Source organism: Ranitomeya variabilis, chromosome 7, assembly GCF_051348905.1.
Source record: "Ranitomeya variabilis isolate aRanVar5 chromosome 7, aRanVar5.hap1, whole genome shotgun sequence".
Taxonomy (NCBI): Eukaryota; Metazoa; Chordata; class Amphibia; order Anura; family Dendrobatidae; genus Ranitomeya; species Ranitomeya variabilis.
In genome coordinates, this window is record NC_135238.1 from 187,687,723 (window position 1) to 187,753,286 (window position 65,564).

Below are 65,564 nucleotides of genomic sequence, written 5' to 3' on the forward strand. Positions count from 1 at the left end.
CTCACCACACATCTAGATAAGTTCCTTAAGGGGTCTTGTTTCCAAAATGGTATCACTTGTGGGGGGTTTCCACTGTTTAGGCACATCAGGGGCTCTCCAAACACGACATGGCATCCTATCTCAATTCCAGCCAATTCTGCATTGAAAAAGTCAAACGGTGCTCCTTCACTTCCAAGCTCTGCGCTGCGCCCAAACAGTGGTTTACCCCCACATATGGGGTATCGACGTACTCAGGAGAAATTGCACAACAACTTTTGTGGTCTAATTTCTCCTGTTACCCTTGTGAAAATAAGAATTTGTGGGCGCAAAATCATTTTTGTGAAAACAAATGCGATTTTTTATTTTCACGGCTCTACGTTATAAACTTCTGTGAAGCACTTGGGGGTTCAAAGTGCTCACCACACATCTAGATAAGTTCCTTAAGGGGTCTAGTTTCCAAAATGGTGACACTTGTGGGGGGTTTCCACTGTTTAGGCACATTAGGGGCTCTCCAAACGCGACATGGCGTCCGATCTCAATTCCAGCCAATTCTGCATTGAAACAGTCAAACGGCGCTCCTTCACTTCCAAGCTCTGCGGTGCGCCCAAACAGTGGTTTACCTCCACATATGGGGTATCGGCGTATTCAGGAGAAATTGAACAACAAAATTTGTGGTTAAATTTCTGTTTTTACACTTGTGAAAATTAAAAAAAATGGTTCTGAAGTAAAATGTTTGCAAAAAAAAGTTAAATGTTCATTTTTTTCTCCCACATTGTTTCAGTTCCTGTGAAGTACGTAAAGGGTTAATAAACTTCTTGAATGTGGTTTTGAGCAGCTTGAGGGGTGCAGTTTTTAGAATGGTGTCACACTTGGTTATTTTCTATCATATAGACCCCTCAAAATGACTTCAAAGGTGATGTGGTCCCTAAAAAAAACATGGTGTTGTAAAAATGAGAAATTGCTGGTCAACTTTTAACCCTTATAACTCCCTAACAAAAAAAAAATTTGTTTCCAAAATTGTGCTGATGTAAAGTGGACATGTGGGAAATGTTATTTATTAACTATTTTTCGTGACATATCTCTCTTATTTAAGGGCATAAAAATACAAAGTTTGAAAATTGCAAAATTTTAAAAATTTTCGCCATATTTCCGTTTTTTTCATAAATAATTGCAAGTAATATCGAAGAAATGTTACCACTAACTTGAAGTACAATATGTCTCGAAAAAACAGTCTCAGAATCAGCGGGATCCGATAAAGCGTTCCAGAGTTATAACCTCATAAAGTGACAGTGGTCAGAATTGTAAAAATTGGCTCGGTCATTAAGTACCAAATTGGCTCTGTCACTAAGGGGTTAAAAAAAATTGAATTGTAAATACGCCAAACAGGAAATATCCCATTCAACTATGTCCCCCCTTTCTATACACACACTTATATACATATACACATGTATCGTGCACACACACAATGTTCATTTGCATACATAGAGATCACCACACCAATTAAAAAAAATTCTCTATGTTTGAGTCATATCTCCCAACTTTTACAAACCAGGGAAAATGACGTGTTATGGCACGTACCCAGTAATTATGTCTCTGTTGAAGCCCCATAATTTTCTCACCAGCGATACCCCTTTTATGGCCATTATAGAGTATGATTTTCCAAAAATGCCCCACACACACAATGAGTATGGTATCGCACAGTGAATCCTCTCCCCCACGCACAGTTTCATGCCACACGTACTGTACGATGACTTCACAGTGCCTCCAGTAAAGTATAATGTCCCCACAGTGCCACAAACACCCCCGCAGCACGGTGACCCTAAAATGCTCCCTCCTATAGAATTATATCACAAAAGTCACCCCCTACACACACAGTATCATGACCGACACACAGTATCATGGGCTTTCAGTATGTTGCCCCCTCTTAGTATGATGGCTCCACAGAGATTGAGGGCCCCCACACAGAAGGAGGGCCTCCATAGCCCCCACGCAGAATGAGTGACCCCATGGGCTAGATCCAACAGCGGAATATGTGCTGCATATAGTGAATTTGCTACACATTGATGTGTGTTTGGGTGCTATAAACAAAAGGATGAAAGATCGTCTATTGATTTCAAATTCAGTTGTACTCATTTTTCATTTACTACTCAAGGTACATAACGGCTGCACGTATCTAGTGTTGGATTTATTGGCTTCCCAACCAGTTAGAGGGGGTTACCAGAAATTAAAATTGTTTAATGCAGATTCAAGAATTTTTCTGGGTCTTTATTTTGAATACCTGCCAACCCAGAGGCTTAAACATAAGGTAAGACTTGATTCATACTTATTAAGTGTAAAGGTACCTTCACACTGAACGATATCGCTAGCGATCCGTGACGTTGCAGCGTCCTGGATAGCGATATCGTTGAGTTTGACAGGCAGCAGCGATCAGGATCCTGCTGTGCCATCGTTGGTCGGAGCAGAAAGGCCAGAACTTTATTTCATCGCTGGATCTCCCGTAGACATCGCTGAATCGGTGTGTGTGACACCGATCCAGTGATGTCTTCACTGGTAACCAGGGTAAACATCGGCAAGAAAAGAGAAATGGCGGGCACCGCACAAAAATGGTAGGTCAGGGATCAACCACGTGCATATAACAACATATGAAAACTACGCAAAGAACAAAGATATGCACAACAGTGGGATCAACCATCAATATTAACTTTTATTGAACATGAAATCACAAAGGACAGCAACAAGGACACATAGTATAAAAACAATTAAAAGAAAAGACCAACCCAGGTCCCCCCTAGATAATCTTGAATAACAAAACACCGGACCAGTATAGGTATATACAAGATAAATACAGGTGTATATAAATAGTACATAAATATCAAAAAATTATTAACAGCCTATACTGCCAGCCAACCTCAGCCTTGAACTGCCAGTTTGTATAGATGATAATAAATAGTCAACATACTTATCAGTAACCAACCCTATATCAAAAAATAAATATAAGGGTGAAAAAAGAGTCCTAGACCCTATAGCGTATCTCAGGTCTGCCCCAATCCTAATGCATATAAAGGCTTATCCCTGATCCTGGTGTGGATAGGCATGACCATGAAAGTATCCAAACTGTGCAAATTCCAAAGCTAAAGTGCAAATAGAGATTACCAAAAAAAGTCCATAGGGGGGGACCAAGGCCCCACGCGTATCGACGCTACTGGAGCGTCTTCATCAGGGGAAGGTTGTCAGGGCCGCGCTTAGTAACCCGATGTTTACCCTGGTTACCAGCGTAAACGTAAAAAAAACCCCAAACACTACATACTTAAATTCCGGTGTCTGTCCCCTGGCGCTGTGCTTCTCTGCACTGTGTAAGGTCCAGCCGGCCGGAAAGCAGAGCACAGTGGTGACGTCACCGCTGTGCTTTCCGGCTGGCGCTTACACAGTGCAGAGAAGCACAGCGCCGGGGGACAGACACCGGAATGTAAGTATGTAGTGTTTGTTTTATTGTTTTATTTTACGTTTACGCTGGTAACCAGGGTAAACATCGGGTTACTAAGCGTGGCCCAGCGCTCAGTAACCCGATGTTTACCCTGGTTACCAGGGGACTTCGCATAGTTGGTCGCTGGAGAGCTGTCTGTGTGACAGCTCTCCAGCGACCACACAGCGACGCTGCAGCGATCGGGATCGTTGTCTAGATCGCTGCAGCGTCGCTAAATGTGACGGTACCTTAAGGGTGTGGACACAAAATGAAATTATACTTTGTTTATGCCGAACACTAAAAGGATCGTCCACTATTCCGATAACCCCTTCTGTATCCCTATGTCTTTCCCCAGTAAAATAACAACACTTGTGCTCATCTCCAGGGTCACCACTGGTTCTGCCGAGGCTCCCATGACATTGTTATGTCACGTGACCCCCGCTACCAATCAGCACTGGTTTCACTCTCCCCTCCTATGGATGTAATTGACAACCGGAAGACATGAGAGAACATCAGCTCTTGATTTGTCCGAAGGAGAGGAGAGTGAAGCCAGCGTTTTCCCCAGCATCCTCAGATATAAGTGTGATCATTGACCAATAACCTCACTCATTTATCCTTTCCCTTTTCTCCTTTCCTAACTTTTCCTGGGAATCTGTTCCCTTTTATCATCTGTTTCCTCACCCTTCACACACTCAATAGAACTTTCAATCTATACTTATTCAGATACTGGCTGATGGCCAATTCATGCAGCAATATGTGATTGCTCTCATTTATTAAGTTGATGGCTGGATCCTACATAACACCCTCTGATTTGTAAAGTGCTACGGAATATGTTGGCGCTATAGAAATACAAATCATTATTATTATTATTATTATTATTATTATATTATACTCTATAATCTCATGACAGGATATTGTGGTCTTGCCATGGGGGCAGAGAGGACACGATGGCAGTGAATATAGGATTATACTAAAAATGCCAGCATACGGCACTATGAAACGAAACTAATTTTAATATTTGACAAACGTGAACTGTGTGAATTACTTGGATTTTGTATCTTGTCGTTTAATTAAAAAATACTTTTCTGCTATGGCAAATATGAGTTACAAACAGATTGGCTTTTCTAGCTACAGTAGTCGTTGTATAAAAGTGTATAGTAATAAATGCATTATTCTTGTTCAAAGTGTTTGTTTTCTACCAAACAAGGGATGTTCATACTATGCTAGCATAACTATGTATGTCTCTATGTCTGTACCTGCCAGATACACCTTTACAGTACAACATTATGCATGGCATTTGTGTATATTGAACATATCACATTTAGACCAAAGTTTGTGTTATCCTATGGTTACTACCTTATGGCCTACAACTTAACATATGTATTATATCACTTATCTTAGATTTCACACTTGCTGTATTCCTACCGCACTATATGCCTGTAAGGCCGGCGTCACACTTGTGAGTGCAATGCGAGAAACTCGTGTGAGTCTCTCGCATCAATACCCGGAACTGCCGCCGGCATTTGGGACTGGAGCGTTCAGCTGCATAGAAATACATGCAGCCGCACACTCCGGTCCCGAGAGCCAGGTATTGATGCGCGAGTTTCTCGCATTGCACTCACAAGTGTGACCCCGGCCTTATAGTAACAATACATTAACCAGGTTACACCTGTAATGCTTGTTATCACCAGTGACGCTCACAAAGTGTCAGTGTGGGTATACACACAGTGTGCGTACAGGTGCACTCATCCCCGACTCCTGTCTGCGGCTGCCGCATGATAGGCTTCCAGGTGTATTAGTAGAGTCAGTGTTTTTTGTTTTTTTTTTATTTGTCCAAAATAGAATAAAAACATTTTAAAAAAGCTGTAACTTTGTTCAGTTAGTGATTTATGTACTAAAACACAGCAAAAGGACATAAATTAAAAAAACAGCGGGGGGAAAAGAGGCAGCCGGATTTACCAACATATGTCAGAAAACTAATGGACTTACAGAATGTAGCAGCCCCCCTTCATAAAGGTGGAGGCAATATACAGTAGGTGCAAAATGCTGATGAACCAACCACTCTCACATCGGAGTGGTCACCTAGTTATAGAATTACACACGGATAAGACTTGTATAGAAAAAGAAAACAAAAAGCAGCACCAAAAGAAAACAAAGGGTGCAAAAAATCCTTCCAGGTATATACCAAACCTCATGCTATTATCCAGAAAAATGAAGGCAGCACTCCAATAGAGAAAAATAAAAGTGATTTATTGGCCCATGTGCGACGTTTCAGTCCAGGATGTGGACCTTTCTCAAGCTTGAGAAAGGTCCACATCCTGGACTGAAATGTAGCACATGGGCCAATAAATCACTTTTATTTTTTTCTATTGGAGTGCTGCCTTCATTTTTGTGGATAAGGCTTGTATAGTGCGCCAGTCACACAGATGTAATGCACAGTGCCTTGCTTACAGCCTATTAACGACGCCCATACTAATTAGATTTGGCGGGCTGCCCAGTGCTGTATAATGTTAGCCTTGTAACGGTTAGCCTTGTTATGGTGCCTGTCCCAGTGGGGTGCTGCTCAGTTGCCGAATCTAATTGAGGGGCATGGTTAATGGGCTCTAAGCCAGACACTGTGCACTACATATGTGTCACTGGCTTATTTGAATGCTGTAAAAGTAAGAAAGCGCTAATGATTTAAAAAAATAGAAGTGTTAGTAAATCGTCTTCAGAAATTAAGGGAACTTATCAGAACATTCATGCTGCCCAAACCACAGGCACTCACAACCACAGGCTGGCTGTACGAATGGGGCCAGGTTTATTATTCTCTGAAAAACTTCAGCATGTCAGAAGACTTGTACTTTCGAGATCTCGCCTGGAAACACAACTGGAGACCAAGTTATTTGGCTACGCCCCTGCTAGATGTTCCCTGTGCTGCTTGAGGTGATTGACAGATCACTCCTTATGTACACATGAGGTGTTGGGGAATCATGATCAGCATGCACATTGGTGCAGTACGAGCTGTCAGTCATAGGGCAAGGACGTGATTACAGCCACTGACTATAATACAGCAGATTTCAACAGCTGACATGTGCCCCTAACAGCCACGGGTGGAATCGCGATCTACCTGCAACTGATAATAGCCGAGCCAGAATCTCAATTTGCAGACATTGTATTTCGGGGTACAACCCCTCATCAGTGCAAAGAGGAGATCTGGTTTGGCTGGGTGAGAGGCGTCAGACCGTTATGCAAGAAGTATCGTTTCTCCTTGCGGAGATCGAATATTAGGTTAAGAAAAGTTACATCAGAACTTTATCATCGCGAAAATGTTTCTTACAATAGGACAATTTCAGCTTATTTAATTGATTTTGCAATACGGCAGCTTAGCAATAATTATTACTAAATGATTGCTTGGTCTTGTAATGTTATATTTAACACACAATTAATTGACTCATCGCACTGTTTTTGTGGCTTGTAGTTTATAGATAAACTGCTTGCATTCCATTTTTTATGGGCAATTATAAGTTTGCCTCCTTTTTCTCTAACTGCCTTTGGTAATTATTAGTTTGTTGCCGATGCATATGATATACTGCTAGTGCTAAACTCAATTCACAGCATGCTTTTGATGGAGCGTTGGTGTACAGTATAAATTGAAAATCTCCCGATGTACATAAGTAAAGAAGACCTGTCACCAGGTTAAAAATGCGACTTTTGCTCTTATTTTATTCCTATTGCTCCTCTGAGTATTACTTTTTTTTTTTTTAAATCCACCATGCAATACTATTGGGACGTTACTCACAGATCCTCCTGGGCGTGTTTTTAGGTGGCTCTGCATTATTTCTCTGTCAGGTACATCCCTTAGAAAAGACCATAAAATGTTGCAGGGAATTATTTTTTCTTTATTTAATGACCTTTGGCTCAGTCTCGAACCATTGCGACATGATGGATGAACGATCTGTAGGAAGATCGATCTTGTACAAGCCTAGATAGGTCCACCAGGGTCTTCTCCACTGTTATCTTGATAGAATCAACCATTGGGTTGTTCACCTCATTCCTCCTATTATTCCAAGCTTATTCGCCGTGCAATGCTCCTCTGGGAAATTAAATATGCAAATTTCCTCTTCTGAGAAAAAGAGGACTTAACTGTGACTTGTAGGATCGCTTCTTCCAACAGGTGGCGCTATAGAGTTAAGTCATCTTTTTCTCAGAAGAGGCAATTTGCATATTTAATTTCCAAGAGGAGCATTGCACGGCGAATAAGCCTCCTTACCTTGACAAGCCAGCTGGTATGTCACTCTCCATAAGGAGAAACATTACCCCTTAGACCCCAGTCCAGAGCCTCTCACCTAGCCAAATCAGTTCTCATGCTTCGCACTAACGAGGGCCAACAGCCCGAAACATGGTGTCTGCAAATTGAGATACTGATTTGGCTTTTATCCTGTCATATTGCACGACTTGTTAAAGGGTTGATTGTGACTTGTAGGATCTCTACTTCCAACAGGTGGCGCTATAGAGTTAAGTCCTCTTTTTCTCAGAAGAGGCAATTTGCGTAGAGATGGTGGAGGACACTCTCATGGGCTTAGGACCCTCCTCCACCCCCATTCCTCCATTCCAATCCCCCACATCCCTCATTGACCTTCCCCTGCATCCCATCATTGTCCTCTCTCCTACCTCCATCCATTTCCTCTCCTCCACCTCCATCATTGCCCTCTTCCCCACCCCATCATTGGCCTCTCCACCACCTCCATCATTGCTCTCTCCAGCACCTCCATAATTGCACTCTCCACCACCTTCATCATTGCCCTCTCCACCAGTCCCATCATTGCCCTCTTAATCAACCCATCATTGTCCTCTCCATCACCACCATCAATGCGCTCTCCACCACCTCCACCATTGTCCTCTCCACCACCTCATCATTGCACTCTCTACCACCCCATCATTGCTCTCTAATCCACCCCATCATTGCCCTCTCCACCACCCCATCAATACCCTCTCCACCACATCAATCATTGTCCTCTCCCACCACCTCCATCACTGCACTCTCCACCACCCCATAATTGCCCTCTCCACCACCCTCACTATTGCCCTCTCCACCACCCTCATCATTGCCCTCTCCACCACCTTCATCATTGCCCTCTCCACCACTCCCATCATTGCCCTCTCCACCACCCTCATCATTGCCCTCTCCACCACCCCCTTCATTGCTCTCTCCAGCACCCCAATCATTGTTAAAATTCATGGCAAAAATTGGTTCACAAGGACATGTATGGTAACCAACTTTTGCCATGAATTTTAACAATATTTTCTAAATAAACTTTTTTGGACTTTGAAGAAGCTGGAACGTTTTTTCCTTTTTTGACATACACGAGTGATCACACGAGTTCCGTGCTTCAGCAGGCCATATGCCACTGCAGGTGAGCTGGTTTCTGTGACGGGGTGTATGGCAGAGCAAGAAGGGACAACAGGCCGAGGGACGATCCAACGAGATTTATTAAAGGAGGGAGCATACAACATCAAATATCCATAATGTCCTTCAAGTCCACGAGAAGTCCACAATAAGTCCAAGTAAAGAAACAGATCTGGAGGTGCTTTCCAGTAATCCCGCACCCGATAAACGAAACAATAGTCCTTCCATGAGTCCAACACATCCACCACAATCACACGGATACCGATTGCTTCCTCAGACAGCTTCGGTTCCTTCTCTTCCAGTATCCAACACACAACTGGCTAGATCACACATGGGTCTCTTGTCTGTGCTCCTGGGATCCGCCCATGAAGGGGGGTAGGGGTTACACCTTCTATTCAATGGCTGGGTCCACCAGAAGATTCCAGACTTGTTGGCTCCGCTTAGTCTATCCAGTATGTACATTTGACCAGCCACCTGCTGTGAGGAAGAATGGCTATTCTTCACTAGTTGACAAAGCTTAATTACATTATAGCTTAGGGCTGCAAGTATTGGGGGAAGGAGACATATTGTTACAGGTGAACTCCAGCACAAGAAAATACATAAATTACAGCTAATAGAAACCAGAGAACAGTTACATACATCAAATGGCATATTATTCAAATACAGGACAGGGCAAAAATACATATCATGACAATCCCTTCCCCTCCCAATTTGTGTACGTACTAGGGACCTCTACAGGTCGCTGGTTAAGTACACACAGGCAGAGCGTAACTTACATGTGGCTTCATGCAGCCACGAATTGGCATCGTAGCTCTCCCACATCATTGCCCAGGAGAACATCTGCAGGCAGACCACCCATCACCCCAACCACACATCGCCTGACCCAAAAACCAAAGTTCAGATCCACAGTGGCTGTGGGAATAGTCCTCCATTGTCCACCAGCCAGTTCAATGACAATCCCAGGTCCTCAATGGATTGCCTCAGGCCGAACCACTCGGGGATCAGCCAGTGTGAGGAAAGCCCCTGAGTCACAAAATCCAATAAGTCTCTGTCCATCCAGCATGACCTCCTGCAAGTGCTTACCTCGATGAGCAGAAGTCGTCATAGCTGCAGGTTGCACACCATAAACTCCTAGTGGTGCAACATGGGTGGGTGAGGCACTAGGCCAGTCCTCACGTAGTGGTGACACGTCTTCCTCCATGGCACTTGGCTGTACATAATTAATAATACAACTGGGTACAGGATCAATCCTCATTTGAACAGCTGGGCAGGAGGCTTGCAGATGCCCTGGCTGCCCACATCGATAGCATCTATGCTGGGTCTCACTCCATCCAAGGCATCCTCTTGGGCGAGGGGTAAGGGAACCTGGAGGCCAGCTCCCACCTGAAGGTGCTGTAGGGGTTTGAGGATGACTCCTCCATGGGCTGGCTGGGCATGAGGCCTGCAGATGCCCCGGATGCCTACAACCATAACACCTGTGCTCTGCTACTTCCTCTCCTTGTCGTATTCCAGAAAACGCAGTAGAAGCAACTGAAGGCACATTTACACCGGTATCAGCATGAGGTGGTGGCTTAGAGGAACGGGGAACAATGGGGACAGAAGAACTGGGGGCCACCAGTGTTATGGAGCTGGTAGGCCTCTCTCGATCCTCTAACAGAACCCTCCACTGAGGCTTGATGATGAGAGCCTCATCAGCGAGAGATGCAGCTTCTTCCACTGTCGCTGGTCTCCTCTCACGCACCCATTCCCTGATCTTAACGGGGCACTGGGCAAAGAATTGTTCTTTTAGGATAACCTGGAGAAAGGTGTTCCATGTTAAGGCCTCCTCTGCCTCCAGCCAGCGATGACATATTTGTTTGAGTCTATGAGCATATATCTTAAAAGACACTTCCCCATCACAGGCCAAAGTACGGAACTGAGTCCTGTAAGTGTCTGACATCACAGCATAATGTTCTAGAATAGTCTGCTTAATCTCCGCATACTCACGGTTCCCTCGAGGGTCCATAGCTCTATAGGCTTCGGCAACTCCACCCTCTAAGAGCCCCACAAGATGTCGGACTCACTCCCTTTCCGGGACTTCCATTAATCGACACTGATGCTCAAAGTCCTGGAAGAAGCCCTCAATGTCGCCTGCAGCCTCATTAAAGGGCTTAAAGTCTTTGCGGGACACTCTGGGGAGTTCCCTCATGGTGGGTGCTGGGGTCACAGTCTGTCTGGAGCTTCTAGCTGCTTCCAAAGCGATCTGCCTCTCCAGCAATGCCATCTCCTGAGCTCTGTGAATGGCCTCCCTCTCCCTGTCCTCAGCTCTGTGAATGGCCTCCCTCTCCTCGGCTCTGTGAATGGCCTCCCTCTCCTGAGCTCTGTGAATGGCCTCCCTCTTATCGTCTATGGTGGCCTCTTCTCCCAGCAATGCCATCTCCTCCTCGTACCACACAGCCCACTGACTTTTTTGGATATTTACCTCCGGCTGCAGTCTTTCCTCCATTTGCTGTGAGGATCCTTCCTCAGCGTCATCTTGCAGGCGAACTCCTTCCAAAGCCTCAATTAGCTGCTCCTTGGAGAGTCCTTTAAAACGGACTCCTACTTCACGGGCCTTTGATTGTAGGCTCCCCAAAGTACAGTTCTTGTACTCTGCGGTGCTGGTTCTCGATGTTGGGCCATTGTCCTCCATTCCTTCTGCTCTGATCCCTCTGCTGCCAACCAGTTTGTGATGGGGTGTATGGCAGAGCAAGAAGGGACAACAGGCCGAGGGACGATCCAATGAGATTTATTAAAGCAGGGAGCATACAACATCAAATATCCATAATGTCCTTCAAGTCCACGAGAAGTCCACAATAAGTCCAAGTAAAGAAACAGATCTTTCCAGTAATCCCGCACCCGATAAACGAAACAATCGTCCTTCCATGAGTCCAACAGATCCACCACAATCACACGGATACCGATTGCTTCCTCAGACAGCTTCGGTTCCTTCTCTTCCAGTATCCAACACACAACTGGCTAGATCACACATGGGTCTCTTGTCTGTGCTCCTGGGATCTGCCCATGAAGGGGGTAGGGGTCTCACCTTCTATTCAATGGCTGGGTCCACCAGAAGATTCCAGACTTGTCGGCTCCGCTTAGTCTATCCAGTATGTACATTTGACTAGCCACCTCCTGTGAGGAAGAATGGCTATTCTTCACTAGTTGACAAAGCTTAATTACATTATAGCTTAGGGCTGCAAGTATTGGGGGAATGAAACATATTGTTACAGGTGAACTCCCAGCACAAGAAAATACATAAATTACAGCTAATAGAAACCAGAGAACAGTTACATACATCAAATGGCATATTAATCAAATACAGGACAGGGCAAAATACATATCATGACAGTTTCTTTTTCTCTTTTTGAGCAGAAACTTTTGACCTGGTAGAGGACCCATAGAGATTAAAGAGTAGACGTATGCAAAAGCCCATCATCATCAGGATACTTTCAAATCTATATTTAAAATTGCAGTCAGTGTCTTACGCTTAGTTACTGTATTTCTGTCTCTACTTTGGCAGGCATCCCACGAAATGTTAACACCAAACCCGGCGTACTTATATAGCCTCATCTGATCCTTATTTTGTGTTTACTGCTTTTCTCTGTCTCTTTTTTATACTTCAACTGTATTGTAACTTATGTTTCATCTCTTATGTCCTAATACAAGTTCTTTTGTTATGGGCAAATACTCAAATGGAAACACTCATATCCTGAAAAGTTTCTTTAATATTTCGATTCCTAGGCTGTTGTTTTAAGCAGGCAGCAGTGCTGTGCCACCATCAAATGCTGTGGCTGCCCTGTGCTTCCCTATCACCTTCTTTTTGCATTTGGCACCCTGAGAAAACAGGTCAGTAATTGGAAGTCATCAGCACACCCAGGTGAACTGTGACATCATCAAGGCCAGGCTGAACTGCGGTGACCTCAGGACCATGGGAAAATTCTGGTGATGATGTCACCACTGGTGAATGATGCTGCACTCTCAGCAGCTCATTCACCAGTGGTTTTCAACTGGGATGGTCGCATAATAGCACCGTCCAGGTTGAAAACTATTTAGCCACTAGACATGGATTACAGCATGGGACACAATGATGGACAGGTATGGTATGTTGTTGTTTTTGTATTTTACTTTTATTACAGGAGATCGAGGGCGTTGGGGAATTAGGTGTTGCAATAAGTATGGTTTAATTTAGAATATTAAAGGATTCTGTGTATTTTTTTTCAAATAAAGGATTTTATTTTGGCTGTGTCCTTATTTACAAACAATACAACTATAGGATTAGTAATGGATGGGTATTTTATAGACACCTCTCCATTATTAAGCTGTGGGCTTGATGTCACCTGACATTACAGAGGTGACATCAACCCCACAAATATAAACCCCACTTGCCACCGCTACAGGGCAAGTGGGAAGAGCAGGCCAAAGCGCCATAATAGGTGCATCTAATAGATGCGCCTCTTCTGGGCAGCTGCGGGCTGCTGTTGTTAGGCGGGGGGCCTATATCAATGGCCCCTTACCAGCATAAGAATACCAGCTGTGAGTTTTAGCAAGGCTGGTTGTGAAAAATGGGGGGACCCCACACCATTTTTTTTAAATTATTTGCTTAAATAATTAAAAAAACAGCATGGGGACCCCTCTATTTTTTGATAACCAACCTTGCAGTTTTGCCTGGTTGGGTCAAGAATATAGAGGGGAACCCACGTAGGGTTTTTCATTCATTTATTTTGTTAGATCGCAGGCGGCGGCTGTGGAATACCCCAATCATCCGTTCCTGCTGTCATTGTTATTAGTGGCAGCAGGTGTCAGATGATGGGGATAAGAGTCCCAAAAGCCCCCGGGGACCTGCTGTCATCGTTCGGACCTTAAGATAACTCTCATCATTCTCCTCTGCTTGCGCCAATCGCTGGCAGAGCAGGGGAGAATGATGAGAGCTGGCTTCAGCACCAGCTGCCTGGAAACAGCGCTTACTGCAGCGCTTCTTCCCTGGCGGCCTTCCATGTGGTACTGATGCGGCACACGGGCGGCACATGGTTGCCACTTATGTGCCACACATATTACACACACGGACACACGGGCACGAATATCTCAGGTACCGGTTTTTCCGGTACTGGAAATGTCAGGACGTGTGAAACCGGCCTAAACGGGTCACACTAGATACTAAAAGCAAAGGTTCACATACTTTTGCCACTCACAGATATATTGGATCATTTTCCTCATTTAAAAAATGACAGCCTAATATTTTGCCTTTCTTTGTAGGATTTGGTTCTCATTATCTACTTTTATGACTTGTGTAAAAATCTGATGTAGTTCTAAGTCAAATTTTTGCAGAAATATGAAAAATTCTGAAGGGTTTACAAACTTTTAAGCACCACTGTGAAGGAGGGGTTTGGGTGGAACACTAAACCATACCCCTTTTTTACTCTCTTCTGAATTCTTCTGATGTTCCTTTGCCAAATGACCTTAAAAACCTGGCGTGAGGCATTACGTGGTTGTTCAATATTTTAATCAAAGCTATGACAAGTTACGTTTCTAGGCGCTCCTTTGTTATCCCATCAAATTAAATCCTACTGTTTCCTGCTAGTTTACATCTATTTAAATATGTGGAATCTCTTTAGTTAATTGTGCCTAAATATATAAGGTACAAGTCAGCAAGCCTAATTATCATATTGCATATTATTAGTAATTAAAGTTTTATATTAAAATGCCTGATGGTTGTCTTGGACTGGGAGTTTTTACATCATGAGTGTCTAGAACAGACGTCAATATGGTTGTTTCTGCAACAACATAAGTTTGTCCAGAGCTTGTAGGAAACAGATACCCAGAGTATAAATCTGTCAAGTGAAGCTTTGCTTTGATGGTTATGGTCTATTTATTGGGCTTTATGGTGGGGACCTGACTGTAGTAAACATTTGCTTGGGCTGTCTTCTATTTGGGTACATTGACATGCGCCATTATTCACCCTAAGTCTAGGGTCACACCACCGTATTTTCTCTCAACTGAGAATCTGGCCAATTATGCTAATCACACTCTGACCAGAGTATGCTCATGGTGTGATCCAATTTTTTTGGATGAGGAGAAAATGGAAAAAAAATTCTCCATCTTCTCTAATCTGTCAGTCCATGAAAATCATGTCATCTGAGTGCAGTAGGATGTTATCCACACACTCATTGACTTGAATGGTCAAGTGTGATCCGATAATCAGATGCACTCGGCCATGCAGGACAATGGGAAAAAAAAATTGGACATTAACACGGCCCCATAGAACAACATTGGATTGAGCGCAATGCAATGTCTTGTTGGATTGCACTCGAATTGAAAATGTGGTTGTCTACACGAGCCCCTAGGGTGTATTTTCTGCCGGAAAACCTATTCTATAACACCAACTCCCAAGGATCCCACCCTGTAGAGTCCCAAAATCCACCAGGCAATTAACCAAAACCCAAACATAAAGGGGAGGTTAGCATCCACCTGATATACAACGCCCCACCACAATTTTTCCACCAACTCTAAGAACCCCCTCACCTCTGCTCGCCCAATGACCCAATGACATCATCATCCAACATATTGAACCTTACTTGAACCCCTAAATTAAGGGGCAGGAGGGTGGAACCTTTGCTCTTGGTGCTGACTGCTAGCACCCACCCTTTCTCTGACAGATAAACCCTTCTCAAATGTAAACATCCCCCTTACTGTCCAAACCATCTAAACTTTTGATCCCACAAAGCCCATGCTTCTACCCATATTTATTTTTCAACCCCTGCTTACCCTACAAACCAAGTCATGGGTCCCTCCGCCTATGGGTTTGCTGAGGGCTACGTTTTTGCTTTTCTTTGAAGCATTTTATTGCAGTATTTGATGCATTTTTTTGCAAAGTTTTTGTAGTGAAAATGTTGAAAAAAAAAACAAACAAAAGCCACACTATCGCTAAACAAGAATGCTAAATTGGGACAGAACGATCATATTAACAATTGTTCTTCCCCTTACAGTTTGTATCAGCCATTGTGCAGAAATCAGCCAGTGTAAATGGAATTTTAGGCTCTGTTCACATTGGCACTGTGTAGGGTGCCAATTGAAAAAAACATGTAACCCTGGCAGCACCATGAAAGACCCCATTATATGTAATTACATGGCTTTTTAATCCAATACGATAAATTGGGAATGGATTCATTTCTAGATCAGTCATACTTATCATTATAGAGATAACTGATAAAAGTGTGAACAGAGTTTTATGTAGAGCACAATCTTGTAAATTGCAACACCTGCCTGTCATACGGTATCACAGGTAATTTATAGCAGTGATTGTCTTACAGGTGCCCCAGAAAAGAAGAATGTCTTCACATTGCCAGTGACACATGAAAAGGTTAATTAAGTCTAATTAGGTACGCAGATTGGGATCTCCATGCCCATTGTGTGCCAGGCATGATGCTTGCTTCCACCCAGCCTTATCACAGCTCTATAAGTAGCCCGCCTCTTTCTCAGCAATACACACACATTCTATTTCTTCCAAAGTTCCTGTTCTAGGTAAGTACTTATTAAAATAAAACAAACTATAAGCAGTTACTAGAATCTATAATATATTTTTTATGTCTTGAGAATGCATTCCCTCAAGTTTCAGCTATCTTAGGTGATACTTTAAGGAAGATTTATATAAATAACTTAACTAGCAACACCTTGATTTCAGATTGTATAGTATTGCTAGAAATTTTATTACTATACAGTGTGGTTTAATGCATATCCAAATCTTAGCTTTTCTGATATTTAATGGAAATAGGTCAGCAGGTTTTTTCGATTTAATACGAGAGCAGAGACATTGATTCCAGTGATGTATCACTTACTGGGCTGCTTGCTGTCAACATTTTTATACAATCACAGTTTTCTCGGTTGCTGATCTTGCAGTTCTCTGAATGTTGAGCTCTCTATAACCCCACCCACACCTTTGATTGGCAGGTTTTTGTGTACACTGTATGTTGGCAGAGAGCTGCCAGTTAGTGGTGTGGGTGGGGTTTTACTGAGCAGTTAGACTAGGAGGCAGGAGACACCTAGTCCTGTAGTGATAATCTCCTGATGATAAAACACTTTTTATTGAAGCTGTTGTTCCAATTTTACAAGAAGCAGTTCTGGGAATAGATTCTGCCCCAGTTTCTTTAACTCCTTCCCGTTAAAGCCAATTTTCATTGTTGCGCTTTAATTTTTTTCTAAGAGCCGTAACTATTTTATGTTTCTGTTAATATAGCCATATGAAGGTATATGTTTCGTAGGACAAGTTGTGGTTTTGAATGACACCATTCATTTTGCCATACACAGTAATGTACCGATGTACAGAATGATGTAATGTACAGAAAATAATTCCAAATAAGGGAAATTTATGAAAAATTGCAGTTATACCAATTTTTTTTTTATAATTTTTGCAGCGTTTATTATGTGGTAACTATGACATGGTAATATGATTCTTCAGGTCAGACTACGGCAATACCACATTTCTATAAGTATATCTTAATTAATGGTTAAAAAATGAAAAATTGGCTTATGTCACTATTTTCCGAAATGTAACTTTTTAATTTTCTTCATTTATGGAGTTGAAGGGCTTGATTTTTGTGTTGTAAGCTTTTTACTGGCATCATTTTGGTGTATATCCAATATTAGGATCACTTTTTATTCCGTTTTATTTGGTGATGCTCAATGACCAAAAAACAACAATTTATGGCTTTTGCCATATAGGTTACATTTATTTTAATAAATCAGATTTTTTTTTGGATGCTGTCATATCGTGCATGTTTATTTAGGTCTTTTCATCTTTATTTTTATATTGGGAAAAGAAGGATGATTCAACCTTTTCTACTTTTTATTTGTTTTCATATTTATTAAAAACTTTGTTTTATTGATTTTCCCTTTTTTCTCTTATGCCCCCTAGTGAACTTGAACTATATACTTGCACTATATACTGCAATGCTACATATATGTAATTAATTAAATTATCTCATATAAAGTCGCAGGCTGGGCTTGATAAGATTACAAAGATGGTGGTAACGGTGGCTTTCAGTAGTCCACGGCTGCCATAGTAATTCATTGGCACCCCAAAATCTCGCCACACACCGAGCACAATTATTTAAATGCCTCTGTCAGAGATTGACTGCAGCATTTCAATGGTTAAACAGCTAAGATCGGAGTTAGCTCCAGTTGCTGCTGTTAGAGACCGGTGCTGGCTGTACAACACAGTTGACACCCACTATGTATTGGACGGGCTCAGCTCCTGATCCTGCTCCATACACCTGCACCCAAAGCAGGACACACATGTACATCCTACATTGGGAAGACGTTAGAGGAGCTGTTGAGAACTTAATTATTGATGACCTTTTATCAGAATAGCTCATCAATATAAGATTTGTGGGGACATTCACACTTATCAGCTGTTTGTAGGTTCCTCAGGTGCCAAATGTAATCAGTGTATAGAACTAGACCAGCACAGCTCCATACTCTGTGTAGTGGCCGGGTACTCAGCTATCATCTCATTCACTTTACATCTGGCCCCCACAGGAGTTGATCGGCGGGAGTACTGGGTGTCACACAACCACCAACATATTGATGACCTCAGGAACAGATGCAGACATAAGTAGGACTCTATGCAAGAGCAATATATGGGCCCTTTGCAGTCCAATAACTCATCATAATGCACAATCCCACCTGCTTTGGAGGTTGTAGTGCGCCCTCTTATCTCTTGGACCCCTGCATGACAGCACAGGTTGCACCAATAGTATGTCTGACCATGGATGACCTATCCTAAGGATAACTCATCACGGTCTAAGTACTGGACAACCCTTTACAGAAAACCACTATTTTAGCTACAGCTTACATGCTCAGGTTATGGCGTGACTTGGACTTACACCATTACTCACAAATTGTTAACAAACCCTTACCCAAGTATTCACAGATAAACATAACACAATTGTATATACAATAAGTCTAAGCCTTTAAAATGTATTATGTGCATTCAGGAGTCATTGATGACATTTTATGATAATATACAGTATAAATAGGAATGACTCATCCATGTAGGTGTGGAATTTCTAGTAAAGTTATCATATTATGCAAACTTATCTGTAGGGTTAACCATGTGTTTCTGACGTGCCCTTCAAAAATCTAGTTAACCTACGCACAAAATTATGTAGAACAAATGCAGACATGTGCATTGTTTTCATTACATGTGACTTCTGCCCCCATACACATTAGACTCAAGTCTGCCGAACCTAACGTCACAGTTGACTGACAGTCTAATGTGTATGGAAACCTCCAGACTCTCCTCCGACAGATTATGTTGGGGATGAAGGATCCAACCTGTTAAATTTCAACAGTTGATCCTTCTCCTCTGCACAGAGATAACCCGCAGCACGCGGCCTGTGTATGGGGGAGTTGGGATAGCTGTCGGGACAACTGATATTCGTCTGACAACAATCGAACCTGTATGGCCAGCTTTATTCTTATAACAAAAGTATATCCAAATAAATTAATAAAGTGTTTTTTTTTTGTTATAGGTGCTCCACCATGTCTTATTACGGTAGGTGACTAACAGATCTTTTGACCTCTCACATATTCTCCTATCCAATAAAACCTTAGAAACTCCATCTTTTTATATTATTTGTTCCATTTGTTCTTCAATTTATAAAATAAACTATTAATGCAGAATATTTTGTTATACCACTTGCCTGATATTCATTCAGAGAAAACGTAGCAACAATCAAATAACTAAAACATGTTTACTATTGTGAATTATAAACAGTTACATAAATTGCACTAAAAAAATTGGTCCTCATTCAGTGACAACTCATTTTTACTTGTCTCTTGTACTCCTGCATCAGATCATCTCTTACAGTTGTCCAACAGTAATCTGCAAGCATTGATGGATTCCATTTTCCTTGATATCTTTTCTCCATAGCCGCAATATTGTGGTGAAATCTCTCATCGTGCTCATCGCTCACTGCTCCCCAGTTTGATGGAAAAAAGTTTAGATGCAAATGTTAGAAATTAATCTTTAAGGACATGTTACTAGCTCTGTTTTATGCCTGCAATAGCAGACTTTATAAACTATGTTTCTGAACGGAAGCAAATGAATCTTAAATGGCTAACCCATTCATATACATTTAGGTTATGTCATAAATGTATAAGGTTGGGGATACATGGTGGCTTTGGCTGCAACAACTGTCGCACAACAAAATTTTAATAAACACCAAATAAGCGCTAGGCTGGGAACCAGTAAAATAAATGAATTTTATTTATAACAAGGATAAAAACATATATATGATATATAAAAGTAGAGAAAAACACAAGATGCAGGAGCAACTGGCAGGTATGGCTGGTAAAGTGGTACTAGTACATATAAAGTTACCCTCAAATTAACAATCGTATTAGGAAAATCTAACCACCTATTGAAAGGTAATGTAAATATAACTAACAATTCACTCAACGCGGCGGCCGTTGATGATCATGCACCACATAATACAATATATATATATCGTGACATAAATTAGTATATAATATATGTGCAAAATCGCATAATAAAAAAGATAAAATAAGTATATAAGAGGTGCAGAATCACCACCAGCCACAGCGTTCAGGAATGTACCATATAATAACAATATAACAAGGTCACAGTATAGCAAAAAGAAGGAACATATTACCCAATGTCAGCCACCAGCCAGGGACCCACGACACCCGACGCGCGTTTTGCTGAGGAAAGCTTCGTCCAGGGGTGGAATTGATTGCTTGCGATGATCTGCATCAAATGCAACATGTAGGATTTTGTTGCGGTCGGCGCAGCTTCAAAACGCCACATGCGGAGGCATCCACATACATCCGCATGGCCTGCGTACCCAATGTTAAAGTTAGGGTATGCAGAACGCATGCAGGCATAGGCGGAGCTGAAGGAAGAGGCGTGGCAGTAGGCAGGGCTTCACGAGGGAAGCAGGCTGCCGTCTGCAGCTCTGCCGAATGCTAGTGTGAAGCTAGCCTTAGTGTAATAAGTGATGCATATCATAGTTGTGATTCTAGTAATAATCTATTGTTTATGAACAAACTGTAATATTCATTTTACAGGGAACTACCCCGTGAATCACCCCCAACCCAACTATAATCCTGGACATTACAAACCACCACCTCCCCATCCTGGACATTACAAACCACCACATCCCCATCCTGGACATTACAAACCACCACCTCCCCATCATGGACATTACCAACCACCTCCTCCGCATCATGGACCCAGCTGGAGCAATGTTCATCATCCACCTAGTTATAATGGACCTCCCAGGCCCAACTGGTCTAATGGACACCATGGAGGATACTAGCCTGTAAGACTTTGCCACAGCAAGGGTGGGTTTAAATGTATTATATCACAGCAAAGCCAATGGTATATATCTGCTGTAAGGTGTAATCTTTCCTATAATTCCTAATACATTGCTGTTGCACATCTACACCTTAACTGCTTAGCGACCTAATCCCACTTTATGCACGGCAGATGCTGGCTGTGTTACATAAGCTGGCATCTCTCTGTAACAGCAGCGACTGGAGTAAACTCTGATCATTGCTGTTAACCATTTAGATGCCACTGTCAATCACTGACAGCAGTATTTAAATAGCATAATTGCGAGGATTACTCACATTGGCCCCAGCATAATGCAACTATGGAGAGCCAATGAGTTAACCTGGCCTGCTGAAGGCTCTCGTCACTGACATCTTAGTCCTCTTATGATGATTAGAAGGAGACTGGCTGAAGTTTGGCAGGGAAAAATGATTTGTATTGAATTTATGTAAATTAAAGTAAAGTCTGATATCTGTTCAGCCCACAGAGCATTATTAGCAAATCTGAAAAAAGAAATAAAAAAATTTTGTTCACCTGGCCCTCACCTGTTTCACCGTGCAATGCACCCAGTCAACTTCTTTGGTCCATTGACCTGTGCAGTTAATAAAGATGGCCCTGTGAAAACCGCACTGGGGACCAGACTGAAAAATATGTGAGGTTCGAGTGAGTGTATATATATATATATATATATATATATATATATATATATATGTATGTATATATATTTATTTATTGCTTTTTAAAAAGGGATTTTTACTACTAGGACAAATCCTTCTTAATTACTATATTCTCTCTTATAGGCCGGGTCACACTTGCGAGTGCAATGCAGGAAACTTGCGCGAGTCTATCGCATCAATACCCGGCGCTAGGGGCTGCTGCCGGCACTAGGGACCGAAGCGTGCGGCTGCATAGAAATACACACAGCTGAACGCTCCAGTCCTGAGTGCCAGGTATTGATGAGACTCACTCGAATTTCTCGCATTACACACGCAATTGTGACCCCAGCCATAAAATAAAACTACCCTATACTCACCTCTGTCACTGGCACCAATCCAAATTGTCGACGCAGTCTTTTGATGCTCCCATGATATAGTTTTGTCTTGCCATATGAGTGAGCCCTGCAGCCAATCAGCAGCCACAATGGAGCTGCTGTTCATCCACTTCCTGCTGCAACATTAGCGACCACTGATTGTTATGCCCCGTGAGCTCTGCAGCCAATCAGTGGTAGCTAATATTGCGCTCTACCACTGGAATGGTGTCGGTATATGACGTGAGTGTAGGGTATTTTTATCTAAGAGATAAGGTTTCTCCTTTTGGAGAGTGACATGCCAGCTCTGGCATGTCTGTATGAGGAGACTTAAATGCCTTGCATGCTCCTCTGGGAAATTAAATATGCAAATTGTCTCTTCAGAGAGGAAGAGGCCTTGAACTCTAGTGCCACCTATAGGAAATAGTAATCCTACAAGCCATTATTGACTAAGTTGATAATGATCTGTAGGAGCGCTACTTTTAATAGGTGGTACTAGAGTTCAAGGCCTCTTTCTCTCTGAAGAGACAATTTTCATTGGGAAGTTTTATGTTACAAATGGGAATATAAAATGTTAGAAGTGGTTGTCCTAGCAGTAGGCAATCCATTTACCTTGTTCCCAGCCCTTTATAATCTACAAATTGGTGCCTGACTGGACAATCCAATAAATATCAATGTTGCTAAGGCCTAATTTATGAGTTCACAAGTAATGCGGTATGCTTAGAAGAGTCACAATGTGAGTCAAAGCTGCTTTTCAAATAACCATTTTTTATTTTACTATTTTGAGCTCATTTTTTTCACAATTCTATCTTCCATAAAATAAATTTCTGGGATTACTCAACAAGTAGTTCATATTTTATATAAACTCATTTCCATTTTTCTCTGTTTTAGATCATGCGACGCGACGAATCTTCATAGTAGGAAGAAAAATTATTTCATTTCCTGTACAAATTTCCTTTCTATAACTATGTTAATGCATTTGCTTACTATTCCGGTTTCACTTGCGGTAAACTACGGTAAATGAATTGTCATTTGCTTTGCTTATCTGGAAGCTTAAAGTGTCTCACATACTGTAATTTATGGAAATAAAGCTTGTCAGACTGCACGTGCTCAAAGCCTTTATATCATGTAATGAGTTCTCGTTAGTTACAATTTAGTTTTATTCTTTCTGTATTTCATTCAAACAATAAAGAAACTTTCCTGTCCATAATAATAATCATACAACTATGCAGAGACAATCTGTACTTGGGGTATATTCACACATTTTGTATAATGCACTCTTTTTTGGTCACTTTTTATATGCTTTTTTAGGCTAGGTTCTTACCATGAGCTATTGGTAAGTTTTTGATTTTGCAGATTTTCTGCACCATTTCTGCATCTATTAAGTAAAATAGGTTACCAGTACTTGCCTTTTTTTTTAAATGCACAGAGTAAAAAACTCATCCAAAACTCATTGTTTAAATGTATCCTTTACTCACTCCTGATTTTGGCTTACAAATACTGAGGTAAAAAAACCTCACCAAATACTCAACGTGTGCACGTGGCCTAACAGTGTTTTTACTTGCGTACTTGCGTTTCTTACCCATTCACGTGAATGGATGAAAGGCACTGCAAAAACACTGAAAGAATTGGTGCGCTGCGTCATGGAAAAAACGTAGCAGGATTCAAAAACTGTACAGAAAAAAAACTGAAAATGCTTAACAATTCAGAAATCTCATTGATTATGCTGGTACTGTAAAATGCTGCACATTTTATGAAGAAAAAAATTGTAACCACAAAAGGGGTAATAAATTATTATATAAGATATTATAATGACCCCAGTGAAAACAACAAAACGTGAGTGGAATCCACTCATAACATGGAGAAAAAGAAACAAACACCTAAAGCCTGGATACCAGTCCCAGAAAAAGGAAAATAGAGCAGGGTATATGTATTAATGTATATAAATCTTTATTAATGGTAATGATACATATAAATAAAAGTGCACATGTTGGATAAAATAAATAAAATTGAATCTCCAAAGGTTATATAGTAGCCAATAGGCCTACGGTGTACCAAAAGAAAATTAGACAGTTATATAGTAATTATATGTATATGTCTCCCAAATTAACTAAAAATTCATGAAATCGTGAAACGTTAAAGGATAAAAAAGTATCCCATAATAGGGTTAAAAAGGAAAGTGACAAAAGTGCAAAGTGCAAACGTGCAATATAGGTTGGTGTAAATCACTCACAAATCTATCAAGTGCATCCTGACGAAGGATCGTGTATCCGAAACGCGCGTCGGGGTGCGTCTTGTTGGATACGGTGTTACCATCAGGTATATGTCCTCCATATTTTATATTGGCCAATTTATTGTCTTTTGTGTGCAATGCACTTGATAGATTTGTGAGTGATTTACACCAACCTATATTGCACGTTTGCACTTTGCACTTTTGTCACTTTCCTTTTTAACCCTATTATGGGATACTTTTTTATCCTTTAACGTTTCAATTTTTAGTTAATTTGGGAGACATATACATATAATTACTATATAACTGTCTAATTTTCTTTTGGTACACCATAGGCCTATTGGCTACTATATAACCTTACATGGGGGGGTTGTCTGGTTGCTAGGGATTCACCACATGTACTTATGCTGGCTAGCAGATGTAAATCATTCAGCTGCAGCAAGAAAAACAAACTCTCTGAGCACTAAAAAATACTCGGAGGACCCCCGAGCATGCTCTAGTAATGAGTATATTTTCTCATCACTAGTAGATACCAGTCCAACAGAACATATAAGAGATCACAGCACAGTTACAGATGGTGACTTACCGCTGACGTTCTTTCTGATGGAATCGTTCACTTTTCCGGTCTTTTCCATCTGAACCAGACCGACATAACTTCTTCCACCCAGGATTTGTCTGCAGAGATTACAACAAAGACACATTTCACTTCTCATATTTTCAGCACGTCACCATTAGTGATGAGTGAATATACTCGTTACTCGAGATTTCCCGAGCACTTTCGGGTGTCCTCCGAGTATTTGTAAGTACTCGGAGATTTAGTTTTCAGCGTCGCAGCTGAATGATTTACATCTGTTAGCCAGCTTGATTACATGTGGGGATTCCCTAGCAACCAGACAACCCCCACATGTACTTATGCTGGCTAACAGATGTAAATCATTCAGTTGCGGCAAGAAAAACTAAATCTCCGAGCACTAAAAAATACTCGGAAGACACCCAAGCGTGCTCGGGAAATCTCGAGTAACGAGTATATTCGCTCATCACTAGTACCATCTATTTCCAACCTGCACAAACGTCTCATCCTGCTAATACCCCAATGCTACTGCCGTATGTGTCCCTATTACTGCACCTACTGTGTGGTGCTATGTGCCCTCTAAATTCTAAAGCAACCCTCTAGAATATAGTAATGCCGGGTGCAAATGCTCTAGAAAACAGTGCCCACATTTTGCTCCCTAGAAAGCAATAAGGCCCTCTGTGTACCACTTTAATAGTCACATTGTTAGGGCTAGCGGAACGCACCAAATAAATAGAGAAAAGGAATAAGGTGCGGTCGCAGCCCGGGGTCCACCGTGCAGAGATGGAACCTGCTGCTAAGCAATGACGGACTATATGGCGGTACAATGAGGATACACACCGGTTAGCTTCACCCTGTGTGGAAGAAGCAAACCCTGTTGAGTCACAGGGCCGCAGCACCGCACGTAACACAAATAATAATTAAATAGCACAAGAGTGCATGCGATGCCGCACTGGCGGACGCCACTAACCACCCAGACTTGGGTTTGGAAAGCGCGGTGATAGCGCACGGCACCGTACTGGGGGTCACAGCAATAGACGCTGTTTGTGTACCAGTGTTGGTTACAAGTCGAGCGCTAAATTACAATCATCCTCCTTACGCGAGCATTCAAACACAAGGGAGGGGATGATTAAAGAGCAACTTTCACTCACAACACACACATAAACAAGTGTATACTAGCGCATGGCCGTGAGGCCATGCGAACCTTTTATAGATGCAGCAAGTTCAGGACCTTCCTAGAGGACCAATGAGAACTGCTACAGTAACTGAGCAGCTTCAGGACCTTCCTAGAGGACCAATAGGAGCTACTGCAGTACCTGAGCATGTGACCCCAGACCTCCACTGAGAGGTCTTCCTTTCAGCATGCTCAGAAGGGGAAAAGCAGGACTTAGTCCCAGAGATGTCTGCTCGCCGCTGATCAGTACAGGCTACAATGGCAGAGCCTGGAAAGGCAGCAGTAACCCTTTGCACCGAATCAGACTGAGCAAGACGCTGGGACCGACATCTCCGCTGAGCAGGCTCAACTGCGGCTGATGCAGAATGAGAGACCGGAGCAGACATGGTTCAAGATTCCCTCTGTGCAGCGGCGGGAACTCGATTCCTAACATGGCCCCCCCCCTCCTTGGGCCTCACCACGCTCAAAGGCTGCAATGAGCAGCAGAGCTCAAATGTGCTCTACAGGTTCCCAGGTTCTGTCCTCAGGGCCGTGGCCCTTCCAGTCCACCAGATAGTATTTTTTGCCACGTACAACCTTGCACCCCATGATAGCATTCACCTCGTACTCATCCGTGGACGAACCCGATGTCCCAGCAGATGACTCAGAAAACCGGGACATATAGACGGGCTTTAAGAGGGAAACGTGGAAGGTGTTGGTGATACCTAGGCGCGGAGGAATGGCCAAACGGTAGACCACAGGGTTAACCTGTTCCAGAACCTTGAAAGAACCAATGTCGCGAGGCGCAAACTTAGTGGACTCAACTCGCAGCCTGAAGTTATGGGTGGAGAGCCACACTAAGTCACCAGGAGTGAAAGTCAGAGCGGGGTGTCGGTGAGCATCGGCAGAAACCCTCATTCTCTCCTTGGAAGCCCGAATGGCATCCTGTGTGCGGTCCCAAATTTCACGTGCCTCCACTGCCCAGTCTGCCACCCTGGAATCAGTGGAAGACACGGGCATGGGCACAGGGACACGCGGATGCTGGCCGTAATTAAGGAGAAAAGGAGTCTGCCCAGTGGAATCGGCTACGGCGTTGTTCAGAGCAAATTCTGCCCAAGGTAGCAAAGATCCCCAGTCATCCTGCCTAGCAGAGACAAAATGTCGCAAATATGTCACCAGAGTCTGGTTGGCACTCTCTACCAACCCATTTGTCTCGGGGGGGTATGCAGAGGAGAGATTTAGTTCTATGCTGAGTAAACGACAGAGCTCTCTCCAAAACCGAGATGCGAACTGGGGATCCCAGTCACTGACAATTTTATCAGGCATGCCATGTAAACGGAAAATATGTTTAATGAACAATGCCGCCAAGGCCCCTGCAGAAGGTAACCGTGGAAGCGGCACCAAGTGCACCATCTTAGAGAAATGATCAGTGACAACCCAGATAACGGTGCAGTTATGAGACTTGGGTAAGCCCACCACGACGTCCATCCCAACCATCTCCCATGGCCTGTCTGCCACCGGCAGGGGGTAAAGTTGCCCAGCAGGCCGTTGCCGAAGAGACTGAGTCTTGGCGCAAGAGACACACGCCCGAATATAGTCCCCGACGTCACGGGCCATATGCGGCCACCAGTACGTCCTCGCCAAAAGCTCAGATGTCCTCTTGGTCACAAAATGTCCAGCCACCCTGGATAGGTGAGCCCAAGAGAGAACCTCCGGTTGCAAATTAGATGGAACGAAAGTCTTGCCTGGGGGCACAGACTCTAGCGAAACCGGAGCCACAGTTCTCAGGCTCTCAGAAGGGACAATAAGCCGAGGCTCCTCCTCCTCAGATGACACTACGGAGCGAGAGAGAGAGAGCGTCGGCACGAATGTTCTTCTCCCCAGAGAGCAAATGGAGAGTAAAATGGAACCGAGAGAAGAACAGGGACCATCTAGCCTGGCGAGAATTCAGCCGCTGGGCCGTCTGTAAGTACACCAAGTTCTTGTGGTCTGTTAACACTTGGAAGAGAAAGAGAGCTCCCTCCAAGAGGTGTCTCCACTCTGAGAAAGCCAACTTCATGACTAGCAACTCCCTGTCCCCGATGGAATAATTCCTCTCCGCTGGTGAAAAGGTCTTGGAGAAGAAGAAGCAAGGATACTTCTGACCTTGAGCATCCTTTTGGAAGAGGACTGCTCCAGCACCAACGGATGAGGCATCCACCTCCGTAATAAATGGCTTATCTACATAGAGGCAATGTAGGATGGGAGCGCTAGCGAAGTGTGACTTAATCAAGAGAAAGACCTTGGAGACCTCCTCCAACCACAACTTGGGATTTGCTCCCTTCTTGGTGAGGGCAACCAAGGGAGCTACCAAAGTTGAGAAAAGTGGGATGAACTGGCGATAGTAATTAATGAACCCCATAAAGTGCTGAACCGCTTTAAGAGAATGATGTTCTTGCTAGTCCATCACAGCCTGTAGCTTGGCAGGATCCATAGCCAATCCCTGGGCAGAGATGATATAGCCAAGGAAAGGCAAGGACTCCTGCTCAAACACACACTTCTCCAACTTGGCGTAGAGGGAGTTTGCTCATAAGAGGTCAAAAACTTTGCGAACATCTCTCCGATGGGAGTCAATATCTGAAGAGTAGATGAGAATATCATCCAGATAGACTGCGACCAAGGTGGTGAGCATCTCCCGGAAGATGTCGTTCACAAAGTCTTGGAAAATGGCTGGGGCATTACAGAGCCCGAAGGGCATCACCAGATATTCATAGTGCCCATCCCTAGTGTTAAAAGCCATCTTCCATTCTTCCCGCTCACGGATGCGAATCAGGTTGTAAGCACCCCGCAGATCTAACTTAGTAAATACCCTTGCTCCCTGTAGCCTATCAAAAAGCTCAGATACCAGGGGTAGTGGGTATTTATTCTTAACGGTGATGGCGTTAAGACCCCTGTAGTCTATGCATGGACATAGTTCTCCATTCTTCTGCATGAAGAAGAACCCAGCCCCTGCAGGTGACACTGACTTCCTAATGTATCTACTTGCCAGATTCTCTTGAATGTACTGGGACATTGCCTCTGTCTCCGGGAGAGATAATGGATAGACTCGACCCCGGGGAGGCTCTGCACCAGGCAAGAGGTCAATAGGACAGTCATAGGGGCAGTGAGGAGGAAGGGTCTCCGCAGCCCTTTTGGAGAACACGTCCGCATAGGACCAATAGTGCTTGGGGAGAGAGGAAAGATCTGCGGGTACGTCTGTAGAAGCAACCTGAATGCACTCCCTCTCACATCTACCCTCACATGATTTACTTCATCCCAAAATTTTCCCTGAGGACCACTCTATATGAGGAGAATGATAGCGAAGCCATGGTATCCCCAACAGGACCTCATCAATTCCCTCAGGAATGACTAATAGGGAGATAATCTCCTGATGTGATGGAGACATAGAAAGAGTGAATGGAATGGTCTGATGTGTAATGTTGTGAATTTGGATTCTGGGCTCCCCCGGTGGCTACTGGTGGAATTGAACTGGTGTCTTCATCTTCTCTGTTCACCTGTTCCCATCAAGATGTGGGAGTCGCTATATAACCTTGCTTCTCTGTTAGTTGCTTGCCGGTCAACAATGTTATCAGAAGCCTCTCTGTGCTTGTTCCTGCTCCTAGACAACTACTAGATAAGTTGGACTTTTGTCCATGTTTGTTTTTGCATTTTTGTTCCAGTTCACAGCTGTAGTTTTGTTACTGTGTCTGGAAAGCTCTTGTGAACAGGAATTGCCACTCTGGTGTTATGAGTTAATGCCAGAGTCTTAAAGTGATTTCTGGATGGTATTTTGATAGGGTTTTCAGCTGACCATGAAAGTGTCCTTTCTGTCTTCTGCTATCTAGTAAGTGGACCTCAAATTTGCTAAACCTATTTTCATACTACGTTTGTTATTTCATCTTAATTCACCGCCAATACATGTGGGGGGCCTCTGTCTCCTTTCGGGGTATTTCTCTAGAGGTGAGCTAGGACTAATATTTTCCTCTGCTAGCATTATTTAGTCCTCCGGCTGGCGCTGGGCATCTAGGGATAAAACGTAGGAATGCTACCCGGCCACTGCTAGTTGTGCGGTAGGTTTAGTTCATGGTCAAGCTCAGTTCCCAGCTTCCAAGAGCTAGTTCCTATATATGCTGATGCTATGTTCTCTTGCCATTGAGATCATGACAGTTTGACCGGCCCACTAAAGGGTTAAAATCCTTGGCTGAGAAAGGAGAGAAATAAGAAGTCTGCTGAGATTTTTTTTTTTTTTTCCTCTTGAGTGTGCTCTTAATTGGACCTCTTGCCAGTCTGTCTATGCTGCAGTCTTTTTTTTTTTTTTCTCTTTCTCTCCTTCTAATCTTTGAATGGCTCTGTGTCCACCTGTTTGTAATGGATCTTCAGAGTGTAACTGCAGGTTTGAATAATCTCGCCACGAAAGTACAAAATTTGCAAGATTTTGTTTGTCAGGCACCTGTATCTGAGCCGAAAATTCCTTTGCCGGAATTTTTCTCGGGGAATAGATCTGGGTTTCAGAATTTTCGAAATAATTGCAAATTATTTTTGTCCCTGAAGTTTCGCTCTGCCGGAGACCCTGCACAGCAGGTCAGGATTGTGATTTCCTTGCTCCGGGGCGACCCTCAAGATTGGGCTTTTGCATTGGCACCAGGGGATCCTGCGTTGCTCAATGTGGATGCGTTTTTTCTGGCCTTGGGGTTGCTTTATGACGAACCTCATTTGGAGCTTCAGGCAGAAAAAACTTTGATGTCCCTTTCTCAGGGGCAAGATGAAGCTGAAATTTACTGCCAAAGATTTCGTAAATGGTCTGTGCTTACTCAGTGGAATGAGTGCGCCCTGGCGGCGACCTTCAGAGAGGGTCTCTCTGATGCCATTAAGGATATTATGGTGGGGTTCCCTGTGCCTGCGGGTCTGAATGAGTCCATGACAATGGCTATTCAGATCGATCGGCGTTTGCGGGAGCGCAAACCAGTGCACCATCTGGCGGTGTCCACTGAGAAGACGCCAGAGAGTATGCAGTGTGATAGAATTCTGTCCAGAAGCGAGCGGCAGAATTTTAGACGGAAAAACGGGTTGTGTTTCTATTGTGGTGATTCTACTCATGTTATATCAGCATGCTCTAAGCGCACTAAAAAGCTTGATAAATCTGGTTCCATTTGCACTTTACAGTCTAAGTTTATTCTATCTGTGACCCTGATTTGCTCTTTGTCATCTATTACCACGGACGCCTATGTCGACTCTGGCGCGGCTTTGAGTCTTATGGATTGGTCCTTTGCCAAACGCTGTGGGTATGATTTAGAGCCTTTGGAGACTCCTATTCCTCTGAAGGGGATTGACTCCACCCCATTGGCTAATAATAAACCACAATACTGGACACAAGTAACTATGCGTATTAATCCAGATCACCAGGAGATTGTTCGCTTTCTGGTGCTGTATAATCTACATGATGATTTGGTGCTAGGATTGCCATGGCTGCAATCTCACAACCCAGTCCTTGACTGGAGAGCTATGTCTGTGTTGAGCTGGGGATGTAAGGGGGCTCATGGGGAGGTACCTTTGGTTTCCATTTCATCATCTATTCCCTCTGAAATTCCTGAGTTCCTGTCTGACTATCGTGACGTCTTTGAAGAACCCAAGCTTGGTTCGTTACCTCCGCACCGAGAGTGCGATTGTGCCATAGATTTAATTCCGGGTAGTAAATACCCAAAGGGTCGTTTATTTAATCTGTCTGTGCCTGAACATGCTGCTATGCGAGAATATATAAAGGAGTCCTTGGAAAAGGGACATATTCGTCCATCGTCATCTCCCTTAGGAGCGGGTTTTTTCTTTGTGTCAAAAAAAGACGGCTCTTTGAGACCATGTATTGATTATCGGCTTTTGAATAAAATCACTGTTAAATATCAATACCCATTGCCGTTGCTGACTGATTTGTTTGCTCGCATAAAGGGGGCCAAGTGGTTCTCTAAGATTGACCTTCGTGGGGCGTATAATTTGGTGCGTATCAGGCAGGGGGATGAGTGGAAAACCGCATTTAATACGCCCGAGGGCCACTTTGAGTATTTGGTGATGCCTTTTGGTCTTTCAAATGCTCCGTCAGTTTTCCAGTCCTTTATGCATGATATTTTTCGCAATTATTTGGACAAATTTATGATTGTGTATCTGGATGATATTCTGATTTTTTCGGATGACTGGGACTCTCATGTCCAGCAAGTCAGGAGGGTTTTTCAGGTTTTGCGGTCTAATTCTTTGTGTGTGAAGGGTTCTAAGTGTGTTTTTGGGGTACAGAGGATTTCCTTTTTGGGATATATTTTTTCTCCCTCTTCCATTGAAATGGATCCTGTCAAGGTTCAAGCTATTTGTGATTGGACGCAGCCCTCTTCTCTTAAGAGTCTTCAGAAATTTTTGGGCTTTGCTAACTTTTATCGTCGATTTATTGCTGGTTTTTCGGATATTGTTAAGCCATTGACCGATTTGACTAAGAAGGGTGCTGATGTTGCTGATTGGTCCCCTGATGCTGTGGAGGCCTTTCGGAAGCTTAAGCGCCGTTTTTCCTCTGCCCCTGTGTTGCGTCAGCCTGATGTTGCTCTCCCTTTTCAGGTTGAGGTCGACGCTTCTGAGATCGGAGCTGGGGCAGTGTTGTCGCAGAAAAGTTCCGACTGCTCCGTGATGAGGCCTTGTGCCTTCTTTTCCCGTAAATTTTCGCCCGCTGAGCGGAATTATGATGTTGGGAATCGGGAGCTTTTGGCCATGAAGTGGGCTTTTGAGGAGTGGCGCCATTGGCTTGAGGGGGCCAGACATCAGGTGGTGGTATTGACTGACCACAAAAATTTGATTTATCTTGAGACCGCCAGGCGCCTGAATCCTAGACAGGCGCGCTGGTCATTATTTTTCTCTCGGTTTAATTTTGTGGTGTCATACCTGCCGGGTTCTAAGAATGTTAAGGCGGATGCCCTTTCTAGGAGTTTTGAACCTGACTCGCCTGGTAACTCTGAGCCCACAGGTATCCTTAAGGATGGAGTGATATTGTCAGCCGTTTCTCCAGACCTGCGGCGGGCCTTGCAGGAGTTTCAGGCGGATAGACCGGATCGTTGCCCACCTGATAAACTGTTTGTCCCTGATGATTGGACCAGTAGAGTCATCTCTGAGGTTCATTCTTCTGCGTTGGCAGGTCATCCTGGAATCTTTGGTACCAGGGATTTGGTGGCAAGGTCCTTCTGGTGGCCTTCCCTGTCACGAGATGTGCGAGGCTTTGTGCAGTCTTGTGACGTTTGTGCTCGGGCCAAGCCTTGTTGTTCTCGGGCTAGTGGATTATTGTTGCCCTTGCCTATTCCTAAGAGGCCTTGGACGCACATCTCGATGGATTTTATTTCAGATCTGCCTGTTTCTCAGAAAATGTCTGTCATCTGGGTGGTGTGTGACCGTTTCTCTAAGATGGTCCATTTGGTTCCTCTGCCCAAGTTGCCTTCTTCTTCCGAGTTGGTTCCTCTGTTTTTTCAAAATGTTGTTCGTTTGCATGGTATTCCTGAGAATATCGTTTCTGACAGAGGAACCCAATTTGTGTCTAGATTTTGGCGGGCATTCTGTGCTAGGATGGGCATAGATTTGTCTTTTTCATCCGCTTTCCATCCTCAGACTAATGGCCAGACCGAGCGGACTAATCAGACCCTGGAGACATATCTGAGGTGTTTTGTGTCTGCTGACCAGGATGATTGGGTTGCTTTTTTGCCATTGGCGGAGTTCGCTCTCAATAATCGGGCCAGCTCTGCCACTTTGGTGTCCCCGTTTTTCTGTAATTCGGGGTTTCATCCTCGATTTTCCTCTGGTCAGGTGGAATCTTCGGATTGTCCTGGAGTGGATGCTGTGGTGGAGAGATTGCATCAGATCTGGGGGCAGGTGGTGGACAATTTGAAGTTGTCCCAGGAGAAGACTCAGCTTTTTGCCAACCGCCACCGTCGTGTTGGTCCTCGGCTTTGTGTTGGGGATTTGGTGTGGTTGTCTTCTCGTTTTGTCCCTATGAGGGTCTCTTCTCCTAAGTTTAAGCCTCGGTTCATCGGCCCGTATAAGATTTTGGAGATTCTTAACCCTGTTTCCTTCCGTTTGGACCTCCCTGCATCCTTTTCTATTCATAACGTTTTTCATCGGTCATTATTGCGCAGGTATGAGGTACCGGTTGTGCCTTCCGTTGAGCCTCCTGCTCCGGTGTTGGTTGAGGGTGAGTTGGAGTACGTTGTGGAGAAAATCTTAGACTCCCGTGTTTCCAGACGAAGACTCCAGTATCTGGTCAAGTGGAAGGGATACGGCCAGGAGGATAATTCTTGGGTGAATGCATCTGATGTTCATGCCTCTGATCTGGTTCGTGCCTTTCATAGGGCCCATCCTGATCGCCCTGGTGGTTCTGGTGAGGGTTCGGTGCCCCCTCCTTGAGGGGGGGGTACTGTTGTGAATTTGGATTCTGGGCTCCCCCGGTGGCTACTGGTGGAATTGAACTGGTGTCTTCATCTTCTCTGTTCACCTGTTCCCATCAAGATGTGGGAGTCGCTATATAACCTTGCTTCTCTGTTAGTTGCTTGCCGGTCAACAATGTTATCAGAAGCCTCTCTGTGCTTGTTCCTGCTCCTAGACAACTACTAGATAAGTTGGACTTTTGTCCATGTTTGTTTTTGCATTTTTGTTCCAGTTCACAGCTGTAGTTTTGTTACTGTGTCTGGAAAGCTCTTGTGAACAGGAATTGCCACTCTGGTGTTATGAGTTAATGCCCGAGTCTTAAAGTGATTTCTGGATGGTATTTTGATAGGGTTTTCAGCTGACCATGAAAGTGTCCTTTCTGTCTTCCGCTATCTAGTAAGTGGACCTCAAATTTGCTAAACCTATTTTCATACTACGTTTGTTATTTCATCTTAATTCACCGCCAATACATGTGGGGGGCCTCTGTCTCCTTTCGGGGTATTTCTCTAGAGGTGAGCTAGGACTAATATTTTCCTCTGCTAGCATTATTTAGTCCTCCGGCTGGCGCTGGGCATCTAGGGATAAAACGTAGGAATGCTACCCGGCCACTGCTAGTTGTGCGGTAGGTTTAGTTCATGGTCAAGCTCAGTTCCCAGCTTCCAAGAGCTAGTTCCTATATATGCTGATGCTATGTTCTCTTGCCATTGAGATCATGACAGTGTAATCTGTGAGGGTAGTGTCGACCCATTTACCACTCGAACGGTCACAGGTTTGGCGAGCATCACCAGGAGTATTGCGTGATGCTGGGCGAAAGCAGATGACATGAAATTGCCTTCCGCCCCGGAGTCCAGGCAAAGCTCTACCATAAGAGTGGATGGGCCTATGGTTATTGTCCCCTTGAAGGACAATTTAGAGGAAAACATCTCCGTGTCTAGTGTACCTCCTCCAACTACCACTAGACGCCAACGTTCCCCCGACCGCTGAGAACACTTGGAGGCAAGATGTCCTGACTGCCGGCAAACATGACAGACCATAGGTGCACGAGCGGACCGGGACTTAGATCCCGCACACAACGCCTCTATGGCCTCATGTGACCGTAGATTCCTGAGGTTAGGCGAAGGTGGGAGCCAGCCGAAACCTCTGCCTACACTGGGCTCACTCCAACCTTCGCTCGTGAAAACGAAGGTCGATGCGGGTTGATATAGCTATGAGCTCCTCCAGTGTGGCGGGAATCTCCCTAGGGGCCAAAGCGTCCTTCACATGGTCAGCCAGCCCTCTCCAAAATACCAGGATAAGGGCTTTATCCAACTATTCCAGCTCAGACGCTAATGTCCGGAAGTAGACTGCAAAATGGCTGACCATGGACAAACCCTGAGTCAATGCCAGCAGTTGGAGCACCGTATCATGGGTGACTTGGGGTCCTAAAAAGACCTGTTTTAGAGTGCTCAAAAACCGAGGAGCAATCTGCACCACATGGTCGTCGCGCTCCCACAGCGGCGTAGCCCACTCCAATGCCCTGTCTGACAGCAGAGAAATTATGAATCCCACCTTTGCCCACTCTGTGGGAAAACGTGCAGCCAGGAGCTCGAAGTGTATACCGCACTGGCTCACGAAACCCCTACAGGATTTACTGTCACCAGAGTATTTCTCTGGCAGCGGGAGGTGAGATAAGGTCAGAACAGAGATGGCAGTGGGTAAAGCTGCCGCAGCCACACTAGCAGCCTGAACAGCTATTGCGGTAACATCCACCGCTGAGGTTGCATGCTTGAGAGCCGCAAACCGGCCCTCCAGCAGCTGGATGTACCCCTGCAATCGCTGTTCGTCCGTCATTACTTAGCCAGAGCCTGGCGCTAGTATAATGTTAGGGCTAGCAGAATGCACCAAATAATTAGAGAAAAGGAATAAAGTGCGTTCGCAGCCCAGGGTTCACCGTGCAGAGATGAAACCTGCTGCTAAGCAATGACAGACTATTTGGCGGTACAATGAGGATATACATGGGTTAGCTTCACCCTGCGTGAAAGAAGCGAACCTTGTTGCGTCACAGGGCCGCAGTACCGCATGTAACAGAAATAATAATTGAATAGCACGAGAGTGCAAGCGATGCCGCACTGGCGGATGCCACTAACCACTCAGACTTGGGTTTGGAAAGCGCGGTGATAGCGCACGGCGCCGCACTGGCGGTCACAGCAATAGACGCTGTTTGTGTACCAGTGTTGGTTACAAGTCGGGCGCTAGATTACAATCATCCTCCTTATGCGAGCATTCAAACACAAGGAAGGGGATGATTAAAGAGCGACTTTCACTCACAACACACACACATAAACAAGTGTATACTAGCGCATGGTCGTGCGGCCATGCAAACCTTTTTTTATTCAATAAAAAATTTGTTATTGAATAAAATTTTGATATTCTATTCATCGATGCTCCGTATTTCCTCCTTTTTTTCAAATATGATATTCTTGGAGCTGATTTAGTGAATCTGAGGGTGGCTGTTAATTTCTGCCACACTTCCTATCTCACATTATGTATTTGGGGTCTCTGTTACCAAACCTTTCATAGCTGCAGCAAGTTCAGGACCTTCCTAGAGGACCAATGAGAACTGCTACAGTAACTGAGCAGCTTCAGAACCTTCCTAGAGGACCAATAGGAGCTACTGCAGTACCTGAGCATGTGACCCCAGACCTCCACTGAGAAGTCTTCGTTTTGGCATGCTCAGAAGAGGAAAAGCAGGACTTAGTCCCAGAGACGTCTGCTCGCCGCTGCTCAGTACAGGCTACAATGGCAGAGCCTGGAAAGGCAGCAGTAACCCTTTGCACAGAATCAGACTGAGCGAGACGCTGGGACCGACGTCTCCGCTGAGCAGGCTCCACTGCAGCTGATGCCGAATGAGAGACCGCAGCAGACATGGTTCAAGATGCCCCTGTGCAGCGGCGGGAACTCGACTCCTAACACACAGTAACCTGAGTTCCCCTATAACAATAAGTGCCCACTTAACACTGAATAATGTCCCAAGTCTCCCCCTGTACAGCTCCCCTATACACAGCATGATGGTCTCTTATACATAACATGATGCCTCCTCACTGTAATGTACCCCCACACAGTATACTGACCCCTTAGTAACCCCCAAACTACATGATAGGCCCAACCTGTATGATGGCCCATTCACTGTAATCCCCACACTCTATGATGCCCCCCTAGAAAGCCTCCATATAGTATAATGTGCCAGATAGTCTTCAATATAGTATAATACATTCCCCATAGGCCTGTATAGTATAATGCATTCCCCATAGGCCTGTATAGCATAATGTACTCCCCATAGGCCTGTATAGTATAATGTACTCCTCATAGGCCTGTATAGCATAATGTACTCCCCATAGGCCTGTATAGTATAATGTACTCCTCATAGGCCTGTATAGTATAATGCATTCCCCATAGGCCTGTATAGTATAATGCATTCCCCATAGGCCTGTATAGTATAATGCAGTGGAATGGGCTACAAAATCATAAGTAAGATGCTGGGTGAGAAGGAGACAACTGTTGGTGCAATAGTAAGAAAATGGAAGAAATACGAAATGACTGTCAATCAACATCGATATGGGGCACCATGCAAAATCTCACCTCGTGGGGTATCCTTGATCATGAGGAAGGTGAGAGATCAGCCTAATACTACATTGGGGGAACTTGTTAATGATCTCAAGGCAGCTGGGACCACAGTCAGCAAGAAAACCATTACGCCATAAAGGTTTAATCTCCTGCAGTGCCTGCAAGGTCCCCCTGCTAAAGAAGGCACATGTGCAGACCGGTCTCAAGTTTGCCAATGAACACCTGGATGATTCTGTGAGTGATTGGGAGAAGGTGCTGTGGTCAGATGAAACAAAAATTTAGGTCTTTGGCATTAACACAACTCACCGTGTTTGGAGGAAGAGAAATGCTGACTAGGACCTAAAGAACACCATCCTCACTGTCAAGCATGGAGGTGGAAACATTATGTTTTGGGGGTGTTTCTCTGCTAAGGGCACAGGACTACTTCACCGCATCACTGGGAGAATGGATGGAGCCATGTACCGTAAAATGCTGAGTGACAACCTCCTTCCCTCCGCTACCACATTAAAAATGTGTTGTGGCTGGGTCTTCCAGCAAGACAATGACCCAAAACATACAGCCAAGCAACAAAGGAGTAGCTCAAAAAGAAGCACATTAAGGTCAAGGAGTGGCCATAGAAGACTTATGGAGAGAGTTGAAGCTCTGAGTTGCCAAGTGACAGCCTCAAAATCTTAATGATTTAGAGATTATCTGCAAAGAGGAGTGGACCAAAATTCCTCCTGACATGTGCACAAACCTCAACATCTACTGCAAAAAACGTCTGACTGCTGTGCTTGTAAACAAGGGTTTTGTCACAAAGTATTAATTGTTTGCCAGAGGGATCAAATACTTATTTCTACAAGTAAGTCCAGCGGATCTATCCTACTTGGCAGTTAAAATCCATTTTATTATTTCGTCTTTAAAATAATCCATTTTGCAGAAATCCTTGATGTACACAGGGGGATCAAAGAAAGGGCACACTGCTGCTTTATGCGTGCAGACAACACGTTTCGACCTTCTTAGGTCTTCTTCTAGGTCTCTAAGAAGAACTAAGAAGGTCGAAACGTGTTGTCTGCACGCATAAAGCAGCAGTGTGCCCTTTCTTTGTTCCCCCTGTGTGCATCAAGGATTTCTGCAAAATTGATTATTTCAAAGATGAAATAATAAAATGGATTTTAACTGGCAAGTAGGATAGATCCGCTGGAATTACTTCTTGGTTCTTGTGGCTATTGCATCATGGGTGTGCCTCTCCCATTTCAACTCTGTGCTGCTTCCAGGCATTGAGCGGACCTCCTTAAGATGATAGACTGGGTTAGCTGGCTACAATTTTAATTTTTGGGGCAAATACTTATTTCTCACTGCAAAATGCAAAAAAAATTATATAATTTATACAATGTGAGTTTCTGGATTTTATTTTTGATATTCTCTCAATGTTAAAATTAACCTACCCTAAAAATTATAGAATGTTCATGTCTTTGTCAGTGGGCAAACTTACAAAATCAGCAAGGGATCAAATACTTATTCCCCCCACTGTATATACTCGGAACACAACCGAAGGACCAGTCTTGGAACAGGATTCTATCCTGGCTAGAATTGATGTGGAAGCATTATATTCCTCCATCCCACACTCCAAAGTCCTGGAGGCGGTTGAGTATTTCTTAAAAAGAAGAGTTTGTAAATTCATAAAACATAATGAGTTTGTGCTGGAGGGGCTTAAATTCCTTCTCACCAGAAATGTCTTTATTTTTAATGGTAAGTACTTCCACTAGCTCAGGGGCACTGAGATGGGGAGGCCTATTGCCCCCTCGTAAGCTAATCTGCTCCTGGGCTTGTGGGAGGAAACTATAACTTTTGGTGAGTACAGTGTAATGGGCAGTGATAGCTACTTAATCTGTTTAAGGTATAATAACGACCTATTCGTCATTTGGAGGGGTGTAAATGAGAGTTTTTCAAGTTTCTTTGAAGCATTGAATATCAATAAACTGGGGCTGTACCTGAGATTGCAGAGAAAGTGTTCTGATATGAAACATTTTAAGCGACAAACAAGAGATTTATGTAAAAGATTCTTGAAAGGGGTTACCCCTATAAGATCTTAATAAAAGTGTACCATGGAGCCCTGACGAAAATCAGGACTGATGGATTTTCTGCTATTCTGAAAAAGACCCAACAATAATGCAGGATTGTGCTTCATAACTACATTTAAGGCTACTTTCACACTAGCGTTTTTTGGCATCTGTCGCAATGCGTCGTTTTGGCGAAAAAACGCATCCTGCAAAAGTGCTTGCAGGATGCGTTTTTTCACCATTGACTTGCATTAGCGACGCATTCCGACGGATTGCCACACGTCGCATCCGTCGTGCAACGGATGCGTCGTGTTGTGGCGGACCGTCGGCACAAAAAAAGGCTACATGTAACGTTTTTTTGTGCCGACGGTCTGCCACTTCTGACCGCACATGTGCGGCCGGAACTCCACCCCCACCTCCCCGCACCTCACAATGGGGCAGCGGATGCGTGGAAAAACAGCATCTGCTGCCCCCGTTGTGCGGCGCAAACAACTCTAGCGTCGGTACGACGCTAGTGTGAAAGAAGCCTAACAATGGCGTTGATGAATTTAAAACTATTTTCAATAGACACTGGCCAATACTCAAAATCGACTGAGATATTGGAGAACTCTTACCGCCACACCCAAAGATTACCTACACAAAGGGTAGATCATTACAAGACCGCCTAGTGCATAGTCATTTTACATCATCCTGACTAGTGATGAGCGAGTATACTCATTACTCGAGATTTCCTGAGCATGCTCGGGTGATCTCCGAGTATTTGGATATGCTCGGAGATTTAGTTTCTGTCTCCGTAGCTGCATGATTTGTGGCTGCTAGACAGCCTGAATACATGTGGGGATTTCTTAACAAACAGGCAATCCCCACATGTTCTCAGGCTGGCTAGCAGCCGCAAATCATGCAGCTACAGCGACAGAAACTAAATCTCCGAACACATCCAAATACTCGGAAATCACCTGAGCTTGCTCGGGAAATCTCGAGTAATGAGTATACTCGCTCATCACTAGTCAGGATGTATAAGTATAATATCAAACACATCCCTAAATAAATAACTATTTTAAGAGGAAGAGAGGATCCATTGCACAAAATACATTTAAAAGTATTTTTTAATGAATCATATTAAAATAGTATTAAAAGGTCAAGCAGTTAGAACAATAGTGGCTTACTTAGAAAAAAAATGAATGAATGCCCCCTGTACAGAGCCTTCATATTGTATAAAAATTTAAATATTATACATTACAGAGTGTAAAGTTTTAGGTAAATCAAGCCACAAAGAGTAAACATACTTACAAAGTGCCCAGTGCTCTTCGGTATAGATGCCCCTGACGACGCCGTTTTGCCAGATGCTTTTTCAAAATCGGCCCCCAAATTTTTATCTGTTTGCTGGATCAGATTTTCATCAGTTTTTGGTCAGGGTGTCCATTTTTTACCATCAGTGATATTCTGATATGCCAAAAAATACTGACAAGGACAAATACAGCCAGGGCCAAGGCCAGACAGTATCTAAAGTGACTCAGTTGATTTTATTCGATGGAGTTTGCGTCAAAATCCTGTTTTTGGGGATTCCAACCGAAACCCTTATGCTCAGCAGAAAGCAAGGTAGAAGAGTGAACTTAGCCATATTAATTTGATGTCAGGATACTGGAAAATAAATGATCCTTTTTCCATTAACTGCAAATCCTGTTGGAGTGAAATTCAAATGCAGAAAAAAACTTGTGTATATAATTTTGACCTTCAAGAACCAAAATGATCCAAGTCACACAAAGGGTATGTTTCCCTTTTTGAGCACCATTTTAATTTTTGTAGACTTACTTTATGAACATTTGCATTGCTTAACAAGCGCTTGTGCAGAGTAAATGTTGACCTTCAGCTTTAAGTGTCAATCACAGATCTACTGGTAGGTACTGAAACTAGAAGGGCTCGTACTTTTGATCCGAGTCTGTCCGACAAAATAGCGAATTGCACTTTGATCAGTGTTATACTATGGGACCGTGCACATGACAAATTTTTTTCCCTGGGAAAAAATTGCAGAATGCCCCAGTGTTATCCAGCCATTCAAGTCAATGAGTCTATGGAAAACATGGGACTGACATCGGAGTACAGTCCGATTTCCACGGACTGACGCAGTGGAGAAGATAGAGAAATGTTTTTCTCCATTTTCTCCTCACTCGAGAGAATCGGATCACACTATTATCAAACTCTGTTTGATCAGAGTGTGATTTGCATAATCGACCCAATCCCCTTGGATAAAAGAATATACACTTGTGCGACCCTAGCTGAAGACACACATATCAAGAGATATAGCCTTTCATTGACCTTCTATACTTCAGTGGTGTAAATTAGATACAAATAAATTAAATTACTGTTTATTTTCTGATGTAGAGACTTGGAAACCTGCAGAAATATTAATATACTCGCAGTATCAGTGCAAGACACATAATGGAGGGTTCACATCTTGTTGTATTCTTCACTGAGCTCTCAGTCGTTGGGGTTACATTCGATTACAAAGAATGCACACACATCTATTCACTTATTGAGGCAAACGGAGTCTCAAAGATGGAAGTTTGGACTCTGACTCCTATATGCTGTTGTTATTTTGTAGTCTGCTGTGTTATCTTGTCCGTCATATAAGATTGAGAGCATAGGGTGATCGGAATCCTCCTTACAGCAATTTACTTACAAAGATAACTCATGTTTTGCACGAGTTTGTTTTATGGGGAAACTAAAGAAGGTTTTCAAAGTTGAACAAACAATTTAAGTATCGACAGGGCCACCTACAGACATTTCTAGGCTGAGTCATAATGCTTATTCTGTTAAAGTGTAATGTGGCATCAGGCGGTAGTCGTGGGCGAAGTGCTCGTCTCTTATGCCTGGCACATTACATGAAGGTGGGGGTTCTGGCTGGGTGTGTGAACTTGTGCTATGGGGGGCTCTACTCCCTTGCAGGCTGCATGATGCTGGTGACTTCAACTGGCCAGGATCAGGTGTTCCTGTTCTTCTCAGAGTGGCTTGGTTCTGCCTCACTCAGTTCTACATGTTCACCACTACCCAGCACAGTACTACAGTTCGGTAACTGAGAGTTCTATCCTCAACCTGCGGTTCTGCTTCCTCTTAACTTTTAATGGAACTTGTATGTCAATACAGCCAGTACTTCGCTTCTCAGTTTGCTGACACCTTGGAACTCCCACCTGAGGCACTCTCTTCATCTCACGTTCCCTGTTCCGTCCTGGCCCGTTACCTCTCTGAATTATAAACTCAGGGTGGTACTGCTAAGTGTCCGGTCCCAGGACCTGTCTCCAGTGAATCATTTTCTCCTTCAATCACTTCTTTCTTTCCCTCTCTCTCTCTTTACAGAAGATCACGCTATCCACTGCCTCGGTCTCCACTCACATCAGGGACACCCACGTTGTGCGACTCTGCTGACTAGTCAGACCAAAGAACTGCTTTTACTGCACGCTAGGCCCTATCTAACTTCTTGACAGGAAACTGTCTCTGTCTCTTCACTTTATCCCCTCCCACCCTGGGTTAGTCCAAATCATTAACTCTAACTCTCTCTACTGTCGGGCAGAACACAGCACCGACATTGATAATGCATATCACATTACACATTAGAACATATTGCAACAATACATGTGTCTTCAAGGGGGAACGTGGGCAGAACTTCCATCTTCTTACATTTTCCTTATTATCCCCTTATGTCAAGGGCACATTCCATTGTCTCACATCAGTCCTTAGGACGGGGGTAAAAGTCCTTTAGCTCCACTCATGTCCGCGAGACATGCACACATTCCCTTAGAGGCAAATTCCATTCTGGTTTGGGATTAGTCTATAACTGAGAGAGTACGACCCTCCAGCATCTGCAACATGTTTCAATCCAGCAGAGGGAGATGCAATGAGCATAACAAAACTGGAGGGGGTAAACAACTTCAGTCATCAGTGGCTATCAGGTCACTGGAGACCCAGGCTTTTGGATTATAGGTCTGCTGGACTTGGTCCTTCTGGAACTTCGGAAGTGCTCCAGACACGAGGGTGCGGCAAGCAGTTTGTGGACTTCTTTGAGCTCCGGAATCTCTTTAGCATGGTTCACACATCCTGGGGGGTTCCTCCAAGTTTTGTTTCTAAGAAGCGTTTGGATGACACTTCCCTTCCCCCTGCACCTTCAGGCTGGCCAGCCTCCGTGGTCCTTTCCCAGGCCCTTTGTTTCCAGAACCACACAAAAGCAGCCATGCTCTCAAGCACTACGCTAACCACATTCCATCCGTGGGGGCCGTCTATCTTAAAGAAGGTTACTCTCATACCTGGCATGACAGAGTTCAATCTCTGACCCAGGTGTTCTGTCTCGACCATCTACTTCTCTACGTAGACAGGATGACTGGTCCTAAACTCACAAATGAACCCATGTCACAGCTGTAGATCATAACTATAAACTTCTCTTCAGGAAGCTAGATCGCCATAGCATTCAGCCAAAGGAGCCACCAGCATTTCTCTGCCCCTGGTACCAGCCCTTCTTGTCTCCACTGTTGACATGCCCAGACCTCGTAGATCACCAACAAGCTGCTGGACCCTCGCTGTACCTTCCTCAGTCATCAGAAAACCCAAAAATAAAGCAATATGCTGAAAAAGAGAATGGACAGCACCTCCAAAAATCATACAATGATCTAAAGCTGCTAGGCAAAAATATATATAACTGAACATGAGGTTCTTAGTTTAACATTCTGATAAGACTGTATGAAGTCCACTGCCACGTCACAGCAAACCTCTTAGAGGGTTCCTATCGCCCTAATGGAGAGGAGCCGTGGCTGACCACCACCGCAGCAACAATGCACTGGAAGGGCAGATGGCATGGTGCCTCACAGTGCCCATGCTGCAAGACTGAGTCCCCATGACTCCAGACTGTGCTGTTCCACCCCACCAGCACAAAACACAGCAACCATGGCCGCCACACAACACCATTACCAAATGAAAGGAACATTGAAACTCACCTTCCTCTAGCTCTTCCGTGAGAGCAGAAATGGACTGGACCCCTTTCTGATCACAGCTGCTGGCTCACGCTGTAATTTGACAGCATGGGAACTGTGACTGTCTGACCGGTGGTAATGATTTTACCGCCATTCAGAGGCAGTGTTTGCCACACTGTCATGCATATGACAGAGTGGCAAACACTGGATGTTCGGGCCTCCCATTCAAAGAAATTAGGCCCATGTTCGAATTCAGGTACTGTTCTGGTACCCAAACTAAACTTTTTTTTAACTGTTTGACCAAATCCGCCGGACCTGAACATCCAGAGGTTCGCCTATCTCTAATAACGAGATAAAGCAGGTGCTATTAATGCAGGTAAGGAGAGCAGAGTAGGAGGGCTTATTAAAGAAAAGCGAACAGGTCTGTGAGAGCAAAAATTCTTGCCGGTTGGTAGGTGATCAAATACTTATTTCATGCAATAAAATGCAATTTAATTATTTAAAAATCATGCAATGTGATTTTCTGGTTTTCCTTTTTAGATTCTGCCTCTCACAGTTGAAGTGTACCTACGATAAAAATTGCAGACCTCTCCATTATTGTAGGTGGGAAAAGTTGCAAAATCGGCAATGTATCAAATACTTATTTCCCCCACTGTACATACAGACAGACAGACATATAGACAAACATATAGACAGACAACATAAAGATAGAGCGACAGACATACAAACATATAATTGCACAATCAGACAGCTTTTTATTAGTGATGAGCGAGTGTACTCGTTGCTCGGGTTTTCCCGAGCACGCTCGGGTGGTCTCCGAGTATTTGTTAGGCTGCCGTCACACTAGCAGTATTTGGTCAGTATTTTACATCAGTATTTGTAAGCCAAAACCAGGAGTGGGTGATAAATGCAGAAGTGGTGCATATGTTTCTATTAGACTTTTCCTCTATTTGTTCCACTCCTGGTTTTGGCTTATAAATACTGGTGTAAAATACTGACCAAATACTGCTAGTGTGACGGCAGCCTTAGTGTTCTGAGAATTTAGTTTTCATCGCAGCAGCTGAATGATTTACGGCTGCTAGCGAGCCTGAGTACATGTGGGGGTTGCCTGGTTGCTAGGGAATCCCCACATGTAATCAAGCTCACTGGTAGCTGTAAATCATTCAGCTGCAGGGAAGAAAACTAAATCTCCGAGCAGTCATAAATACTCAGAGACCACCCGAGCGTGCTCGGGAAAACCCGAGCAACGAGTATACTCACTCATCACTACTTTTTATGAATAAATAAATAAGTGAAAAAAAGTACACAGGGCCCCCCAATTTTGTTTTATCCAGCAAAGGTAAAGCAGACAGCCGAGAGTTGATATTATCAGGCTGGGAAGGTGCATGGTTATTGTGCCCCTCCCTAAAAATACACAGCCTGCAGCTGCTTCATAAGTGGTTTATCACAGTAGGTGCAGCAATTCTGGTGCTTTGCCCTTTGCTCTTCCCTCTTGCCATGTCAGCTGTGAATTGTCCAAAAACACAGCGGACATCAAGTCCTGGTGTTAGTAGTGGAGAGGTGTCTATCAGACAACCCCCATTACTAACCTAGTAGTAAAAAGTAAAAAACACACACACCCTGGTTCACATAATGGAGGGTTCACATCTCACTATCTTCTTCATTGAACTCTCAGTCCATGAGGTTACATTTGAATATAAAGAATGCACACATGCCCCTGAATTATCCATTCACTTATTGAGGCAAACAGAGTCTCAAAGATGGAAGTTTGGACTCCTGTCTGCTATTGCTTGTCTGTTTTACCAGTCTGCTGTTTTATCTTGTGTGTCATATAAAAGATTGAGAACATAGAATGATCTGAATCCTCATTAAAGCAATGTACTCACAAAAATAACCAATGTTTTGCACGGGTTTGTTTTATAGAAAAACTGTAAAGAAGGTTTTCAAAGTTGAACAAACAACTTAAGAATCGTCAGGGCCACCTACATACATTTCTAAGCTGACTCATAGGACATGTTCTATAAAATGATATGTGGAAAGAAAAATTCATATGCTTCCACACCTACAGTATGAAAGGTCGCGGCCCGCAGGGACTGAAGTTTTAATCAGTGTAAACTACAAACATTTTTGCCCCAATTCATCAAGCAGTTTTCAACAATATTCTGGAAAAAAATATGTGAAATGTCACAAATTTTTTGTGCAACTCACAGTTGCGCCAAAAATTGCAACTTTTGGGATTTTTCTGTCACTCAGCCATCTTCGCCAACGTTTTAAAAGTGGCGTAAATTACAACAGTGTCGCACTGTAAATGAAAGATGCGCTAAAAATCTTTAAGAGGTGCATGACTCTTAATAAATAGGATGCATTTTTCTTCAGTGACAGTGGGTCTGTTACCTACTGGGCATGTGTGCAACTGGGCGGATTGGAAATTGGACATGTCCACTCTTGGGTAGACGTAACATATGCAATTTTCATGCTGTCGAAAGATCAGATTATTCTGACTAGGTCACCAGACAGAAAGGAATAAATTAACCTCTTCACTACCGTAAACCACCAAGAATATTGAGATTAAGCCTTTTACTATGAGGGATGCTAATATTAACTCCATTACGACTCCAAACCACCAAGTTTGATGTAATTTATAATAGTGACCTCTTGAATACACTGAACCACCAGGAATATTACTATCACCCTTTACTGTCATAGGCCGGTTTCACACGTCAGTGGCTCCGGTACGTGAGGTGACAGTTTCCTCACGTACCGGAGACACTGACACACGTAGACCCATAAAAATCAATGCATCTGTTCAGATGTCATTGATTTTTTGCGGACCGTGTCTCCGTGTGCAAAACACGGAGACATGTCAGTGTTCGTGGGAGCGCACGTATTACACGGACCCAATAGAGTCAATGGGTCCGTGTAAAACACGCACCTCACACGGACATTCTCCGTCTGGGGTCCGTGTGCGTGCAGGAGACAGCGCTACAGTAAGCGCTGTCCCCCCCACATGGTGCTGAAGCCGCCATTCATATCTTCCCTGTAGCAGCGTTTGCGGCAGAGAAAATATGAATAATAGTGTTTAAAATAAAGATTTAGGTGTCCGCCGCCCCCCCACCCCCTGTGCGCCCCCCCCCCCCCGCTGTCCTGAAAATACTCACCCGCTCCCACGTTGGCTGTCACTCCTTCCTCTCTGCCCCGCGCCTCCTACTGTATGCGGTCACGTGGGGCCGATCATTTACAATCATGAATAGTCGGCTCCGCCCCTATGGGAGGTGGAGCCACATATTCATGACTGTAAATGATCGGCCCCACGTGACCGCATACACTAGAAGCCGCGGCCAGACCAGGAAGCAGCGAGGGAGCGGGTAAGTATTTTCTGAAGAGCGGGGGGGGGGCGCACAGGGGGTGGGGGGCCTGCGGACAGATAGATCTTTATTTTAAACACTATTATTCATATCTTCTCTGCCGCAAACGATGCGGCAGGGAACATATGGATCGCAGCTTCAGCACCAGATGCTCCTACGTGTGGTACCCAGCACGGTGCGTGTGGTACCCAGTGGGAACACGGGCGGCACACGTGTGCCGCAAGTGTGACACACTGATGTACACAAGAAACGTAGGGGCACACGGACACGGATAACTCCGGTACCGAATTTTCCGGTACCGGAATTATCTGGACGTGTGGGACAGCCCTTAGACCACTGAATGTGCTTGCCTTAAAGGAAACCTGTCAACTTGACATGCAGTGTAATCTGCAGGCATCATGTTATAAAGCAGGGGGAGCGTGGAAGATTAATATATAGTTTTGTAAAAAAAAAGACTCAATAAAACTTATATTTTCTTCAATGAAATCCCTGCTCTTTCTACACATGGAGGTGCAGTGGGCGATCCTTATCAGTGATTGACAGTTTGTCTTTTGTAAAACTGCCTGCAGAGATAGCTGTCAATCACTGATGGAAACTGCCCACTGGACCCAAGTGCACAGAAAGAGCAGAGATTACATTGAATAAAAAATAAGTTTTACTGGGTCTCTTCCCAAATTAATCTGTTCAGTTCCCCCTGCTTCATGAAAACACATCTTGAAAAGGAGACTCACCAAAACCTTGTCAAATGACAAATGCACTAGCAGGGTGCAGCAGGCCCCCACTGATAAAGGCTGGAGCAGCACAGGTGCAAGCTACTGACGAGAACAACCACTCACTCACCTAAATAATAGAGGGGTTGGCTGCCTAGTAGCAAAAATGCACACAGGTAGGGCTTGCATAAGACAATATTTACACAGATAGATGTGATGCACAGTGTCTGGACAACCTATTGATCACGCCCATAGTATTAGCAGGCGGGCCGTCCAGCACTAATGCGCCACACAAAAGCCAAGCCAACATAAAGGGGCCCTGCTGCACCCTGCAAAAAATGATAAAAAGTGCAAAAAATATGAAAAAATTAATTAATGCATATAATACATTAAATGAGGTATTGGTTACTATTTTGGCCAAAATGGATAAGCTCGCAACCCAACGCCAAGGGTCCTCATTAACTTGCGAGTCCTAACCTACTATCAAAAACAGCTGCTGGCATGCTGCTGGTGGTTTGCCCTGCATTTCCAAGCTGACAGGGGCCTTTTAACCCTTTCAATGATGCTAGTAATAGTTGACAGATCAGACTAAATGAGGCATGCTGGCATTAATTCCCGACTCACCTTAAGGCTGGTTCTCCGTGTGCACATGTATGGTACGTGCTGCCGGCAAAAAACAGACATGTCTCTATGTTTTGCACATGGACACACGGTCCGTGAAAACACGCTGACATGTGCATAGACCCAGTCATTTGAATGGGTCTACGTGTGTCAGTGTTTCCGGTACGTGAGAAAACTGTCACTACATGTACCGTAATTTAAATGCAGCTGTCAGTGACTGACAGCGGCATTTAGCGGGTTAAAGGGAATCTGTTTTCAGGTTTTTGCTACCTCATCTGACAGCAGCATGATGTAGGCAATGAGATCACGATTCCAATGATGGGTCACTTAGATTACTGGGTGCAGCAGTTCTGACACAATCAGAGCTTTTACATTTAGAATGAAGCAGAGCTGAGAAAGCTAACCCCGCCCACACCAGGCTCTCTGTGTAAAAAATCCATAGGCAGTGAGGTGCTTATCACAGGATGGGGCGTAGCTGAGAAAACTAACCCCACCCACACCAGGCTCTCTGTTGTCATGGATCCCAATGGCTGGGGATCGCACTGGACAAGCAAAATAACATAAATAACGGACGAGCTCTAGGGTGATGGAACCTGGGCTGACCGCTGCCCTACTCCTGACAAACACAACTAGAAATAGCCAGGGAGCGTGCCTACGTTGATTCTAGACGCCACGCGCCAGCCTAAGAGCTAACTAGCACTGCAGAGGAAATAAAGACCTAGCTTGCCTCCAGAGGAATGAACCCCAAAAGGTATAGTTGCCCCCCACATTGACGGTGAAATGAGAGGAAGGCACGCACATAGAGATGAAAATAGGTTTAGCAAAATGAGGCCCGCTATAACTAGAAAGCAGAATGATACAAAAGGGGTCTGAGCGGTCAGCAAAAAACCCTAATCAAAAACCATCCTGAGATTACAAGAACCCATGTGCCAACTCATGGCACATGGGGAGAACCTCAGCCCACTAGAGCTACCAGCTAGCATAGAGTCATAATTAGCAAGCTGGACAAAAAACCAAACAACTGAAAAACAGAACTTAGCTTATCCTGAGAGATCTGGGAGCAGGTAGTCAGGAACCAAACTGAGCACATCTGAGTACATTGATAGCCGGCAAGGGAATGACAGGAAAGCCAGGTTAAATAGGAAACACCCAGCCTCTGATGGACAGGTGGAAACCAGAGACCGCAACCCACCAAAGTCACCCAGTACCAGCCGTAACCACCAGAGGGAGCCCAAAAACAGAATCCACAACAGTACCCCCCCCCCTTGAGGAGGGGTCACTGAACCCTCACGAGAACCCCCAGGGCGATCAGGATGAGCTCTATGGAAGGCGCGGACCAAATCAGTCGCATGAACATCAGAGGCGACCACCCAGGAATTATCCTCCTGACCATAACCCTTCCACTTAACCAAATACTGGAGTTTACGTCTGGAAACACGAGAATCCAAGATCTTCTCAACAACATACTCCAATTCTCCCTCCACCAGCACCGGAGCAGGAGGCTCAACCGAAGGAACAACGGGCACCTCATACCTCCGCAATAACGACCGATGGAACACATTATGAATAGCAAACGATGCTGGGAGATCCAAACGAAAAGACACAGGGTTAAGAATCTCCAAGATCTTATAAGGACCGATGAACCGAGGCTTGAACTTAGGAGAAGAGACCTTCATAGGGACAAAACGAGAAGACAACCACACCAAGTCCCCAACAAGAAGTCGGGGACCCACGCGGCGACGGCGATTAGCAAACTGCTGAGTCTTCTCCTGAGACAACTTCAAATTGTCCACCACCTGTTTCCAAATCTGACGTAGCCTGTCCACCACCACGTCCACTCCAGGACAATCCGAAGGCTCCACCTGACCAGAGGAAAAACGAGGATGAAACCCCGAATTACAAAAGAAAGGAGAGACCAAAGTAGCAGAACTAGCCCGATTATTAAGGGCAAATTCGGCCAGTGGCAAAAAGGCAACCCAGTCATCTTGATCAGCAGAAACAAAACACCTTAAATAAGTTTCCAAGGTCTGATTAGTTCGCTCCGTCTGGCTATTCGTCTGAGGATGGAATGCAGACGAGAAAGACAAATTAATGCCCATCTTAGCACAAAACGTCCGCCAAAATCTAGACACAAACTGGGATCCCCTGTCCGAAACGATATTCTCCGGAATCCCATGCAAACGAACCACGTTCTGAAAAAATAAAGGGACCAACTCAGAGGAGGAAGGCAACTTAGGCAAGGGTACCAAATGAACCATCTTAGAAAAGCGGTCACACACAACCCAGATAACGGACATTTTCTGTGAGACAGGGAGATCTGAAATAAAATCCATGGAAATGTGCGTCCAAGGCCTCATCGGGATAGGCAAGGATAACAACAACCCACTGGCCCGAGAACAGCAAGGCTTAGCCCGAGCACACACTTCACAAGACTGCACAAAGGTGCGCACATCCCTTGACAAGGAAGGCCACCAAAAAGACCTGGCCACCAAGTCTCTAGTACCAAATATTCCAGGATGACCAGCCAACACAGAAGAATGGACCTCAGAGATGACTCTACTGGTCCAATCATCCGGAACAAACAGTCTTTCTGGTGGACAACGATCAGGTTTATCCGCCTGAAACTCCTGCAATGCACGTCGCAAGTCTGGGGAGACGGCGGACAATATTACCCCATCCCTAAGGATACCAGTAGGCCCAGAGTCTCCAGGAGAGTCAGGCACAAAACTCCTGGAAAGAGCATCTGCCTTCACATTCTTTGAACCTGGCAGGTATGAAACCACAAAATTGAAACGAGAAAAAAACAACGACCAGCGAGCCTGTCTAGGATTCAGACGCCTGGCAGACTCAAGGTAAATCAGATTTTTGTGATCAGTCAAGACCACCACACGATGTCTAGCACCCTCAAGCCAATGACGCCACTCCTCAAATGCCCACTTCATGGCCAAAAGCTCCCGATTACCCACATCATAATTGCGCTCGGCGGGCGAGAATTTTCTAGAAAAGAACGCACATGGCTTCATCACCGAGCCATTGGAACTTCTCTGTGACAAAACCGCCCCCGCTCCAATCTCGGAAGCATCAACCTCAACCTGAAAAGGAAGTGAAACATCTGGTTGACATAACACAGAAGCAGAAGAAAACCGGCGCTTAAGTTCCTGAAAGGCCTCCACAGCCGTAGGAGACCAATTAGCAACATCAGCACCCTTTTTAGTCAAATCAGTCAAAGGTTTAACAACACTGGAAAAATTAGTAATGAACCGACGATAAAAATTAGCAAAACCCAAGAACTTCTGAAGACTCTTAACAGATGTAGGTTGTGTCCAGTCACAAATCGCCTGAACCTTGACGGGATCCATCTCAATAGTAGAAGGAGAAAAAATGTACCCCAAAAAAGAAATTTTCTGGACTCCGAAGAGACATTTTGAGCCCTTCACAAACAGAGAATTGGCCCGCAGGACTTGAAACACCTTCCTGACCTGTAGAACATGAGACTCCCAGTCATCAGAAAACACCAAAATATCATCCAAATACACAATCATAAACTTATCCAGATATTCACGGAAAATATTGTGCATAAAGGACTGAAAGACTGAAGGAGCATTAGAAAGTCCAAAAGGCATTACCAAATACTCAAAATGGCCCTCAGGCGTATTAAATGCGGTTTTCCACTCATCACCCTGTTTTATCCGCACAAGATTATACGCACCGCGAAGATCTATCTTAGTGAACCACCTAGCCCCCTTAATGCGAGCAAACAAATCAGTCAATAATGGCAATGGATACTGATATTTGACTGTAATCTTATTCAGAAAGGCGATAATCTATACAAGGCCTCAGGGAACCATCTTTTTTTGCCACGAAAAAAAAACCTGCTCCCAGAGGGGACGAAGATGGACGAATATGTCCCTTTTCCAAGGACTCCTTAATATAATTCCGCATAGCAGTATGCTCTGGCACTGACAGATTAAATAAACGACCCTTAGGGAACTTACTGCCAGGAATTAATTCTATAGCACAGTCACAATCCCTATGAGGAGGGAGCGAATTGAGCTTAGGCTCCTCAAAAACATCCCGATAGTCAGACAAAAACGCAGGGACCTCAGAAGGAGTAGATGAAGCGATTGAAATCAGAGGTGCATAATCATGAACCCCCTGACATCCCCAGCTTAACACAGACATTGTTTTCCAATCCAGGACAGGATTATGAGTTTGTAACCATGGCAGACCAAGCACTAGTACATCATGTAAATTATACAGTACAAGGAAGCGAATCACCTCCTGATGAACGGGAGTCATGCGCATGGTCACTTGTGTCCAGTACTGCGGTTTATTCATAGCCAATGGTGTAGAGTCAATTCCCTTCAAAGGAATAGGAACTTCCAGAGGCTCCAGACTAAAACCGCAGCGTTTGGCAAATGACCAATCCATAAGATTCAGGCAGCGCCCGAATCCACATAGGCATCGACGGAAATGGAAGACAGTGAACAAATCAGAGTTACAGACAAAATGAACTTAGACTGCAGAGTACTAATGGCAAAAGATTTATCAACCTTTTTTGTGCGTTTAGAGCATGCTGATATAACATGAGCTGAATCACCACAATAAAAACACAATCCATTTTTCCGCCTATAATTTTGCCGTTCACTTCTGGACTGAATTCTATCACATTGCATAGTCTCAGGTGCCTGTTCAGAAGACACCGCCAACTGGTGCACAGGTTTGCGCTCCCGTAAACGCCGATCAATCTGAATGGCCATAGCCATAGACTCATTCAGACCTGTAGGCGCAGGGAACCCCACCATAATATCCTTAATGGCCTCAGAAAGACCATCTCTGAAGTTTGCAGCCAGGGCGCACTCATTCCACTGAGTAAGCACCGACCATTTCCGAAATTTTTGACAATATACTTCCGCTTCATCCTGCCCCTGAGAGAGGGCTAATAAAGCCTTTTCAGCCTGAATCTCCAGGTTAGGTTCCTCATAGAGCAATCCCAGTGCCAGAAAAAACGCATCCACACTGAGCAATGCAGGATCCCCTGGTGCCAATGCAAATGCCCAATTTTGAGGGTCGCCCCGCAGGAAAGATATTACAATCTTAACCTGCTGAGCAGGGTCTCCAGAGGAGCGAGATTTCAAAGAAAGAAACAATTTGCAATTGTTCCTGAAATTCAGGAAGGTAGATCTATCTCCAGAAAAAAACTCTGGAATAGGAATTCTAGGTTCAGACATGGGAGTGTGAACAACAAAATCCTGCATGTTTTGAACTTTTGCAGCAAGATTACTCAGGCTGGAAGCCAAACTCTGGACATCCATGTTAAACAGCTAAGGTCAGAGCCATTCAAGGGTTAAGAGGAGGTAAGAAGCAGCTAGACAGCAATTAAGGGCTAGGCAGCAAAACTCTGAGGGGGAAAAAAAAAAAAATTTCCCTTAAACACTTCTTTTTCTCCTGCTTCAGCCCAAACAATTAACACTTTGTGGGCCGGCTATACTGTCATGGATCCCAATGGCTGGGGATCGCACTGGACAAGCAAAATAACATAAATAACGGACGAGCTCTAGGGTGATGGAACCTGGGCTGACCGCTGCCCTACTCCTGACAAACACAACTAGAAATAGCCAGGGAGCGTGCCTACGTTGATTCTAGACGCCACGCGCCAGCCTAAGAGCTAACTAGCACTGCAGAGGAAATAAAGACCTAGCTTGCCTCCAGAGGAATGAACCCCAAAAGGTATAGTTGCCCCCCACATGTATTGACGGTGAAATGAGAGGAAGGCACGCACATAGAGATGAAAATAGGTTTAGCAAAATGAGGCCCGCTATAACTAGAAAGCAGAATGATACAAAAGGGGTCTGAGCGGTCAGCAAAAAACCCTAATCAAAAACCATCCTGAGATTACAAGAACCCATGTGCCAACTCATGGCACATGGGGAGAACCTCAGCCCACTAGAGCTACCAGCTAGCATAGAGTCATAATTAGCAAGCTGGACAAAAAACCAAACAACTGAAAAACAGAACTTAGCTTATCCTGAGAGATCTGGGAGCAGGTAGTCAGGAACCAAACTGAGCACATCTGAGTACATTGATAGCCGGCAAGGGAATGACAGGAAAGCCAGGTTAAATAGGAAACACATATATATATTATCAGCAAGGAAGGACTGTAGTTAAATAATATAATAAGATAAAATATAACTTTTAATAAATATTGCTAAAAAGAGTCGCTCGGACTCATAAAAAACATGAATCACAACATTCTAATCAATGCTGGCAATTAACACTAATGAGCCCAACGTAATGCTCCAAAAAACCAGCACGGTGGAAATACCCCACCACCTTATTATACAAACAGACACTGTATAAGAGGCAACATCTGTCATAGAGCCCCTAACAAGTGTACATCATAGAGATACAAGAACAGGGATATTATGATTGCTGTATACGTTTCAGAACAATCTCACCCAGAATGTAAATCGCTTCATAGAGACGCAGTGGTCCAAGAAATCCATATACATGAGGTGGCTCCTTAGGTGCCCTTTCCAAACCTCACTCGCATGAATTCAGCCACTTGCTACTTCTGTCCCTCATTCATATTTTCTCCCAACGCGTTTCCTTGTGGCAATGTCATCAGGGGAGAAGCCACTTTACAGAAAAATCATTAAGGTGTGTGTCGTCCACCCGACACAACACAGAGGGTGAAGTTTCTAAATAGGAAACACCCAGCCTCTGATGGACAGGTGGAAACCAGAGACCGCAACCCACCAAAGTCACCCAGTACCAGCCGTAACCACCAGAGGGAGCCCAAAAACAGAATCCACAACACTCTGTGTACAAAATCCATAGACAGTGAGGTGCTTATTACAGGATGGGGCGTAGCTGAGAAAGCTAACCCCGCCCACACCAGGTTCTCTGTGTACATAGTGCATAGACAGTGAGCTGCTTAGTTGCTGGACTAGTTTGACAAAGGTAATCTCTTAGTGATAAATCCTTCACAGTTAGTAAACAAAAGCTCACACTTTGTCAAGTGACACATCCCTGAATTCTGCGTTTCAGCCTCTATCTCATGCTGTCTTCAGATTACATAGCAAAAACCTGCTGACAGATTCCCTTTAATTTGCAGTAGACCCAGGAGGCTGAACTTGCATTAATTAAAGGGCTTTTTTTACAGGGGTAGATCCCAAGAAAAGTAAAACGTCTGTAAACAGACTGTTTGGTCTGAACTGGAATACCATACAGAGGAGGTCATGGACAGACACATTAAACTTTTTCTATTTTTACTGCCATGTTGTTTTTTTCAGTCATGCCACATATTTTTGATATGACGAAGATAACTTTGCTTCTGGCGTGAGTTGTCCTTTGTTTAGCTTTTATCCTTGTGATTGTGACTCCCTTCTTTCTCTTGTATAAATGTTAATAGAGTTCTTAAAAATCACAAGATCTTGACTACCGTATTTTGCCTTGTGAAAGTTACATGTATTAACTGAATATACGATATTGTTTCCTGGCAGCCTAAATATACAGTTTAAGCATTGCAGCAATGGGTGTGTATACCTTTTTCCGTATACTTGTAAACTGCATACCTTTATACAATTGTTATGGGATGATGGTTAGTTAGTAGAATGGAGAAAGCAAAAAAACCCCTAAAAAGAAAAAAAAAAAGTTCTCAGCTCTAAACACAAAATTATCAGAAATTTTATTTTAGAAGAGGAACAAAAAGAGGTTTTGTCAGATATAACCAGATAAGATCAGCTAAAAAAATAGGAAACTGATTTATAGGTGCAATATATCTGCTGGTCAAAATTAGCGAAATAAAAATTCTTAACTTTTTTTATATACAGTATTATATATATATATTTATATATATATATATATATATATATATATATATATATATATATATATATATATATACAGTACAGATCAAAAGTTTGGACACACCTTCTCATTTAAAGATTTTTATGTATTTTCATGACCATGAAAATTGTAAATTCACACTGAAGGCATCAAAACTATGAATTAACACATGTGGAATAATATACTTAACAAAAAAGTGTGAAACAACTGAAAATATGTCTTATATTCTAGGTTCTTCAAAGTAGCCACCTTTTGCTTTGATGACTGCTTTGCACACTCTTGGCATTCTCTTGATGAGCTTCAAGAGGTAGTCAACGGAAATGGTTTTCACTTCACAGGTGTGGCCTGTCAGGTTTAATAAGTGGGATTTCTTGCCTTATAAATGGGGTTGGGACCATCAGTTGTGTTGTGCAGAAGTCTGGTGGATACACGGCACAGAGGTTTAGCCCAATCAAATAGAATAGCAGGAATTTAAAAAAAAATTTAAGACGTTCGAAGTTACAAAGATATTGACCATGTTAAGATTTTTTTTAATTTGTCAGATATTGATCTTTCACTACTTCCATGCCCTTCACCTTCTTTTTTACTTCTCCCACACTTTCTTCTTCATCATCCTCAGCAGCATCTTTGACATCAACTTCTTCTTCACCTTATTCATCTTCTTCTTCATCTTCTACCTATTATTTTTTTTGTTACATTCTTCATATTCTTTTTATTAAACTATTATTCTTCTTCATATTCTACTTCTTCATCATATTCTTATTTGTGACAGGCATTCCTGTAGTTGTTGTCTATAAAAGTTTGAAGATTACACCTTCCGTTCTGCCTGTCACAAAAGAGTTACATTTGTCTGCGTTCAGTTAGGCCTGCAGCATCAGGCTTTATCCAGGGGCACCACGAGGAGGAACGGACTCACCCCCATACACTGCTTAGTCTTCTTCTGCTTATAATTTAGATAATATCTTTTGCTCTGATGTTTAGTCTTATGCTTAATGTTCTTCTGCTCTTTGTTCTGCAGCGTCTTGTTCTTCTGCTTCTCGGTCTTCCGTGTCGTCGTCTCCAGGGTCGTCGTCTCCGGGGTCGTCGTTGTCATCGGGGTGGTCTTCAGGGTCGTCGTCTCCAGGGTCGTCATCTCAGGGGTTGTTGTCTCTGGTGTCGTTGTCATCTTAGGGGTGGTCTTCAGGGTCGTCGTCTTTAGGGTCTTGAACTTGGAAATGTAGCAGAAGGTACATGAAGGCTGAGAAAATGCCGAGAACCAGCTGATGGAACTGGAACCCGGATGGCTACCCAAAGGTCCAAGAGCCAATGGAACTACCGAGGACCAGCTGACGTTACTGGAACCCGGTTAGTAAGCAGGATGTACCCGTGCCAGAAAGCACTACCAAGGACCACCTGACGTTGGTGGAACTCGGATACCCAGAAGGAGGCACCTAAGCCAAAGGCTCTGCCTGGAACCAGCTGACAGTACTGGAACCAGGATGGGGGCCTATTCAAGATTGTCATCCTACAGCCCCTAGCGGTGTTGGAGCCCAGGGTCAGCAGGAGGAGCAGAGTGCAGGCCGAAGCCTGCACTGGAGGCACTTTAATATCTGATGGAGTGTCAGCGTGGCGGTCGCAGGACACATTGTCGGTTACACAGCAGGGGAGCAGCTGACGTTACTGAACCCCACTAACACAGGAGCAATTGTTTTTCTCAGCACTTCCAGGCAGCAACTAGCGGTGTTGGAGCCCAGGGTCAGCAGGAGGAGCAGAGTATAGGCTGAGGCCTAATTGGAGCAAATTGAAAGTGAACCTTTAAACCCCCAGGCGTTAGTAACTAGAAGAGCCAGCTTGTGCAACAGTAATGCTGCACAAGGAAAAGGTTGCTCTTTTAATTATGCTCCTTGCACACGCTGAACGAAACACTTTTAAAATTGTGCCACTCATACCGTGAAACCGTCATGGAGGCGGGACTTTCCTTCTTAATGACACGCAGCACAGCTGTTAAAAATACCCCCTTGGCGCTGGGCGCAGCCTCCTGAGCGCTGCTTTTTTGTGTACCGGAGTCTGCGCTGTTATGTTATCCCTTGGCCATGCGCTGTTAGCGCTGCCCGTCTTCTGACATCATTTGGTGTCAGGCAGACTGGGCCTGTGAGGCCGCGCTGCCCGAGATCCCTCCTCGCAGTCTCTTCTGATTTAATCATACTGCGGGCCTGGGATCCATGGGCATGCGCAGTGCATATCTTCACCTCAGGCTCTCACTCATCTCCCTCCGCCTTCTTCAGACTGGGCCACTGCCGTGACGCGCGGTGCATATATTCGCCTCTCACTCATCTCCTTCCGCCTTCTTCAGACTAAAGCAGGCGAAAGGACGTGAGTGAGAGGCGAACATATTTACTGCGCAAGGCCATGAATCCCAGCCCCACAGTGTGAATAAATCACAAGACACTGCGGGGCTGGGATTCATGGGCAGCGCGACCGCACAGGCTGACATCAAATGATGTCAGAAGACAGGCAGCGCTAACAGCGCATGGCCAAGGGATAACATAACAGCGCAGACTCCGGTACACAAAAAAGCAGCGCTCAGGAGGAGACTGCGCATGGCCAAGGTTGAACAAAACAGCACAGGCTACTAGACAGATTCAAACAACGCTAAGGAGGTGGCGCACGGCGCCAAGGGGGTAGGGATGACGGCTGGGAAAGTCCCGTTACGAAGGAAAGCCCCACCTCCGGGACAGTTTTACGGCATCAGGGGACACATTGTATAAGTGTTAAGTTCAGCATGAGCAAGGAGCAAAACTAAAAGAGCTACCTGTACCTTGTGCAGCATTACTGCTGCACAAGGTGGCTCTTTCAGTAACAAACGCTTGGGGGGGGACAGGTTCCCTTAAATTTCAGTTGTTGTGTCAGCGTGGCGGTTGCAGGACACATTGCCGCATACACAGCTGGGGATCAGCTGACGTTACTAAAACCCAATAACACTGTTTTGACTGTGCAGAGGACTGTGCTCTCGCATCCGATGCAATATGCCAGTGTGACGTCGGCCTTAGGTCATTAGCAGAACAGAGGGAACAGGTAGGGTGATAGACAGACATACATTTTTTAATTTTATAAGATATTACTTTACAATATGTTATTAAAAGTAATTAATATTTGTGGCTTGAGGTGGAATGCTTTTGTGTAACACAGCAAAAAAATATATTGGATAGATCTGAAACTGCATGCAAACAATATTTTCAACTCAATTTTATTTTCCACGCGTATTTTTACTCTTTATAACACTCATTGTGTTGTAAGACACACATAGTGCAGTACCTCATGCCACTGGGCGCATTCAGGATGTATACATCGAGAAGTCAGGAAGAAAATAAGGAGGGAGGAAGCTTGCGCACTACACTGCCAAAACATGAACCAAAAATATCAGTCATGTGACCCTATGGGACATCCTGCACCTGCAAGGGAGATATCAAGACCGTCATATGACATGACGGTCCTGATAAATGTTCCCCCAACAGTGTATTATGAAATGTACGGAGACAAGAGGCTGGCCTACATTACAATTAACAGGAGAAAACTGTGATGAGTTATGAAAAAGGTGGAAAGGGTATGCAAAGATTTTAAAAGAAATAGCAAATCTAGGTTTATACATATTTGTACAACAGTAACAATAAACTTTACCTTGATTTTTTCCAGCACACAGCAGCACTCCCTGCCATTATCAGCCTAACCGACCGCTGCGCTCTGCAAAATGACTTTCGACTAACCTCTGCACTAATCCGTACCTCCCACTCCCGACTCCAAGACTTCTCCCGTGCTGCGCCAATCCTCTGGAATGCTCTACCCCAAGATATTAGGACCAGCCACAACTTGCATAGTTTTAAGCGCTCGCTCAAAACAAATTTGTTCAGAGCGGCCTGTCACGTTCCCTAATCAAACTCATTTTATGTTTGTGTGTGTGTGTAGCCCATTCACTATCTCCATCTACCCCCCACCCCCTGAAGATGGCTGGACCATCATTGTAAATAAGCTTCTGTACGTTGTATCTCCCCACCTCATTGTAGATTGTAAGCTCTCACGAGCAGGGTCGTCTTATTGTGCTTTATTACTGTATTGTTAACGTTGTTACCTATGACTGCTGTGTTTGAAACTGTTAAACTGTAAAGCTCTGCGGAATATGTTGGCGCTATATAAATAAAGATTATTATTATTATTATTATTGGCAGTGGAAGTTGTTAAAAAAGGGTTTTAATTGCTTGATGGACACCTAATTTTTAACTTGGAGCATGTACATTAGGGTCCTGTTTTGCACATGTACTGAATGGTAGAACACTTGGTCCTTGAGCATAAGATCAAAAAGAAAATCTTTTCTTGCAGCTGTGGGGTGACCCTTCGCATTCGTCTATTGGGCTCTAAACACCCCAGTCTGACACTGGGGAGACATGCTGCTACATCATTGGTAGAGAATGGAAAACTCCTTGTATCATTAGGCCGGTTTCACACGTCAGTGGCTCCGGTACGTGTGGTGACAGCTTTCTCACGTACCGGAGACACTGACTCACGTAGACACATTAAAATCAATGTGTCTCTGCACATGTCAGTGTGTTTTCACGGACCGTGTGTCCGTTTGAAAAACACGGAGACATGTGTTGTGAATTTGGTTTTGGGCTCCCCCGGTGGTCACTGGTGGTACTGGACTTGTCTTCACTTTCTCTGTTCACCTGTTTCCTCCAGGATATGGGAGTTTCCTATTTAGCCTTGCTGCTCAGTCATTGCCTTGCCGGTCATCAATGTAACCAGAGCTTTCTGTTGCATGTTCCTGCTCCTAGTCTTCTGATCAGCTAAGTTGGACTTTTGTCCTGAGTATTATTTTGCATTTTTGTTCCAGTTCACAGTTATGGTATATTTCTGTAGCTGGAAGCTCTTGTGAGCTGAAATTACCACTCCAGTCTCATGAGTTGATACTTGAGTTTAAAGTAATTTCAGGATGGTTTTGTAAATAGGGTTTTCAGCTGACCGTGAAGTTCCCTTTCTTATTTTTCTACTATCTAGTAAGTGGACCTCGCTTTGCTGAACCTGCCTTCATACTACGTATGTCTTTTCCCTCTGAACTCACCGTCAATACATGTGGGGGGCTTCTGTCACCTTTTTGGGGAATTTCCACTAGAGGTAAGCCAGGCCTGTTTTTCCTCTGCTAGGGTTAGTTAGTCCTCCGGCTGGCGCTGGGCGTCTAGGGATATACGTAGGCACGCTACCCGGCCACTGTTAGTTGTGCGGTAGGTTTAGCTCACGGTCAGCTCTAGATTCCATCATCCAAGAGCTAGTCCTGATTTATGCTTTTCTGATGTTCTCTTGCCATTGAGAACCATGACAGTATGACCGGCCATGTGTTAAAACTATTGGCAGAAGAAAGGAGAGAAAAAGAAGTCTGCAGATTTTTTTTTTTTTTTTTTCTGAGCTTGCTCAATAGTTGGCTCTTTAGCATTTCTGCTTAAATTGCAGCCTTTGTCTCTCTCTCCTTCTAATCCTTGAATGGCTCTGATCTCACCTAATTGAAATGGATCCTCAGAGTTTGGCTACAGGTTTGAGTAATCTTGCTGTGAAGGTTCAGAGTTTACAGGATTTTGTTATTCATGCTCCTGTATCTGAACCTAGAATTCCTTTACCAGAATTTTTCTCCGGGGATAGATCTCGTTTTCAGAATTTCAAATATAATTGTAGGTTGTTTCTGTCTTTGAGATCTCGCTCCGCTGGAGACCCCGTACAGCAGGTCAGGATTGTAATTTCCTTACTGCGGGGTGACCCTCAGGATTGGGCATTTGCATTGGCACCAGGGGATCCTGCGTTGCTCAATGTGGATGCGTTTTTTCTGGCTTTGGGGTTGCTTTATGAGGAACCTAATTCAGAGATTCAGGCTGAAAAAGCCTTGATGGCCCTATCTCAAGGGCAAGAGGAAGCTGAAATATACTGCCAAAAATTTCGCAAATGGTCTGTGCTTACTCAGTGGAATGAGTGTGCCTTGGCGGCGAATTTCAGAGAGGGTCTCTCTGATGCCATTAAAGATGTTATGGTGGGTGTCATGATCTCTGCAGGCAGAGATCATAGCAAGCCTATAGAGGGACAAGCTCTCGGAAGATGGAACTATACTGACCATGAACTAAGCCTGCCGCGCAACTAGAAATAGCCAGGTAGCATTTCCTATTTATTGCTAGATGCCCAGCTCTGGCCTAAGACCTAAATAGCTAGCAGAGGGAAATATAAGACCTGGCTCACCTCTAGAGAAATATTCCAAAGAAGACAGTAGCCCCCCACATATAATGACGGTGAGTTCAGATGAAACAACAAACGCAGCAGGAAAATAGTCTTAGCAAATTTGAGGTCCGCTTACTAGATAGCAGAAGACAGATAGTATACTTTCATGGTCAGCAGAAAAACACTAACAAAACACCATCCAGAGATTACCTTAAACTCTGGCATTAACTCATAACGCCAGAGTAGCAATCCCTGATCAACGAGAGCTTTCCAGACACAGTAACAAAACTTCAGCTGTGAACTGGAACAAATAGGCAAAACGAAACATGGACAAAAGTCCAACTTATCTAGTAGTTGTCAGAAGCAGGAACAAGCACTGAGAGGCATCAGATAACATTGTTGACCGGCAAGAAACCACCAGAGAAATGAGCTTAAATAGCGACACCCACTACTGATGGAACCAGGTGAAACAGGAAAGAGGATGACAAGTCCAATTCCACAAGCGGCCACCGGGGGAGCCCAGAATCCAAATTCACAACAGTACCCCCCCCTCAAGGAGGGGGCACCGAACCCTCACCAGATCCACCAGGGCGACCAGGATGAGCCCTATGGAAGGCACGAACAAGATCAGAAGCATGAACATCAGATGCATTGACCCAAGAATTATCCTCCTGGCCGTAACCCTTCCAGTTGACCAGATACTGGAGTCTCCGTCTGGAAACACGAGAGTCCAAAATTTTCTCCACAACGTACTCCAACTCACCCTCAACCAACACCGGAGCAGGAGGCTCAACCGAAGGTACAACAGGTACCTCATACCTGCGCAACAACGACCGATGAAAAACGTTATGAATGGAAAAGGACGCAGGGAGGTCCAAACGGAAAGAAACAGGATTAAGAATCTCCAATATTCTATAAGGGCCGATGAACCGAGGCTTAAACTTAGGAGAAGAGACCCTCATAGGGACAAAACGAGAAGACAACCACACCAAATCTCCAACACAAAGCCGAGAACCAACACGACGATGACGGTTGGCAAAACGCTGAGTCTTCTCCTGGGACAACTTCAAATTGTCCATAACCTGCCCCCAGATGTGATGCAATCTCTCCACCACCGCATCCACTCCAGGACAATCCGAGGATTCCACCTGACCGGAGGAAAATCGAGGGTGAAACCCCGAATTACAGAAAAATGGGGACACCAAGGTGGAAGAGCTGGCCCGATTATTGAGGGCGAACTCTGCCAATGGCAAAAAAGCAACCCAATCATCCTGGTCAGCAGAGACAAAACACCTCAGATATGTCTCCAGGGTCTGATTAGTCCGCTCGGTCTGGCCATTAGTCTGAGGGTGAAAAGCAGATGAAAAAGACAAATCTATGCCCATCCTAGCACAGAATGCCCGCCAAAATCTAGACACAAATTGGGTACCTCTGTCAGAAACAATATTCTCAGGAATACCGTGCAATCGGACAACATTCTGAAAAAACAGAGGAACCAACTCAGAAGAAGAAGGCAACTTGGGCAGAGGAACCAAATGGACCATTTT

General features: G+C 44.2%; 1 long non-coding RNA gene across 1 annotated transcript; it reads left to right on the top strand.

The window, feature by feature from the left end:
• Positions 1 to 16,163: 16,163 nt before the first annotated feature.
• On the top strand, positions 16,164 to 23,435 carry LOC143785842 (uncharacterized). The gene is made up of 4 exons (XR_013218110.1): positions 16,164 to 16,370; positions 19,379 to 19,401; positions 20,937 to 21,212; positions 23,120 to 23,435. It is a non-coding gene; the product is annotated as an uncharacterized LOC143785842 (long non-coding RNA).
• Positions 23,436 to 65,564: the final 42,129 nt, after the last annotated feature.